Consider the following 71,530-nt stretch of genomic DNA (forward strand, 5'->3'; position numbering starts at 1 on the left):
ATAAGCAAAAGCTTGGGTATCTTCAGGTATTTCAAACTTAGGGGGGCAGGAGTATAATCTGGTGTAGGAAAGGAGACTGTGACAGCACTGCTTGCTTTGAAGCTAATTAGATAAAATTATTGACTGAATTGATACTATTGAAATTTTGATTTCTGTTTGCATTACAGGTTGTAGTGGTGTGCTCATTTCACATTTCCTAATTGTTTGTACAGACAATATCTCGGTCACAGTATTGCATTTAACTTATGTTTGGCTGGCTTTTTGTTTTATGCTGGATTTTTATATTAAGTTTGTACGTCACCTTGAGCATCGTGCAGGAAGGGTAGGTTATAAATGTAAGAATGTAATGCTAAATGTAATAATTATAAAAAAAATTATTAACAACATAATACAAGAGATGGGATTCCTGCTTTTTCTTCCCGGTTCTTTAACTGGGCACTGTCCTGACTGTGATGTATACTGATGATTTAGATCTGTTGCCTATTCACCAAACTAGTTTATGATCAATGCTAGTCAAATTTAGCTCCTATAACAAAGAACACCACAGCATTAATTATTGAAAAACTGGTTTTTTTGCGGGGAGTACTAGGAAACATAAATTGGCAATGGACATCCATAGAACATCTGGCAATCCATTGGAAAACCCATTTTGAAAGTGTTCTTTTCAGAAGGGGAACAAGCTATTTTTTTCCAAAAGGGGAAGAATTGGTGGAGTCTGCCTTAAAAATATTTGTAGGGGAAACAGTTGACCTGAAATCTGGAGCAAGAGCAATGTAGCTCCACTGGAATTATGCCAGAATAGTTTGGTTTTTTTAAAAGAAACTCTTAGCATTATCCCCAGGTGCCCCAGTAGCCCTGCTGAGAAAAGAGATAGATATGCCCTTTATTGAATCAAGATTTAATTAATAAGAGTATGATCTGGTACTGATGCAGTCTGAAACCGAAAATGTCTGTGCAAACAAATGAGATTGGGGTTGGGCACACATCTGTCAGGATAGAATAAGCAGTTCTGAATTCCCATATAGTGTGTAGCTGTCCATTGGTTTCCAGTCTAGACTATGTGAGCAGACTTCCATACATTAATCGTTGGGGAAATGACTGATAAGAATCACTCTTCTTCTCAATGGTATGGTGGCATTAAAGTCAGTTTTTACATGGGGCAGCCAGTTTTTTTATCATACCATGAGAGTGATGAAATGTCATCAAGAGCATCATTCCCAGGGGGGCTTAGGCCACACTCACACCACACATTTATTCCACTTTAAATAGTCATGGCTTGCACTCCAAAATCCTGAAAAGTAGTTTATGAAGGGTGCTGAGAGTTGTTAGGAGGCCCTATTTCCCTCATAGAGCTACAATTCTCAGAGTTCTCTGGGCAGAGGAACTGACTGTTAAACTACTCTGAAAGTTGTAGCTCTATGAGGAGAATAGGAGTCTCCTAACAACTCCCAGCACCCTTCACATTAGGTTTCAGCAGATGCCCAGTAGTTACTTGCATGGTATGTATCAACATACTCCAGTGAGAGATTATGTATCTCTGGAAGCAGTTGTATAAAAGATTTGTCCATTAACTATTTACTGTTTTATTCATTTAACGCCTGTCCTAGAATGAATTTTTTTATTCCAAAGTGTATCCCAATGCACTGGATGGTCAACACAGGATATAATAGCATATTAACTCTCAAATAAATATGAATACCTATCTTATAAAGTTGAATTATTTGCAACTGCAGCAAATGAAATCTGTGGAGCTTTTTAAGTAGCATCAGACTCTAAAGAGCAAAGAGAAGCCTTCAGATGTTATTATTCAAGATTTAGTTGTCCTCTGTATGTTAAACTAAAAATGGGAAAGTTAATTGTGCATATTTTATGTCCATGTTGTAGACATTTGCTTTTTTATTTGCATTGTATGCAATAGCCTACAGCATGGCAGGGAACTGGTGACCCGTCAGATACTGTTGGACCTCAGCAACTATTTACCCCTAGCCAGCATGGCCAATACCAATAGTCAGGGATGGTGGGAGTTAGAAGCCAGCAACACTTGTAGTGCCACAGGTTCTTTACCTACGGCAACAAATAATAGATATTTATTGTATCAAGTAAACATGCATAGGATTGTGCTAAGAGACACTTTGAGCTTGCTGTTCCTTAAGTTTCAGTGGTCAGTAGCTTCCTTAAGCTTGAGTGGTCAGTAGCTGGCCAGAATATATAAATATAAATGACTGATGTATGACTATTATGGTCAGCAAGTAGCACAAGTGAAAACACCTTCTTGTTCGCATTGTTAATGCATCATAGGAGAAATGCTGTCATTTTGCTTACTGTTCATATATAACATTTTTTGTGGTGTATGATAGGTTTGTGGTTCAAAAACTTTGTGTATAATTGACCATTGTTATAGCCCAAGGCTGGGGAACCTCAGGCTTGGGGGCCAAATGCAGCGCTCCAGGCTTCTCTATCTGGCCCTTGGATCTCTTCCCCAAGCTACACCCATCTGCCCAGGCCACATCCCTTACTTTATACCCTGAGTATTTTGCCTGGTTGGAATGTGTGCTTGAATTCTGATAATTAGCCTTCTTTGCCTGTATAGAGGATAGAGAGGTAGTGTAGAAACTAGTCCACTGTTTCTAAAACGTAAATCAGTTGCTTTAAACTTAAATAACACTTAAATTAGTTGCTTTGGCCACTTTTGCCTCTGGCATTACAGGTGCATTGTTCTGGGAAGGTTACCCAGAACGGAATGCGACGCTTAGACTGAAAAAGTTATCCACAGCTAGTTATGTAAAACATCTCTTATTTATAACTGTAAAATGAGTTAAAGCATGAGTGGAGGATTTGTGACACTCCATGTTATGGGATTACAACTGCCGCCATTCCTGACTATTGGCCATGCTGGCTAAGCTTCATGGGAGTTGGAATCCACAATATTTAGAACGCCACAGGTTTCCTACCTCCAAATTGTCATATATTAAAAAGCCCTCTGCGGATTGGCTGCTGGGCGTGGTTTATGGGTGGAGTTTGTAGTTTTCATATAATTGAGCACCAGTGCGTGCAGGAACTCGGCGCTCTATAAGCTGTTTTTAATTGGACAGCAGATAGCGTCATCCCGCTGCTGCCAAAGCAAAGCCTAGTACGCGCCGCCCTTAACGTCGCCTGATTTGTCAGAGCCCGGAGACTAGACAGTTGCATTCAGAACTTAGGAGAGTGAGAACCGTTGATAGTGTGTAGACTGTAGAGAATGCTTTTCACCTCCGCAATTAAGATATCTCAGCAACCGTTACTTCCTCACCCTGTGTGTCGCATACCTTGCTCTCATTGGTAGAGAGTAAGGGATTCTGGGTCACGATTGGCACGAGCAGAATGGATAGGCGGGGTTTGGGCGGAGAATGATGTGGTAAGCTCTGGAAGATTCCTCCGCCCGCCATATAAATAGGGAGGGGGAAGTGGCTATAGCTGAACTGTAGTCTAGACGTGCCAGTGAGGAGGTGACTAGAGTGACGGCCTTTTGTTGTTGACTGGCGATGGGGAAGGACTATTACCGCATATTGGGCCTGTCCCGCGGGGCAACCGAGGACGATATTAAGAAGGCGTATCGTAAGCAAGCGCTGCGCTATCATCCGGACAAGAACAAGGACCCTGGGGCCGAGGAGCGGTTTAAAGAAATCGCCGAGGCATACGACGTGCTGAGCGATCGTAAGAAGCGCGAGATCTTCGACAAGTTCGGCGAGGAGGGTGCGTGTTCGGGGACGGGCTGGAATGAAGGCGTGGACGGGGAGTGGGTCCTGGGTGGGCGAGGGAAGAAATAGTAGAAGCGTGTCTTGTAGTATTGAAAAGCAGTCCCTCCCCCCCCAACGTTTACCTGAATCACAGCCGCTTGTTCTAGGCCGATCTCCGTGTATCTGTATAAAAATCGTCTCTAATTGTTAACCTTTTCCTCTCCTTTATACTAGGAAGGGAACGGGTGGGGTAGAGGGGAAAGTTTATTTGTAGAGCAAAGGACAGGATACAAAAGGCCCGTTTTTTGAGACGTCAGGGAAGCAGTGTTAGCTAACGAACGAAGAACATTCGTGCGTTTGAACAAATAGAAGCTAAAACGGGACGTCAATAAATGAAATAATTGCAAATTATAGTGCATACAGCATATAAAATACACAGCTGAACTTAATGAGTTCAGTCGCGTCAACGAGCTCTAATGGAACCAGACTATTAGAATATTTTATTTTGCATTTATTTACTTTTTCTTTTAAATTCTGTCAGATCGAGTTTGTTGCCCTTTTCCTCGGCCACAACTTTCCTCCTTGCCCCACCCTTGACAGATAACATCTTCTAAAAATCGCTGCTTCTATAACAGATGATCAGATCTGACTTTTAAAATGTTAGGAAGCATTACCCTTTGGAGTGGCAGTTAGAATCACAGTTCAGCAACTAATCCACCAGGACTGGTTCCCCAAGATAGGGGAAAAGTAGGGGAGAAGAAAGAACTAGTCATTTTACTCTGTAGTTCTGGAAACTACCCAGATGAGTTGCCATCTTTGAATTGTTCATATTGTAGTAAGGTCACTCCTTGAAAATCCACCATTACCTTACAGGTTCTTCCTGTCTGGGAAACCTACTTTGAAATCAAGTGGAAGTCGTTTAGGCAGGGAAGAAAGTGCAAAAACAGCAACCTAGTGTAGGATTTATCTGGATTCCTATTCTGAGGATCTGTCCATTTTTCAGTAATAAAACTTGTTCTGCATGTATGCTTTCCAACAATGATATGCCGTTTGATTGCGGAGCACTTGTTTAGAAGAAACTCTACATCTACTATTTTCCATGATACATTAGAGCATGTAACACATGAAAGTCTTTAATATACTTACAAATGAGTTGATTTTGTTGAATTATTTGTTATATTGCTGGCATCTGGAGTAAATGCTTAAAATTTTCCTGTAAATGGGTGTTGGTAATGCATGTTGGCTGTATAAATTGGGCTGCATGACAGGCTGTCTAAGATAGGTGGAGCCTTTGCCACAGAAAGTCTTCTAGTAGTTGCTAGAAAATTCTAGCATACTCTTTATCCTAACAATATTCTTTACAATCTTTGTTTCACTTTGTAGGGCTGTTTCTAATAATTATGTCATATTAAAGAGTTATTTGTTGGTTTATACAGCCCAAGGTGAAATGCCTTCCAAACTGCAGGGTCTGTGTAGCATCATTGATTCAGTTCTTGATATTGGCTACTCCTATTTCCATACTGCACATTTTGTAGCAGTGTGGTGTCTTCCAAATATGTTGGATTACAACACCCAACAGCATAGCCAGCATTTAGAGATCATAGGAATTGTAGTGTAGCAACATCTGAAGGACATCACTTTAGCTACCCCTGAACGGTAGGGTTCATTAATGCACTGAAGTTGAGAATGCGGAGAAAAATAGAAGTAAGAAAGGTTGTGACAATTCTAAGAATAACTGTAAGCATTTCTTCGATGACACTTGCAAGTTAGGTTTTTAATACAGGACTTGCTCACAAGTATTTGATTAAATCCTAAAAACAGTTTTCTAAGTTTTACTGCACCTCAATATCATAGTAAAAGGGATACTAAGAAAATGTTTTCAGGATTAGAGATCCTAATATATAGTGAGAGCTCATAGTTCAGTAACTGCTGAAAGAGATTGATCTGTGTGTCCCTGTATTTCAGGACTAAAGGGAGGTGGTCCCAGCTGCAGTGGTGGAGGTCCCAATGGCACTTCATTCACTTATACCTTTCATGGAGATCCTCATGCCATGTTTGCAGAATTCTTTGGTGGGCGGAATCCTTTTGATACTTTTTTTGTCCAGCGGAATGGAGATGAAGACATGGATGTTGATGACCCCTTCACAAATTTTCAAAACTTTGGTAACATTGGCTTTTCACGTGTCCGTGGGGGCCCTGAAAACATGCGTAGAAAACAAGACCCTCCCATCACTCATGAATTGAGAGTATCCTTGGAGGAGATTTACTCTGGATGCACCAAGAAAATGAAAATTTCTCACAAACGCCTCAATCCAGATGGGAAAAGCACACGTAATGAGGATAAGATTTTAACAATTGAAGTCAAACGTGGCTGGAAAGAAGGAACAAAGATTACATTCCCCAAAGAAGGAGACCAGACACCAAACAACATTCCAGCTGATATTGTCTTTGTTTTAAAGGACAAGCCACACAACACTTTTAAAAGAGATGGGTCTGATATTGTATATTCGGCCAAGATCAGCCTCCGTGAGGTAAGTGGCAGTGCCAGTCTTGTTAGTGATGAAGTGAAGATCAAAGTTTACAAATTATTGGATTTTTTAATGGGTAAAAGTAAAAATTGAGAATTTCCAAACACCTTTTCAGTATGTTATATTACTAACCATTAAAAGTACACTCCATCAAGATACTACCACAGCGCTCTGAAGAGCAGCTCATGACCTTGTAATAACATATGACCTGGAGAACAGAAGTTCTGGGATGATGATTTTATATGTAGCTCCAACATTTAGCTCAGTGTTGTCAGCATTTCACCCCTGAACTCTGGTTAACTGTCATTGGCCTTCCTAATATCCTCATTGGGTTGATTGGGAATTATATTTTGAAGAGGGAATCTATTACAAAAGAAGTACTAACTTGTCTGGCTTGGGTTTTGTGTTTAGGCTTTATGTGGCTGCACTGTGAACACGCCAACCCTAGATGGTAGGACCATACCAATGGTTTTCAAGGATGTCATTAAACCTGGAATGAAGCGAAGAATTCCTGGAGAAGGCCTTCCATTACCCAAGAATCTAAGCCAGCGAGGAGATCTCATTATTGAGTTTGATGTAAGATTCCCAGACAGAATTCCACAATCTTCAAAAAGTGTCCTAGAACAGATCTTGCCAATATAGTAAGATGGGCAGAACTGGACTGCAGTACCTCCAAAACAGAGGATTTGGAACTGGAATCAAGATTTCAGAGACTTCTTTTGGCGATGGGTAGGGAAATAACTTCATGTTGCTAAAAGATTTCCAGGAAATCCAATCTTGCAAGATGAATGTTACACTTCTCAGTGACTTTAGACCCAGGTTATCATTGCTCAGAGCACTGATAGCAATGAGCAAGTTACCAGTAGAATGAATCGACAGAACATCTTTTAATAGAGCATGAGGATGACAGCCGGTCATAATTCCTGCCTTCACATAATTGGCTAGCCTTATTTAGGGCATACTGTGTAGGTCCTCCATTGGAAAGAATGAGATTATAATCTAAACTGGATTTCATAAGTAAATATTTCAGATCTCTTGTTCTTGCTGTACTGTCTCTTTTTTTCTGTCCCAGAGGAGTATCTTCAGTATTGTCTTCTGGGTGCCCTTACTAAAGTTTCCTAAAATGGTGCCATGTGCTGATGTTCCTGGGTGGAGTATGACCTCCTCTACTAAGATAGTAGGGTATTGCCTGTTTACAACTTCTGGTAGCCTCTGGAAAGCATGTAGAGGCTTACAGGTTTTTCACTGAAATATTTGACTTCTTTGTCAGACTTGATCCTGGTAGATTGGGCTGGCAGAAAATATGTAAAATGTTCAGTTTGAAGATAAGCTTTAATAAACGTTTTGAAAGGTGATAACCTTTGAAACTGAAAGAACGTGCAGCAGTAGCAATTTCCATTAAAAGGTTTTGTTTCTTGTAAAGGAACACTTATTGCCTTTTGTACTAGTTAGAAGTTTTATTTTAAGTATTTACAAACTGACAAGAGCAGATGCTTAAGCAAAGCTAGCTGCAAGTATTTATTGGTTCGTGGACAAGAAGCTAAGTGCTAGACTTGTAATACTGATCCTACTTTACAGTGCTGTGGGTTGGGAAAATGCCAAATTAATATTAAATAGCTTGCACAGGTCAAAGGCTAAAACTAAAATGGAATGTATGGATACATTCCAGGGTATGAAGAAACTATTCAGGTACAACAGAAATACATAACTCTTACCAGATTCTTTGTCACTAAATGCTCTGAGCAGGCATCCTGTTGTGCTAGCGGATCCTAAAGGAGAATTCAGTGGGAAGAAGAGAGCTGAGATTACTGCAGACAAAGCTACCCAATTTCTTCTAGAAATGTGCGCTGCCTAATTTCCTCTGCAAGATTGCTTCTTCGTTTCTCTGTGTGATCACTCTACTGTTCTAATGAATAGCAACTGTAAAGGACGTTGGTGTTGATGCCTTGCCTTGCTGTATACCCATTATTTGTTCATTCAAAATTTTCTGTTATGTCAAAGTGCTGTATGATACTTATCCCCACCACACAAAGTGTGTGTACATCTTTCAGTAATTTTATGGGCGTGAATTCTAAATAATGATCATATACTTCGTCTTGAGACAAAATAATCCTATATCGCTTACTTAATGTGGCATGTTTGTAAAAAAAAAAAAAAAAAAAGCTTGCGCAGAAGACCTTGATTCTTATAGGCACATATTAAAGGTTCTATAGTAATTTCTGCAGGAAGAAGCTAGGACATTCTTTTTCAACTGCTGGGCCAGGACAGTATTTCTATCATACAAGTATGTGATTAAAAAATCAAGATGGAGGTTTTACATCTGAAAAGATAGAAGATGACTGAGCTGGAGTATACTATAGGACTCAGTGGTAGTTCTCAGACTGAATTGGTCACCTTCCTTAGGAGGAAACAAGCCAGTTATGAGCTATGTGTGGGTGTGCTCTCCAGCTGATGGGATGTTTTCCTTGGATGTCTGAACCAATCCATGCATTTGACAGCCATGTTTTCTTTACCCTGCTGCCAATTCTATTTCTCTGAGCCTGTTGTTCTTCTGCATCTATTCCTATGGTTCTGAAAGCTGCAAATAAAAGGAAGCTACAGCACACCAGAGAGCCAGTATGGCATAGTGGTTACCTGCCGTGAAGCTCACTGGGTGACCCTGGGCCAGTCACTCTCTCTCAGCCTCAAAGGAAGGCAATGGTAAACCACCTCTGAATATGGTTTACCATGAAAACCCTATTCATAGGGTCGCCATAAGTCAGAATTGACTTGAAGGCAGTTCATTTCATTTTTTCACTGAATAACAATACTTAGCTTACATAGTTTAACTGTTCGGTCCCTTTCACACTCTCAGTAATCCTGCCTGTCCTGTAAAGTATGTGGTTATTTATATTTTGTTCAGCTAACAGAACAGCAACTTATCTGAAACTACTCCCTTGTGTAATCTCTTATATAAGCCCACAGAAGTTACTAGCCTGTAAAAATCTTTACTAGCCTGCTGGGGGTGAGCAGAAGAGGAACTGATAGCTCCATCTCTCCTACAGCAGTTCAGTGGTTGTTGGGCATAGAGGAAGCAGCTTCCTTCTCCTAGCCCTCTTGGTTTATGCACAGAAAGAAACGAGTGCCCTTTCTCAACCTGCTCACTTACCTGAAAGCCAGTCCTTGTCATCCATGACTATCAGGCTCATACTAAGCTGCCCAAGTGCATTTCTGCCCGAGGAAAGATTTAAAGCAGGAAATTCCTGGCTTGCAGTATTAGCTTCTGTCTGCACTGCACCAGGTATCTCTGGAATCACGTGGGTAAGGCCATGATCATAATCACTTGGAAATGACTGGAGTGGGAGGTAATCTTACTGAAGGCTCCTTTCTGCTATATTTGACAGACTAATGAAAGTATTGAGACAGTAGTCATAGCATTTGTAAGGTTTTTTTTCTGGCTAATGCTTTTGGCAGTTGTATTCCACAAAGCAGCATCTATCTGACAAGAGGCTGGTTAGGTTGCTGTGCCGAAGTGTACTCTGAACTCAGGGCAAGACTCGGCAAAGCTGTGCACCTTTTAACATTTCCATTCTGCTACCTAATACTCCTGTTTTATATAAAGTGGTAGCATGCGGGGGGGGGAACCTGCATGGGAGGGGTGAGAGAATTGGTACAAGAGCTTTAAGAACAAGAGTTTGCTGGATCAGGTCAATGACCCATCTAGTCAGCATCCTGTTCTCACAGTGGCCAAACAGGTGCCTGTGGGAAGCTTTGAATAACACTGGGAAAATGTGTCAAAAGGAAAACTAGGCACATGAAAATATAAAATAAAATTCCTATTTAATCGCTGCTTCAAGCATGTCCATTTCCTATGCTGCTGGCAAGTGTAGAAATGCTTGTGCCAATTGTGTGTGTAGACAATCCTGTTCAGCAAATGTCCTACGTGTGCACACAGTTATACACATACATGACTTCTGAAGCATTAAACAGCACCTCAGACAAGTTCGCTGTGGATCTTTGTAGAATGCAGTTAAATCACTAAAATCATGCATTTATTACAATACTAACACTACATGGGCCTTGACCTGGAAGATACTATGATATCACCCATCTACAGCAGATACTGCAATACTTCTGAATATTCCATCCTCACCATTTTATAACTGCCACCTTTGCTTATACCATCCTTTGATTCACATCAGAACAGCTGAAGGTGGAAGAAGCTGAAACATTTTGCTATAATTTGTTTTGTTAGTTAGAAGTTGTGGCTTACTGTTGCATATGTATACAGTGAAACTATGAACTATCATATGTGACAACTGTGTATAGAATTCCTGCTTTCATTATTGGAAGCTGAACTGGAAGCACCCCCAACTTTAATACAGATGTTAGAGTTTCAGCTACTCTCTCCAGATTCTATCGTTACTTTGACAATCTTTGTGGAACATCTGTTCTCTGATTTGGCATAGATTTATCACCTCAACTTACCTGTCAGCCAGTTCTGAGCTGAGGATTACTTTGAATGTGTCTATTTTCCATTTGAAAAGGATCTCATATAGCAAATGGATTGCACCCTGTGTATTACATGAGATCACATACATGTGTATTTCAGTGGTTAAGCTGCAATTCACTATAGCTTCCTAGGTATGTACCCTATATACACAAGCAATGAGTAATATGCATGTGCAATCATGAACTATATATAATTGAAGATCTATAAAAATGGGAATTTTGTCCTAAGTTAAAAGGTGGCTAGATATTACTCCTTTGGGGACTAAGATTCTTCATTTGAGTTTGTGATGTCGCTATCCAAAGACAGGCTTCTTACATATGTGTAATATGCTTAAATACAGGGGGGAAATCCAACTTTTAATTTAAAAAATAGGGTTGTATCCAGTGAAGTTAGCACAAGGACTTCTGCCTGTGAAATGGACTTTCTTTTCTCTGTGTACCTCCCCAAATCTGCTTCAGATGATTGAGGAAGGCCTTCTGCTAATGGGACACCTTAGTTGGATACAACCCTGAATATTTTTAGTGCCCTTGCTAGCCTACAATAATAATCTATTGTATTTCCTAACTATTAAATCTGCATAACTGGGTCTATTCTTACATTAACACTTCCACTGTACTGAAAACATTCTGGGGCAGCTGAACTTTGAATTTGTTAGGTACTGTTTTCCATGATTGTCAAATAGCTGAGCTCTAGATCTGATTTTAACTTTTATTTTATTAGTTGGACAACATTAGTGAAGTCTTGGGAAATGAGGTAAATTCTCATATTCAAAAAGATGGCAGTGCTGCTGAAGGAGAAGGCAGAGTGGTGTACTTTCAGTCTTGTAGTCATGTGAGTGCCCCTTTTTAAGGAGAGGCAGTTTTGCCCCAAAGTCCCAAGAAGCAAACACAACTGCCCAAAGTGGAGGACCTAAGCTGGAAAGTGGTTCAGCTTGGCTCTTTTATTGCAAATACAACCTATAACCTGAGTGGGAAAACTGCTGCTGTAGAATAATACATGTGTGGCCTAAGGAAGTGTATCTGCATTCTCATCAAGACATATAGCTGCTAGATGCATTTAGTCAAATGGTGTATCTGCAAGAAGTTCAACAAGAGGATGAGGAAGAGGTTGTTTAACACAATCTTATGCTGCTGCTGCTGCCTTGATCTAAATGTCCCTTCCTTCCTCTTCCCCTCCAAATGGTGGATATATTAGCAATAATTCTGCTCTAATACACCACTGTTTTTGATCATGCTTCCTGTGGGGTGAGCCCTTTCTATGTCCTGTCAGTTCACACAGCTTTTTCCTGTGAAGGGGAGTAAAGGCTGAGCTGAAGTCCCAAAAGCAAAGCATTCCAAAGCACAAGCCGCTTAATTTATATATGCTATTGCACCAGCTCCATCAAGCTACTCAAGCCAGTAAACTGCTTAAATGTTAAGGTTTTGTCCTGCATTTCAAGAAACTTCTTCATTTGTTGAAAGTATTTAGCTGCTGGCTGCCAAAAAGTCCCAAAGCAGCCTTGTCTCTGTGCAGCAGAATGAGGAGGGTAGAGAAGTAGGTGGTGGATAACATTTTGAATTCTCTACAGGTAGAAAGAGAGAGCAGCCTCCTTTCAGAGTATTTTATACGAGAGAGGACAAAACCAAAGTGATAGAGTCCATTATCTGCTGCAGGTGTGGACCAGATGCCCTTGAGCTAAACTGTAAATAAGTAAGTGCCAAGAGACTTAATTTTAGGAAGCTCAATCAGCTAGCAGCCAAGAAGAGTGACAGAAGCTTCATGTTACACATACAGTAGACTATGGTGGTAGAATGAACTCACCAGTTCCAGTGACTGTAAGCCATATATCACTTTTTTATGTCTGAAGAAAAGTTAATACAAGAAGAGTAGAAGCTTGAGTAGTGATAGTTCTTAGTGCCCAGAGAGGGTGACTCGTGTAGTCCTCCAGATGTTGTCGGACTCCCAGCTCCATCAGCCCCAACCAGCAGAGCCAATTGGTAGGGAAGATGGAAACCATATTCCTATAATTTCTGTATGACTACAAGTTCCCTATTCCTAGCTACACCTAGCTTTCTACAGTGTAGAAAGGCACAGAATAGCAACTGGGTAGGTTGCAGCCTAATCTATCTCACAGGATTGTTATGAGGATAAAAGATGAGGGGAGAGAACTATGGATGCCAGCCGAGGAAGAGTGGGATAATCAAGGTAGCCCAAGACATTTCACTACCTTGAGATGGGGCAGCAAATCTCCCGCCTTCAACACCAATCTTTGAGGTGCATTATACCAATGAACAAACACAGAATTGATTTTAATGGGATGTTTTTTCTAGGTAGGGCAAACACAATCAACACTACTATACTGTCTTCTCATATAGCCCAAGATATGGATCCTCCAAATCCAAAGAGCTATGGCAGGGCTAGTGCTGAATATTTATTCGAGAACACAGTATAGCCTTATACTGTGCATGCTTTTTTGAGCTACCACTTCTGTCTCACTTTGCCTTAATAGTAGAATGAGCCCTGAGGATAATTACTCAGAAGCAGAAGTAAGCTCCATTATGTTCAGTGGGCCTACTCCTAGGTAACCAGTTCCACCCTGCACTGATTTGGTCAAACCCAATCTCATTGATTGCAATGGCCACTGACTCCAAATATAGAAATTATAAAAAAATTAGAGGAACTTTGATGTATTTAAATAGGAGGTGGTGTCTATCAGTCTGTCAAGGTTAGCTGGAGCCACCCCATACTTCCTGATTTTGGAGGGTTCTTGGGCAAGTCACCCTCAATGCCCCCCTCCCTGAGTCTGTGGGCAGCAGATCCAGGGGGGCTCTTATCAGTGAGTCCCTTGCTCTGAAAGGGGTCCTTGACGTCCAATCTTTCAAGACAGCCCTCCCACCCGCCTGCCCTCAAATAATTGTTTATCCTATTGCCAAACATGGAGGAAGACGATATTATTATTATTAGTCGCTTGACACCTGAAGATCCCCAGTGACTTGTGTGTGTTATGCGCCTTCAAGTTGATTTCACCTTATGGTGACCCTATGAATCAGCGACCTCCAATAGCATCTGTTATAAACCACCCTGTTCAGATCTTGTAAGTTCAGGTCTGTGGCTTCCTTTATGGAATCAATCCATTATTTGTTTGGCCTTCCCCTTCCTACTGTCTTTTCTAGCGAATCATATCTACTCATTATGTGTCCAAAGTATGATAACCTCAGTTTCATCATTTTAGCTTCTAGTGATAAATGTAAATGTACTGCCTTCAAGTCGATTCCGACTTATGGCGATCCTATGAATAGGGTTTTCATGAGGCTGACAGGCAGTGACTGGCCCAAGGTCACCCAGTGAGTTTCATGGCTGTGTAGGGATTCAAACCGTGGTCTCCCAGGTCGTAGTCCAACATCTTAACCTGATAGTTTTGACTTAATTTGCTCTTGTTATTGTTATGTGCCTTCAAGTCGATTACGACTTATGGCGATCCTATGAATCAGTGACGTCCAATAGAATCTGCCATGAACCACCCTGTTCAGATAGGGCAATTCGATATAATTACAATGGTATAGCTGCGCGGCCTCTCCCTTTCCACCGAGTTCTGCTGATAAGCGTCAAGCTCCGGATGACTTGCCCCCTCCGCTCCCAATAGCTAATTCGCCTCCGGCTCAGACCACGCCCGGCCTTCTGCCTTCTCATTGGTTCTTAGTGGACTGCAGTGACAGAGCTGACCACTAGAAGGCAATGAGAATACAGACAAGAGCTGAACATAATGGAGGAAGGAGGCGGGTTCATATAACAGTGCTTGTACTTGAATGAAGTATTATCCCCGAAAGTTCTTCCTGGATGGTACTTTCCATCCATTCCTCCCTCTTCAAAGATAGTATGTTCCATTCGTCCGTATTTCTGTTCTGCGCCCCATTCCGGCCCCTTCCATTGCACCTTGAAGGGGGGGGCTTGATCTGAAAGAGCCGGAATGTTCTGCTTTAGGAGAATAAGCTGTGATTAGTCGAAGAAGTATGCGAAGCGTGCTCTGATTGGTTAGTAGGCGAGGTTTGGGGTCCCGCCTCCTGCTGAGGAACAGGCCTGGCGGTGCTGGGTTGTAGTTTGGCTGAGGGACGGGCCCGGCGAAGAAGGGAACGCTGGTAAGAAGACGGGAAGGGTGGTACGTTGTTGAGGAGAGGGCTTCGGGGCAGTGGTGTGGTTCCGTTGACGAGAGGGGGTTTAGGTGTGTGTGGGGGGCGCATTAGAGGAAGGAAGTTTTTTTTTTTTGTAAGACTGAATTGAGGATTGAAGGAAGAACCCAGGAGTCCTGGAATCCTGCGCTCTTCCCCCGATCCCCACCCCGCGGGAGCAAGCTTCCTGCCTGTTTGCACATGCAGAAAGCCCAGCCGGGGTTGCCTGGATACAAAATATGTAGGAAAGTGCAGGTGCCCCTGAGACAGCTTGGTAGAGGGATTTGCCAGTTCGAGCGAGAGCCCGGATTCCTGGGTTCTCTGAATGGAGTGCTGGGTGGGTTGCGACTTAAGTTACAGTTTTTCTAAGTATACTAAGAGTTTTTCTCCTCTCGCCCTTCGCGCCCACACACTTATTAAAAAGGGTAGGCGGATAAATAAATGTTCATGTGCGTCACTTAGGTAACTTGAGATAGGTGAAACGTTTCTGAAACCTCCCTGTATGGTTAACTTGATTAATTGATTAGAGAAAACGTCATCCGTTTTATTATAATAAGGTGATTTAACAAGTGATTGATACAGATAGACCCACTTGTTCAAAAATGTACTGCCTGTCTTCACCTCTTGTTGCTTCTGATGCCAGTAAGCTAGGAGTGTGTGCTGGCAGGTTACCTCTGTGTTATTGATGGGAAGATTAGTTTCATGACTGATACTACCTCCACCCCCCTTTTGTTGTAGTTTAGGAATTGAGGGAAAGCTGGTAGCAACACCCATATGTTTAATAGCAGAGGAAATGGACTTTCCTGTCGTTTTGAATGGCATTTAACATCCTTCCAGTGAGGTCAGCAGTTCTTCTTAAATCTTTCTCTTAAATTGAACGCAGCATTCTCTCTTATGGATTCCATCTCTCCTAGCTGAAGGTTAGAAGGTGTTCCTCTGTACTTTTGATGGATCATGATTGGCTCTGTAGTGTGAGGTGTTGGGCTTTCCCCCTTTTTATTGCTATAGCTAGTTTGTTTAGGGTGCCACATTTGAGGAAGTTGGGGAATTGTGCTCTGTAATCTAGCTGGTATTGATCAACTGGCAACTGCCTCCAGTTTTAACTTCAGAGGCATTCTGAAGCGTATTGCACCATCCTATCTAGGTCAAAAGGGATGCACACAGTCTACTGCCCCACCAACCCCACACCATTTTCATAGAGGGTGGGGGGTGGGCAGGTAGGTGGGTGCTTGGCAGGCATAACCTATCACCAGAGTTGTGTGAAATCTGACAATAGAGCCCACAAGTGAGGAATATTACATTTGACTCTCAAGAATCTCTGCTGCTGGTTCTTAAGCTACTTGCCAAGAGAACCTTACAAATGTATGAAGGTTGGAAAGGCTCAAATTATGTTTGAAAGGACTTCTATATGTCATGGTGTGGCAACTGGCACCATACACAGTCCTTTCCTTTCCTGTAGCCACAGTGTTCTAGCCCCCTCTCCTGCTGGCTTTTTCAACCTCCCATCAATTCCCCTCTGGTTTTCCATTGTTTGCCCAATATTCCAAATTCTTTGAAGCTTTGAATCTAGTAGGAGGAATATTGATGAAAAAGGAGTAAATATGGGCAAACGTCCATAATATATTCTGATAACAGGCCATTTGTGTCTTTGTAGAATGCACTCAGCCCATGGTGTAATGTTGTTACTGGTGAGGCATGAACTGGAATATCCATGCAGATATGTACAATGTAGTCCACCCTTTTTCTCCATCCTGCCATTTCACACTCTCTCCCTACCTGGTATGCCTAGAACCTCAATCACTTATCACCAAGAGGTCACTGGTCACCTGTCACCAGTTCCTGAAGCAGGAAACTGCCCGCTGTAGGGCGATGTGCCATTTGTTGTCTTCCCCTGCTGAACCCAGGAAGCAGAAGCAGGGAGGAGCCCTGATGACTTTTCTAACCATCTTTCCTTTCTAAATATTCATCAGAGTAGTAAAACAAGATTGTTGAAACATCTCCCCACCGCTACAATGATGTTAGTGAAGAACAACTTTGCTCACGTGCTTTATTGGCCTAGGATATAGCAAGTGTCTCTTATAATGTATTATAGTATTAGAAAGAATAACCAGGCTAGTTAGGCTGTAGCTCTGCTGATAAGGATTTGAGAGTAATTGTGAATCACAAATTGAACATGGTATATTGTAAAAACAGCAAACGGTTTTCTGTAATACATGAGGTGTTCTGTACAAGACATTTGAAATGATATTGTGTCTCCATTTCAATCTTGTTAACATGCAGGAGTAATATTAAACACAACCCTCTCCCACCTATTCCTTCTCTCACCAATCCCTGTTATCTCCTTCCACCTTTGTCCTCTTGGTCTTACTGACATAGTAAGCCATCTGGGCAGGAGCTACTTTTATATGTGAGGTCTGTGCAGTGTCTCACATAGACAATTAAAAAAAAATTAAATAGTGGTAATGATAACAACAGCTGCTGGGGCACACTTCAAAGGAAAGATATGATCAAGAACTTCTAACTTGAGCAAGTCCTCTTGAACTCAATGAGCTACCTTGAAGTAAGCATACAGACAAGATTTGAAAGTTGGGGATAGGTGATGATGGAAAGAAAATTTTATCACTAAGTTATGGGTTGTGGAAGCACATTTTATTTTAATATTAAAAGCAACAGTTAAGAAACAGGTGGAAGTTGACCAATCCTGTTTCTAATAGCAGGAAACAAAGGCTTTGTTAAAAATTTAGAAAACAAATCCTTAGCTGTGAAAGCAGTGGTGATATATGGCCAGCTATTTAGCAAATTCATGGCCGCCTTCATTAGAGAGTTTAAGAGGAGGTTTGGCAAGCATCCTTATTGTTCAGGCCTAGGTAAAGTAATTCCTATCTTAATGCAAAGGCTTTACTACAGAGATCCATTAGAGACCTCCAGTTATTCAGGGCTTAGCATTTTAACGCCTATCCTTGTCAATTGCAGACAAATCTATAGTTCATTGTGGAATGTCAGCAAAACTGAGTGAATATCTACAAGGAATTTATGGAGTAGATCTCTGAAGTTATGTGGATCACCCCAAAACTGCACATTGTGCTTCAAGCAAGCCAAATCTTGAAATCCCAGGGGTACTGTATGGTAGTTCAAGCCTGGATGTGTTAGTCTCTCAAAATGAATTGCTTTATAGGTAAAGATTATAGTTTTAAGTTAGCTACAGCTGTTCCTATAAAATAACATACCATCTTACCGTCTGTAGTTCTGTTATGTTGGAATCTGTCAGCACGTTGTCTCCTGTATGTCTGTTTTTAGACAAATTAAAATTCAGCACTCATGAGCCTTGGCAGGAACCAAGTGCTTATAGTTAATTCCACAGCTTATAAATGCCTACAGTCTTGGTGGATTGAAGCTTTGGAGAGTATAATTATGTTGTTCTTTACAATTGTTTGAAACATAACGAAAGATCAGAATATTATGAAATCAGGAGGACTGGGAAATCCAGGTTCAAATCGCCACTCAGCCATGAAGCTCACTCAGTGACCCTGGGCCTATCATCATCTCTCAGCTTGACTACCTCTACAGGGGTGCTGTAAGGATAAAAGGAGGAGGAGGAGGGAGAACCATGTTTGCCTCAGTAAGCTCCTTGGAAGAAAGACAGGATATACATGTAATAATAAAAGGGCATGGGAGTATGGTCTCTGGAAATCTTTGGGAGAGAAGCCAAAGGGGCTGCAAGTGTAAAATTGTGCATTGGTCTCTGGGAGCTGAAAATGATGGGATGAGCCAGACCACAGTGGAGCATGCAGCATAGAAGGAGCAAAATATTTCTTTGAAAATAGCTACGTTAGGCTATGGGGCGGTATACAAGTGCAGTAAATGTTGAAGGGGCAGTGTTGTTGGCAGCAGTGTTTTGGCAATGTTGAAAGGCGCGCTTAGAACGTGGAATGTTTTGTCCTGTAGTTTGTTTTAGCTGTTCTTCAGTGTGGAGCAGTCGCAGGTTTGGCTGAGTTCCCTTGCTGTCCCACCCTCTAGGGAACACCCTGTAGCTAGTTTCTCTGCTCTGAATCAACTTGCAAAGGCATGCTCCACCCTGATTTCAGCCAGACGTTGGAGGCTCCCTAGCCGGAAGGGCCCCTCCTGTGCCAGCCTCTTCCACTTGCACGTTCCCATAGATTGGTTTGGGGATGCACATAAATCAGCAGAAAGGCATCCTGCAAATTACTAAATGACTTTTCCCATTATTTTATTTATTTATTTATTTATACCCCGCCTTATGGCCAAAAGGCCCTCAAGGCGGCTTACAAGACAAACACATCAATACATCAATAAAACAATAAAATTTACAAAATTAAATAACAATAACATTATTTTTTTTTAAAAAACAGCGATTATCACACACACACATCAGGGTGTAGAAGCAGGGTAGCATAGATGGTTCTGGCCTCCAGTTTCTTCCTGTCCACCATCACAATAGCTGACAAGGAGTGGATATTTGATTCCATAGCTAAAAGCAGCAGTTAGCAGGACATGGATAAATTCCAACAAAGGGGTGTCCCCAAAGAAGCTCTTTATTCCGTGCTGTGGCTGTCAAAAGCCGTCGCTTTTCCCTCTCCTCCTCTTTTGTGCCACCAAGGCCTGTGAGGGGAGTGTGTGAGGCCTCCCGCCCGGCCGCCTGCCTGCCTGCCTGCCTGTCTTACTCGCTGGCTGAGGGGGTGGCAGCGGCCATGTTGTTAGAACTAAAGGCCTTGACAGCTAGACTTTCTCCTCCTAATTTTTAAAAAACTTTGGCTTATTTATATCTTTATCTGATAGCATTTACTTACTGGTTGTTCCTGTTTCAGTGAGTAGTTCTTGCAGAAACAAGTCCGGGACTAGTAGTATTCATAATAAATGTTTGTATTGTGGAGCAGGGGGCAGTACTGACTACCACTCGGCATATGCTCAGAGGCACGTTACCAAATTCTTCCAAGCTACACAGGAAGTGGATTGGACTGTGAGCAACCAACCCAAATTGTGTTTGCATTTTGACAAATTTGTAGGGCAGTACAATATCTGAGAGAGGAGGTCAGGCCTCCTGTTTTCCTGGTGCATTCACTATAGCTGCCCAATTTCCTTGCTTTTTAAGTTTTGATAGAAATATTTGTTGGCAATAGGTACGTTTTTAAACCGCAAGGTTTTTTTTGCCTATTAATGAATATAGCCTGTGATGTGAATGATGAGAGACAATCATCGTCTCTTCCCCACTCCACCCCACCTCAAGAAAAAATGGCCTGCACTGTTTTATGGCCTTCTTCATTTTTTTTTTAAATGTTTTAGTGGTGAACTCCAGAATCTGTAAGTTCAAATCCCACTCGTGTCTCCTGGGTGTCATGGGCCAGCTAAAGATCATCCCCACAGTGAGTGGCTCAGGGGTTATGTGCCCTGCCACCTGTGCAGCCGTGGGCAAGTTGCATAGTCCCAAGGAGCCCAGTTGCCCCCCAGCTGGCAGTTGCGGACAGGAAGGGGCTGGCTTGTGCAGCTGTGCCAAGCTGAGCAGGCCCTAGCCAGCTGGGGAGGACTAGCCTCAGAGGGAGGCAATGGTAAACTCCCTCTGAATACCACTTACCATGAAAACTCTATTCATAGGGTAGCCATAAGTCGGGATCAACTTGAAGGCAGTCCGTTTCCATTTTTCCTCCCACAGGGTACTCCTTCAGCACTGGAACACTGGCCTTGTGTTTTTTCTTTTTTCTTTTTAAGTGGCGAACACTAGCAGAACCTCCTTTTGCAATGGCCCACCATTTTATGAACCATTTGCTTTTATTTTCCTTCATTGTTCTAAGGGTGTGCTGTTTCCCCCTTGGGTGCTGGAATGCACCCTGATTTGTGTTTTGTTCACAGTTTTTTAAGGGAGGCAAATAGCAGAGCAGTTACACTGCTGCCCAGAACCTGAGTTCTACAACCTTTGTTCATGAAGAGAATAAATACATTCAGATACCATTTCATGGATAAAAGCAGCTTTAGGTTTACTGAGGCAGTTAAGCAAGTACATGTATACAATGGCTAAATGGAGTCTGGCTATCATTATTCACTTCTGGACTATCATGGAGTGATGAAATCTAGGTGATGCGATAGCAACTCAGTTTGCCTAATAAATTGATTCATTTAAACTTGTTACCCACCTTCCCCCCTCCCAGTTAATAGAAAATTTGCAAAAACATGAGAGATCACAATTTATTTGCATCTCTTCTGTGAGCATTTTATTAAGCAAGCAATGTTCCCAGAGGTTGACCCAGGTATCTTTAAATTACATGTTAATGTAATGTTAAAACAACCCCCCCCCCAGTTCACATATAGCCCTGATTCATCCTGTCACTAGTAACTTAGAACAGCTAGAATATTCTCTCTTCAGCAGACAGCAAAATCTTGTCTGTGTGATGCAACCTCCAACTTGAATTCATTGATAGACTTTCTGTGTTTTACAATATTTCAGCATGCTGTAAGGCTTTCAGCAAGCAAGGCTAGAAACCTTTGGCTTCAGGTGAAACTCAGGAGAGTAAGGTGAGGGGACAAGGACAATTGTAACATCAGTATATGGCAAAGGGATAAAAGTCTAGACCCATATGCCTATGTACCTGTGTGCACACACTCATCAGACAGAGTTTCAGCAGTCAGACAACCACAAAGAGATTAGCCGTATCTAGAGAGCTTGAGCTATCTATGACCTACTGAGATCAGTGATGCGAGGCAGAAAATTTTCCAAAATGGAAGAATTTTCAGTGCTTTATTTTTCTGTGGAAATTTTTCCTTTTCATAAGTCATTGGTAACAATTAATGATTGCCTGTGGCAAGTAAATGTTAGACAAGCTTGGCAGTTTCAAAGTTTGTAATTTTGTTAAATATGAGCAAAAAACTCCCTAAATTAAATCAGATGCAAACTGAAAATTTCACATGTAAGTTACCTTAATTTGCATAGGGAAAATTTCCAGTACAACATTCTCTGGAAAACCCACATTACTAGCTGAGATGATTGTGCATTTTAAGGGTATACTACTACAACTCTTGTCTGGGTCATGTATGCCAATTATCAAGAGGAACCATATAGATCAATAGTATTGTAGTTTGGCCCCTTTGCAGTTATCTGGTTCAGTTGATAGTGTTGTCTTACCTACCATATTTCAACAGAGTTTGCTGTGGCGGCTGGTCTGGGTGTTACATTTCCATAGGAACGTGAAAGCTGCTTTATACTAAGTTATACCATATTGTCTGCACTGACTGGCAGCAGCTCTCCGTGCTTTCAGACAGGAGTCATTTCCAACCCTGCCTGGAGATGTCAGGGACTGAACCAGGGACTTTCTGCATACAAAGCAGATGCTTTACCACTACGCTATGGGCCTCTCCCTTCCTGAGCGAAGCCCAGGGGAATCCAGAGCACCCACGCAGCATAGTTGTTTGCTCTTCTTCCCGTGATGTGTGTGCCTTTGAGTTGGAACTTGTAGAGCTCCTGTACAAAAGCCTTAATGTGGCTGGTTAGGCCCCTGTTGATTGCCTAGATAAGCCCCTAGTTTCCGCAGCGAGGCAAAATGTCCCCAAGACATTGAGCAGCCATTTTATTTATTTTATTTTATTATTTGATTTATATCCCGCCCTTTCTCCCAGCAGAAGCCCAATTTGCCTGGTCATCTGCGGTAAAAGTAGTCTTCAGCTGGCCAAGCTGAGAAATACTTACACATTGGTAAACAGTTTGTTTTCTTCCCTCTCTCCACCCCTTTCAGGCTATTGGTGTCCCCCAAAGGACTACCATAGATATGTGTGAGCAGGCAGGCTGGTAAACTTTTGTTGTGAGCTTATTTGAAAGGCTATGATACTCATCATCTGAGTCTGCCTGATCTGAAGGCACAGAAACAGAACTGGAGTCTTCTAGAGGTAACACGTTCGACATCTGTTTCTGGCCGGGCTTCCGTTCGTCTTTACCCAGGCTTTGTGTTGAAATGAGCTCCCTAGAAGTGAAGTAAATGCCTCTTTCCAGAGCCTGCCTGTCCTTCTTAGTTCTCTCTTGCTAGCTTGTTTTTCATCTTGAGTTGATTCTTACTGTGCTCCTTTGTGCTCCCCCTCCACTTCTAGGTCCATACCTTGGGTGGCTGACCCTTGCTGCTGACTGGCTACATCTCCCTCATGCCGCTTGGACTAGGCCGTCGGAAGAAGGCCCCGCCGCTGGTGGAGAATGAGGAAGCCGAGCCCATTCGCAGTGGCCTGGGTGGGGTGGGAGTAGGCAGCATTGGTGGGGTGGCAGCACTTCAGCCTGGCCTTCCCCCACCCCCTGCCAGTCTCCGCCCTCGCTTGGTATTCCACACCCAGCTGGCCCACGGAAGTCCCACTGGCCGGATTGAGGGCTTTACCAACGTCAAGGAACTGTACAGCAAAATTGCCGACGCCTTTAAAATCTCACCAGCTGAGGTAGGCTCAGTGTTGGTGTTTTCCTCGGAGTGCCCATTCAGCATCAGGATGGTTTTGTGCATGATTGGGGGGGGCAGAGATACTACAATTTGGATTGGCATGCCTGTCACAATAAATATCTGGAGGCCTAAGCTGGAGGTCAGTGGCCAAAAGCATCCAAGGTTCTTCCTTCAGGGATAGGCCACATTATGCACTCTGAGTATTATCTCTAAAAGTAGTTAGGATGTCTATAGTATCAGGTACTCATGCTTTCTTTCTCACTACTTTCTAGGTGATGTTCTGCACCTTAAATACCCACAAAGTGGACATGGAGAAGCTGTTGGGTGGCCAGATTGGCCTAGAGGATTTCATATTTGCCCACACAAAGGGTCAGAGGAAGGAGGTTGAAGTGTTCAAGTCTGAGGAAGCACTGGGCCTGACCATCACAGACAACGGTGCTGGCTATGCTTTCATCAAGGTATCTTTGGGTAGAGCCAGCTTGTGCTGTGTTTGCTCTTCCATTGAATTATTGGTGGCCGTAGAGGGAGGGTATATAGGGCTTTCATTCTGTGGCTTTTTTTAAATTCGAATTTCTTGTACAGTGTGTTGCTTATACTGTTCTTTCTAATCTGTCAGCTTCAGAGAGGCTATGTTATATTCTAGAGTATTTTCCCAAGAGGGCACTAAGCCTAGTGCTTACCCCTAATCCTCATTCTGCGAGCCAAGATCCTTCTCTGATCTGAGCCTTTCTGGGAGCTAATGTCTTTCACAGGAGCAAGGAGTCCAAGCACACCGATTCCTGACAAAGACCAGTTAGCCTTTTTTCTGCCCTCTCTGGCTCAGAGTACATTCTCTTACCAAGTGGTTGTGTAATATGCATGGCTCTATAACACACTTGCTACAACCTCTTCTATGTGAAACATGATAACCAGGTCATTCTGTCTCTTGATAGGTCTAAACAAAGAAATCCTGATAAATCAAATTGTGTAGAAACTATAAATGTGCTTGGGGCAGTTTAGTTTAGAGAAAAAAGATAACTAAGGGTGATACAGAGGTTCATATAGATATTAGAGGAAGTGGATAGAAAATTTTTCTTACAGTTGTAGAACTTGGGACCACTCAGTTACATTGATTGGGAATAGATTTGGGAGAGACAGAAGAAAATTATACAGACCACTTATTTAACTTGCTGTCACAAGATAGGCTGCTTGCCATTGGCTTAAATGATTTTAAAACTTCATAAATTCATGGAAGATTGGATGGCCCAGGGCTACTAGGCATAAAACCAAAAGGGAGCATCCATTTTCTCAGACAGTGTACCTGTTGGAAGGAGGATGCTGGACTAGCTAGATCTTTGCTCTTATCTAGAATTGGTGATCTTACACTCTTTAAATTCTGTGCTAAAATTCTTTGAGTACTATGATAAGAAACCCTAAATTCCAATTTAACAAAATTAGATATGCTTCTTTACATAGTGGCTTGGTCCACACATAACACTAAGCTACGGTTTATAAAACATGGATTAGCATTATGTGTGAATCCTACTTATTGGGTAAACTATAGTTTGTTTACTGCCAACAAAGTATGATCTGAAACCTTGGTTGGTTGGTTTGGCTTGCAAACCTGGTTTTGTATTAACCACACATAGGTGTTACAAGGAAACCCAGCACACTTTCTTAACCACTGTGTATTTGACTCCCCTGCTCCAGATGGTCACCAAGCTGCAAAGGCATGAGACAAGAGCAGCTGGAAAACAAACAAACCTTTTGAGAAACAAGCCATGATTTGTTTGATTGTCTGTGGGACAACTCATGGTTAACTTGTGGTTTGTTAAACCATGGCTTAAACAAACCATGGCTTAGCATTGCATGTGAACTAAGCCATTTTGTGGTACAGAATTTGGCTTTTGTTTGTATGTGTAGAATCTGGAATCTTTATTCCATTTTTATTATTATTGGTCATTGATGAAGGAAAACTGAAGATCAGATCAGTGATGGACAGTTTGCTTGGCAGTGAGACTTGGTTCACATATTTAAATTTGGAACTAAATGTACAAGGAATATTTTTTAGAAGTTGAACTTCCTGTGACAGAAGTCCAAGGCCTATACAGAAGAACATGTTTATACTTGCTCACTATTTGCCCATCCTATCACAGATAATTTGTGGGATAATGGTACTAGAACTGCATGAGCTGGGGGAACATCCAAGCACCCTGAAATAAACCTGTACTATTGCGTACAGAAGCTTGTCCACCTGACTGCACCAACTTTACCCTACTCTCTTTTGAACGCCCAATGTCATGAAGGCTAGAAATTCTGTTTTTCCTTTTTTAACTATATGTGAAATTCTCAAGATATTCTGCAGGAGTATTGGATTCTGCTTTATATGTTATATGTTCCTAGATGCTTGGAACAGGGCTATGCCTCTGACAAAGCCTGTTTTGCTAGAGCCTCAATTCTCTTTGGAGTCTTGCTAATATTCCCCTGGTACAGCTGATTCATAAGCAAAGGATTAGCTAGCTCTGTTCTGAAAATTACTGGAGCCTTCTCTTTTTTCACAGTTCTGAGCATTTGCAAGGGCATACAATTGCATCTCCCGTACTCTCCCAAAGTCAGTATGCTGAGACCACTTGCCACATGGTCCTGTAGAGACCTGGGCACTGAATTTCATCCTATCCCTCAGAGGCTACGTACCCATGTGTACCCATATGTGCTCTTTTGCTGTAAATAAATTATAGCTCTGCCTTCCCAAATTGGTGGTGTTAAATACTTCATTTTCTCTTAGAGCAGCTGGAAGTTCCTGTGAACAGCACAACCTGTGCTTTCTTAAGAAAGTGTAAAGGAGCCCTGGGACTAGTAGCAGGGAAGCCAGCTCAGTATCTTTGGATAGAGAAAAAATCTTCACATGTCATGAAGCAAACCTGCCACAGCACCTGCTGTGTAGTAAATAAACGGTTGCTGCACTCCACCCAGGTTTCATCTGTTTCTCAGTCCTAAAGGAAATGACTGTGTATTGTCACAGGATGATCTGAGGGAGTCCATGCCCTTTTAAAAGCAGCACAACACTACAGTATTTGTTGTTTAATGTGATGTTTTGCTGTTCCAATTATTTAAGCAGCTTTAGAACAGAGGTCTGCTCACCATTACCTAAGCAAACAGAACCTTTCCAAGCAGGCACTGCCTGACTGCTCTAGTTTCAGGAGTGTTCTCTGCTCTCATTAGCAATACTTTCTATTTCCCTTCAGGAGTCTGCACTTCCTGATAGATCCCTAGTACCAGAAATCACTTGTAACCCCTCTCCATGCTTAATTGACAGAGTGTTTATGCCACATGCTGCTTGCATGCAGTATAAACATGCACAGGTAACGTTTCACACTCTGTTTGTAGTCCTAGGCATTTCTCTGCTCTTGCAAGGCAAAACTGCAAGAAAACACCCAGGGAAATGAATGCTACTACCCTGCTGCAGTATAATATAAGCAGTCTATTTGGGAAACATGGATTAGGAATTAGGTGGATTCAGAGCACGTAGTATCTGCAGGCATGTGTGAAGAAGGCTTATATTCTTTGGGCTTCATCTGCTTGTTATTTGGTGAACTAGAAGCACTGTTCTTTTTCTGGACTGCTTCCAGGAGTATAACTTCGCTTGGTGGGGTGGGGTTATGCCTCCATACAAGGTGTCTGACAATTGCTTCTGCAGGAAACAGGATGCCAGACTGGTTGGGCTACTGTTCACATCCAGTAAGAGTCAATTAGAAATAAAAGTGTAATTATGATTCATGATCCTCAAGAAGTTGCAGGCTCAGCACTGGAGCAAAGCAGGGTATGCAATGCATGTCCATGGGTTGAGGGTCATGGTGGATCCCAAGGCTGAAACAGGTAGAAGGATATGGGACTGAGGTGTTTAAATATGCAGTACTGGGTTTCTTACTACTTAAAACAGTACATGGTCCCTTCTACTTGGAGGCCTCACGCAGACCATTCTTGCACTCTTTTAAAAATAGGTGGTGATGCCTGTGGCAGAATACTCACCAAGAGATTGGGCATCTTGGCACACAATTTGTCTGGTTTTAGCCAGGTGTTAGAAAAGCATCCAAGAGAAGGAACATTCTGTCATTGGCTTGATTTATCATGAGCTTCTGTCTGTATGTGTGTCTCTGTCTCACACACACGCACCCTTCCTTCCCTGAAGACAGACTGACAGTTGTCAGTCATATAGAGAAGGGTCATGAATCTGGAATAGATGAGTGAGGTCCAGGGTCAGCTTAGAGCCTGCCTCTATTGCCATACTGTCTGTCACTTCAATTTTGGCCAGATTGCCTTCTGAGGTTCTCAAGGTTGGTTGTGTGATTGGGTCTGCATTTGCAAATGGATTGTCCCCATTTGTTGTTGGCAGAGAATCAAGGAAGGAAGTGTTATTGACCGGATCAAAGTCATCAACGTGGGGGACATGATCGAGTCTATCAACGGTCAGAGTCTCATTGGATGTCGGCATTATGAGGTCGCAAAAATGCTGAAGGACTTGCCCAAAGGCCGCACTTTCACACTGAAGCTCACTGAGCCCCGGAAGGCTTTTGGTAAGTGTCGTCTGCTGACTAGATTGCTGGGAAGTGTAAAGGAAAATAGCTGACTTGTGGCTGGGGAGTTGGAAGTGTGCTGCTTCTCAAAGTGACCATTGTTGTTATGTTCCTTCAAGTCGAGTACAACTTATGGCGACCCTATGAATCAGCGACCTCTAAGAGCATCTGTCATGAACCACCCTGTTCAGATCTTGTAAGTTCAGGTCTGTGGCTTCCTCTATGGAATCAACCCATCTCTTGTTTGGCCTTCCTCTTTTCTCTACACCCTTCTGTTTTTCTCAGCATTATTGTCTTTCCTAGTGAATCATGTCTTCTCATGATGTGTCCAAAGATAACCTCAGTTTCATTATTTTAGCATCTAATGATAGTTCTGGATTAATTTGTTCTGACACCCAATTATTTCTTTTTCGCAGTCCATGGTATGCACAAAGCTCTCCTCCAACACCACCTTTCAAATGAGTTGATTTTTCTCTTATCTGCTTTTTTCACTGTCCAACTTTCACATCCATACATAAATATCGGGAATACCATGGTCTGAATGATCCTGACTTTCGTGTTCAGTGATACATCTTTGCATTTGAGGACCTTTTCTAGTTCTGTCATAGCTACCCTCCACAGTCCTAACCTTCTTCTGATTTCTTAACTATTGTCTCCATTTTGGTTAATGACTGTGCCAAGGTATTGATAATCCTTGACAAGTTCAATGTCCTCATTGTCAACTTTAAAGTTACATAAATCTTCTGTTGTCATTACTTTAGTCTTTTTGAAGTTCAGCTGTCATCCTGCTTTTGTGCTTTCCTCTTTAACTTTCATTAGCATTCGTTTTAAATCATTACTGGTTTCTGCTAGTAGTATGGTATCATCTACATATCTTAAATTATTGATATTTCTCCCTCCAATTTTCACACCTCCTTCATCTTGGTCCAATCCTGTTTTCCGTATAATATGTTCTGCGTATAGATTAAATAAATAGGGTGACAAAATACACCCCTGTCTCGCACCCTTTCCAATGAGGAACCAGTCAGTTTCTCCATATTCTGTCCTTACAGTAGCCTCTTGTCCAGAGCGTAGGTTGCGCATCAGGACAATCTGATGCTGTGGCACTCCCATTTCTTTTAAAGCATTCCATAAGTCGTAATCAACTTGAAGGCACATAACAACAACAAATGGTTCTTCATGATCTACACAGTCAAAGGCTTTGCTGTAATCTATAAGGCAAAGGGTGATTTTCTTCTGAAATTCCTTGGTCCGTTCCATTATCCAACGTATGTTTGTGATATATCTGGTGCCTCTTCCCTTTCTAAATCCAGCTTGGATATCTGACATTTCTTGCTCCATATATGGTAAGAGCCTTTGTTGTAGAATCTTGAGCATTACTTTACTTGCATGGGATATTAAGGCACTAGTTCGATAATTACCGCATTCCCTGGGATCCCCTTTCTTTGGAATTGGGATGTATATGGAACGCTTCCAGTCTGTGGGCCATTGTTTAGTTTTCCATATTTCTTGACAGATTTTTGTCAAAATTTGGACAGATTCAGTCTCAGTAGCTTGTAGCAACTCTATCGGTATGCCATCTGTTCCTGGTGATTTGTTTCTTCCAAGTATTTTAAGAGCAGCTTTCACCTCGTATTCTAAAATTTCTGGTTCTTCATCATATGTTTCCTCTGTGAATGAATCTGTCATCCTTGCATCTCTTTTATAGAGTTTTTCAGTGTATTGCTTCCATCTTCCTTTTATTTCATCTCGGTCAGTCAGTGTGTTCCCTTGTTGATTATTCAACATCCCTACTCTTGGTTTAAATTTCCCTTTCATTTATCTAATATTTTGGAACAGGGCTCTTGTTCTTCCCTTTTTGTTGTCCTCTATTATTTCTATACAGTAACTATTGTAATAGTTCTCTTTTTCCCTACATACTAGTCACTGTATTGTTGCATTTAGGGTTCTGACTGTGTTTCTGTCTCCTTTTGCTTTTGCTTTCCTTCTTTCTTTAACCATTTTAAGAGTTTCTTCAGTCATCCATTGAGGTCTTTCTCTCTTTTTAACTAGAGGTATTGTCTTTTTGCATTCTTCCCTGATAACGTCTCTGACTTCTTTCCATAGTTCTTCTGGTTCTCTGTCAACTAAGTTTAAAGCCTCAAACCTGTTCCTTATTTGATCTTTATATGCTTCTGGGATGTTATTTAAATTGTATTTTGGCATTATAATTGCTTTGTTGTTCTTCTTTAGCTTCACTCTGATTTTTGATACGACCAGTTCATGATCTGTACCGCAGTCTGCTCCTGGTCTTGTTTTTGCAGAAAGTATGGAACTTCTCCATCTTCTGCTACCAATTATATAATCAATTTGATTCCTATATTGACCATTTGGTGATGTCCACATGTACAGTCTTTTCTGTTGCTTGAAAAAAGGTGTTTGCAAGAAACAAATTATTGGCTTCACAGAATTCAGTAAGTCTCCTGCTTCATTTCTGTCTCCTAGGCCCCATTTCCCCACAATCTCTAGTTCTTCTCTGTTCCCTACTTTTGCATTCCAATCCCCCATGATTATCAGCACATCTTGTTTTGGTGTGTGATCATTTTCTTCCTGTACTTCTGCGTAAAATCTCTCCCTCTTCTTCTGCTTTTGCTGTTGGAGCATAGACTTGGATGATGGTTATGTTAATAGTTTTCCCATTTAATCTCATTGATATCACTTGCTCAGACCTTGCGTTGTAGCTCCTAATTGCTTTTGCTACATCACTTCTCACTATTAAAGCAACCCCATTTCTTCTTAATTTCTCATTTCCTGCATAAAATATTTTGTAGTTGCCTGATTGAAAATGCCCCATTCCCGTCCATTTTAATTCACTTGCGCCAAGTATTGTAATGTTGATACGCTCCATTTCTTGCTAACTTTCCCTGGTTCATGCTTCGAACATTCCATGTTCCTGTTGTGTCCATCGTACAGCTCCAGACTCTCCTTTTGTATCTGTGCCCATCAGCCTCTGGGCTTCCTTTCGGCTTTGACCCAGCTGCATCATTAATCACAGCACTACTCATACTTGTCCTTTGTTCTTCCCCAGTAGCTCAGTGAGTGCCTTCTGACCTGGGGGTCTCATCTTCCAGCACTATCTTGTGTTGCATTTTGGATACTCTGTTCATAGGGTTTTCGTGGTAAGGGATATTCAGAAGTGGTTTACCATTGCCTTCCTCTGAGTTTGGATGCATCTTAGTCTGGTGTCTCAGCTTTTGACCATTTCGCCTTGGGTGCCCCTGCTGAATCTAGCCTCTTGGTCTAGGCTCCTGACGGTATTGCTCTCAGCTTCTTCAACACTCAAACCCCCTCACCATGTTAAGGTGTGCATCCTAGAGGAGGAAAGTGACCATAGCTGAGCTATTTTTACAAGGCTAGAGATAATTTAGTTGGGCTCAGTTTCTCCCTTCTTTTATACTCTAATCCTTCTGGTCACTGATTGCAGATAAGGAAAACAGGCTCATTTAGTCCTAGGGGGCATGTTGCAATCACCAGCCAATTCATTGGTTAGTGGGAAGGTAAAATTAGGGAGTCTGTAAATTGATGCCTCCCACTACTTCTCTAGGCTTCAGGATACAGTTTTTCTTGGATTGCCCTTGATTACAATAGTCTGAGGTGGGACCTTTTTTTTTTTTTGCTCAGGGGCAGCATTTCCTCTTGACTAAGACTCTGAGGGTTGCATTCCTGCAGTGGGCAATGCCATCCCGCAGTCTCTTGCTCTCCCGTGCAGTCCTGCATGGTGCAGTCCTCAAGCAAAATGTCAGTATATTAACTCAGCAATTGATAATCTTGCTGAAAAATGAGGTAGCAGGTAGAGATTGGAAAAATGGACTGCCTTCAAGTCAATCCTGACTTATGGCTACCCTATGAATAGGGTTTTCACGGTAAGCAGTATTCGGGGGGGGGGGTTACCATTGCCTCCCTCCAAGGCTAGTCCTCCCCAGCTGGCTAGGAACTGCTCAGCTTGCCACAGCTGCACAAGCCAGCCCCTTCCTTGTAACTGCCAGCTGGAGGGCAGCTGGGCTCCTTGGGACTATGCAGCTTGCCCATGGCTGCAAAGGTGGCAGGGCACGTAACCCCTGAGCCACTCATTGTGGAGGTGATCTTTAGCTGGCCCTTGACACCCAGGAGACATGAGCAGGGATTTGAACTCACAGACTCTGGACTCCCAGCCAGGCTTTCCTCCCCACTGTGCTATAGCTGAAGGGTTCACATGTTATTCATGCGGCACTATTGAAAATGAAGTCAGACATACTTCTGACTGGGAATCTTATTTGGAAATTGACTCAATAACTCTAGTACAATGGCAATCAAATTCTTTCTGCTTTGATGAAAGACTGAGGGCAAAGCCAGACTTTTAATATTAGCTTGCATTTTCATTTTCTGCACCTAATCTCTACCTGATTCCCACTCAGAAGTATGTGTGACTTCAGCTAATGACATGGCCTGGTTCAAAAACCTGTGGCTTACCATTGGTAGTTAAGCGTTTTAATTTCAATGGCTACATTCCAAAATAAGGAGGTTTATAGGCAGTTCATCTAAGGAAGAACTGTTTTAACACTTGACAAACACTTGGTTTAACAGGAGAAAGTTGACAAAGGGTGTGTTTGAATTCTGTACTTCCTGCAAGCTGATATCCTTGTAGCTTCTGGCCTGAACTTGGACAGAGCAAAGCATGGTTTCCATTTTGCTTATAACATACAAGACAAAGTCATAATTCTACAGCTAATACAGATGCACAGAGGTTTCCATGATGTATATGAAACTGACTTTTAATTAGAGATGAGATTCACTCCCTGCCAGTCTGCCCCATCCAGCTCACCCCCAGCATTACAGAGGAGGCAGGAGAGAAGGGGCCCTACTGGGGGGCGGAATCTGATCCCTACTTTTACTTCAACACACAGTCCTTTGTGTCAAAGGACTTAGGAGAGAAGTGGGTGGGCTCTGTTTCAGTTGGCATCAAGCTCACCTGAGCTTAGAGTAAAGGAAGCTTGTCCTCTTGTAGTGTGCAGTGTTAAAAATAGCAATAGAGTACTAGAGCACCATTCCCTATTCGGGGGGCAGGATGGGAACTAGAGTAGTAGTCTCTTGTTCTCCAAGATCCTTAAAAGAAACATGGGTGGGATGTAGCATTCATCAGGCCCAACTTATTTTTGTGATTTGGTGATAGTGCAGAAAAAGCAAGTTTCTAATTATAGATGAGCTGCTGTGCTTAATAATGTGTGGGTAATACCTGTTGAAATCTGAAGCCAGATAAGTGGCAGAATAAGATGTCCAGTGGCTGGAGAGGGCCTTAGTGCCCTTTCTTCAATCTCTTTGCTGCTCCCCATAAAATCCAGAACATATTATGAAAAATGACATGATTTAGACAGACCAGTTTGCTTAACATAGAATTTAAATTATGTGGGTCCAGAATTATTTTTCAAGGGTAGATAGAGTATGTAAGGCGCGGAAAATAAGGTTGAAGCACCAGTTGACTGTTATGCGGTAAAGTGGCCAACAGATGTCGCTGCTGCTGCACCATTACCTCAGTTGCATAGTCTTCAACAGAGTGGACATTTTACATTTGCAGAATAACTCTTATTCAAATTAGCTGTGGCTTCAGGCCCAAGTGGTAGTTTGTCATTGATCTAATTTCTAATGTAATGATCTAATGTAACGGATCTGCCACCCTGAGCTTCTGGTAGGATGAAGGGTGGGATATAATTCAAATAATTATTAAATAAATAAATAATTTGTATATAATTTTCTTGAGCATGGTGACAATTCAAGCCGTAGCTGAAACAGAAATTGCAATAAGTCCCTGATACATTTTAAGACATTTTTAATCCTTTTCAGTAAAGTTCTTCAGAAAATGAATAAGTTTGGGCTTCATATTACTTGCCTCCCTTCATCTTTAGTGTTTCTTAGCAGTTACTGTTTTCAAATATCTCTCCCAATTACAATTGTAATAATATCCAGCCCTTCTTCACAAAGGAGCCCGGGGTGGACAACACAACAATAAAAAAGCAGTTAAAATATTTCAAAAACGTTTAAAAACAACCATTTGTTCTCTGCTCTCAGCTCATACTTTCAGGGTTGCCAGGAACAGTATCTTTCAGCCATCAAATGTTGAATGTTATTAAATTTCCCCTAAATGTTCATAATGATGGAGACTGACACACCTCATTAGGGAGGGCATTCTATAAATAGGAAACCACTACTGAGAAGGCCCTGTCACAGATCACTGCCAACCGGGCAACACCCAGGGTGGCACACCAACAGGGCCTCCCTGCTGACTAAGACCTGAGATGGTTGATACTGGGAAAGGCACTCTTTTAGGTACTTGGGTCCTAAGCCATTTAGAGCTTTTTATGCTAGTACTAACACTGTGAACTGGGCCTGGTTAGTTCACCAGCAGTCAGTGCAGTACTCTCAGGACTGCTGGCACATGGTCCTGCCATGAGCAACAGCCTCTGGACCATCTTCAAGGACAGCCCCACATAGAGCACATTATAGCAATCCAGGCAGGAGGTCACCAGAGCATGGACTATAGAGATAGCAACTTCCTGTTAATGGGTAACTACAGTTTTCGGTATTTTAACAAGCACCCATACCCTGCACACACGCGACACAGGAGCTTTGTTTAGCATCTGCACCAAAGGATTTACAAGGTGGCTGAGGAAATACTCAAATGTACTACTTAAAATCACTTTTTTGCAGTCCCAGGACTTGTAGAACTTACTTCATGTGAAATGTACATTTGATTTAAAACATCTCTCTCATGCATTAGCAAAACACATACTGCATACAAAAAGCACCTTGGGTGTTTTGGACAATCCCTTGAGAGGCAGCCCAGCCCCATGGTTCAGATCTGGGGCACTTCTGCCTCATTTGAAATTTTGGTACAACAGTCTCCTTTCACCAATAGAGGTCAGGATGGCATCAGCTAGCCAGCATTCTGTATCCCTGAGCCAAATCTCTGTTGGGAGGAAGAAGCTGCTTTCACACATGCCCTTCCAAGGCAGGCAGAGAGGATGGCCTTGCCATGTAGCAGGGTGAAACAGTCTACTTTAGGCAGCCCCGTTGTGTGTGGGGGGAGGCAGAACAGGGATTGGTGTTTGAATGTTGCAGAAAGACTTCATATAATGTTGGCCCTGATTTGTTGCGGGGGAGGGGGAGCATTCCAGCTCTTCTTCAGCAGCAAAATGGCTTGGGCCAGCACTGCAAGCAGACTTTTGACAGGGCCCTTTTATCCTATTGGTAAAGCTTTCTCTGAGGCTGGCATAGCACAGTGGGGAGGAGAGCCTTGCTGGGAGTCCAGAGTCTGTGAGTTCAAATCCCTGCTCGTGTCTCCTGGGTGTCAAGGGCCAGCTAAAGATCACCTCCACAATGAGTGGCTCAGGAGTTACGTGCCCTGCCACCCATGCAGCTGTGGGCAAGCTGCATAGTCCCAAGGAGCCCAGTTGCCCCCCAGCTGGCAGTTGCGGACAAGGAAGGGGCTGGCTTGTGCAGCTGTGGCAAACTTAGCGGGCCCTAGCCAGCTGAGGAGGACTAGCCTCAGAGGGAGGCAATGGTAAACCCCCTCTGAATACCGCTTACCATGAAAACCTTATTCATAGGGTAGCCGTAAGTCAGGATCTACTTGAAGGCAGTCCATTTCCATTTTCAAAGCTTTCTCTTCTCTACCCTGACGCTTTGTAGGCCTCTAGGGGAGGGATTCTGCACTTAGTATGAGAATGGGATGGATGTGATGGGGAAGGAGGAAACAGTGTTTTCTAAGTGCCTCAGAGGAGAACTGAGGAAGTTAGATAGGTGGAGCGAAGTGTGGAGTTGGACTGTCCCAGCCCTTGGGAGGAGACAGGCAGGAAGCTCCACATTGAAGATACAAACTGATCAAGGCTCAGTTTTTCAATGTATCTCCTCCATGATGAATACTCTTGAGTTAACAACTGTGTTCTGGGTAGGATCCAGCTCCTTTTTGGTCAGAGTCTTGTGCTTTCATTGTACTGCTCTGTCCCTGGTACATTAGGCTGATTGCCATACAGGATGTCTTTAAATTCTGGTACTGAGTACCTTCCAGCACCTGTAGCATTTTCCTCTGCAGAGAGAGGCTAAGATCACATTCTTAGGTAATAATCAGACCCTGGAGTTCTGTGTCTGTGGTGCATCCGCTATACTTAATGCTTCTTCCTGCTACCCAGAATAAGCCTCAAAGAGTTCCAGTTTCTAAATGCATTGCATTCCCTGCTGTTTGCACTACAGCTTATCCATCATTTTGATCTGCCTCTGCCACTGCAAATTCCTTCCTCCTTGAGTGACTCACTGGACAGTTCTGGGAAGGATGATTTTCCACTTTGCAAGTTATTTCTTCCTTCGCTGTGGCTGTTGTGTGCATGCTGCCTCTTCACTTTTCATTTTCTTTTTTTTTTTACAATAATTTTTATTCAAATTTTCATAAAACAAACAAAACAAAATCATAAAACATTCAAAGACAAAAAACAAAACAAAACAAAAATGATTAAACAAAAAAATAAAATGTTGACTTCCCATTTGTCGCAGATCAGTTATAGGTCTACAATATATAACAATCCTGTCTCTTAAATTATATTATAAAATCACTTTCCTCCAGTAGTTATCTTAATTAATCATCAAATCTCATAAACATTACTTTATTCTTTCCACAAAAAGTCAAAGAGAGGTTTCAATTCTTTAAGAAATATATCTATCAATTTTTCTCCAAATAAACATGTCGATTAATCCATCTCATTAATAATAATAATAATCTTATTGTCATAACCATAGTCCAAATAAACATATCGATTAATCCATCTCATCAAAATCTGTTAGGTCCAATAATTTCAATAGCCAGTATTCCATTATCCATATTAATTCCATCTTCCATCTTCAATAGTCCTGTTAAGTCCAGTAATTTCAGTGTCCAATCTTCCATTATCAGTATTCCATAATACTGGGACTTCCGGGAAGGGTGACTTCGCTTGTGCCTGCTTTTGAGATGGGCTCCCGCCTCAGAAGAAGCTTATTCAGATATAAATCAGTCAGAACATTTTTTTTTTTGACTGATGAAATTTCTCCCGGGCAGGGAGAAACGTAGAGATCAACCTCAAAAGCCTGTTTTTGTTGGGAGGACTGGATTTCATTAATTTATGAGAAAAGGTCCAGCCAGCAATGCCGGATGGACTTCCGAACAAGCTCTATCTGATTAATGCGACATGTTTATCTTTTCTTCAAAGAGAAAACGGACTAACAGGCAAGCACCCTTCTTTCTATTCTTTTTTTTACTTGGTTTAAATTGTTGCAGCAAAAAGAGATTTGTCAAATGAATCAGCTTTAAAGAACTTCTGGGTGAGCTATAACTCTTCTCTGTTATTCACGAAATTAACAGCTTATCTCTGTTTCTATTGCAAAAAGCTGTCCTGGAAGTGCATTCTAAAGATATAAACAGAAGAGGGATTTCTATTCCGAGGAGAAAAAATAAAAAATATGAACTTTGGAACATTATATTGTCTGGGACTATTCTCTTTTTGGTCTATTTTATTTTGACGAATCTGCTTCTTCACGACGCCACTAACTGTTTTGATGCTGGGAACTAAATTTGTTTTGTATTCTTGAACATAGAGAGATAAGGCAGGCTGCTCTGTTTATACTGTGATGTCATCAAGCCTGGAATATTAACCCAATTGTTGCTGAAATAAGAAGTGGTTCTTTATTTTTGTTTTGTTTTCGTGGTTTTAAAAATGGCAATCAAGAAAGTGGCTGAGAATCAAAGTAATTATGTTTCAGAAAATAATGGATGAGATTGAGATAATGAAACAAACCCTGCGACAGGGCAGTAAGGAGCTGAAAATTGAACTGAGCAAAATGACGCAGGAGCTTAAAGAAATAGGGGATCCTGTGAGAGAGGAGAATGAGATCAGAGATGAGAAAATAAAAAATAAAGGGAAGATACAAGCCCTGGAGATTGGAACAAATGTGGAATTGGAAAAAGATCTGGAGTTTATGGATATTAGAAATAAAATCTACTGTTTGGAATTTAACATTATCTCTGAAGAAATTAATGAAGATATTAGAGATAAAGTTATCAATGGCTTGGATAATTTTCTGGACTGGAATGATGTGATGGAGCTTGATATAGAGAAAATCTATGGAATTAACTGCAGCCATGTGACAATGGAAAAACTCTCAAGAGATGAGCCAGTGCATTTTGTAAAAAAGAAGAACAGAGGACTTTACAACAAAATTTCAGCAACTTATTCAGAATCGATGGCAAGAAAATATTTGGGATAGAGGAAATTCCCATCAGACTCTTATTATATGACTATGGCTATGACAGCAAGATTATTATGGAATACTGATAATGGAAGATTTCACTTTTCATTTTCATCCCCGCTGCTGGATTAATGCTTGTTAGTGCTTCAGCAGTGGTTGTGCTGATTCCCTCCTCTCTGTCATGCTGTACCTGAAAGGGGATGTTGTGTTTGTTGCTAAGTTGGCCATCCTAGGGGCGGGGATGGGGTGAGGGAGAGAAACAAATGAGCTGCTTTTTGGTAGGACCACTTTTCCTGGTAGATTTTTGAACCACCCTGTCATCCCAAACTGGGGCTCCATCTTCCTTGTTGGAGCGTCATATGATTTTTGCGTAGCCCCTGGGCCACTTTGTGAGCATCAGTTTAGTTCTTTAACCCGCACAGGTATTTCACAGGTCAGGAGAGTTGAGTGTGGGATGATTCCTTGGTTCCAGAAAAGGGGTTTTGCTTTTCCCAGAAAATGATTTTGGGATTTGCAAATGAGACAGCAACTTGGTTCTAACCAGGGCTGTGGAGTCGGTACGCCAAACCTTCGACTCCGATTCCTCTATTTTTCTACTGTCTGACTCCGACTCCACCCAAAATTGCTTGCGACTCCACAGCCCTGGAAAGGGCTGAAAATGTCTTTTTAAATTGGAAGCTCTCATAGCTTCAAAAGAGGAAACTTCACAAAAATGAGGGGATTGGTAAAAAGAAAGCTGAAAAACAAAGTCCAGAGGGTCACATCACTCGAAAATGCTTGGAAGTTGTTTAAAAACACTATATTAGAAGCTCAACTGGAGTGCATACCGCAGATCAGAAAAGGTACCGCCAGGGCCAAGAAGATGCCAGCATGGTTAACGAGCAAAGTCAAGGAAGCTCTTAGAGGCAAAAAGTCTTCCTTCAGAAAATGGAAGTCTTGTCCAAATGAAGAAAATAAAAAAGAACACAAACTCTGGCAAAAGAAATGCAAGAAGACAATAAGGGATGCTAAAAAAGAATTTGAGGAGCACATTGCTAAGAACATAAAAACCAACAACAAAAAATTCTATAAATACATTCAAAGCAGGAGACCATCTAGGGAGACAATTGGACCCTTGGATGATAAGGGAGTCAAAGGTGTACTAAAGAACGATAAGGAGATTGCAGAGAAGCTAAATGAATTCTTTGCATCTGTCTTCACAGTGGAAGATATAGGGCAGATCCCTGAACCTGAACTAACATTTGCAGGAAGGGATTCTGAGGAACTAAGACAAATAGTGGTAACGAGAGAGGAAGTTCTAAGCTTAATGGACAATATAAAAACTGACAAATCACCGGGCCCGGATGGCATCCACCCGAGAGTTCTCAAAGAACTCAAAGGTGAAATTGCTGATCTGCTAACTAAAATATGTAACTTGTCCCTCGGGTCCTCCTCCGTGCCTGAGGACTGGAAAGTGGCAAATGTAACGCCAATCTTCAAAAAGGGATCCAGAGGGGATCCTGGAAATTACAGGCCAGTTAGCTTAACTTCTGTCCCTGGAAAACTGGTAGAAAGTATTATTAAAGCTAGATTAACTAAGCACATAGAAGAACAAGCCTTGCTGAAGCAGAGCCAGCATGGCTTCTGCAAGGGAAAGTCCTGTCTCAGTAACCTATTAGAATTCTTTGAGAGTGTCAACAAGCATATAGATAGAGGTGATCCAGTGGACATAGTGTACTTAGACTTTCAAAAAGCGTTTGACAAGGTACCTCACCAAAGGCTTCTGAGGAAGCTTAGCAGTCATGGAATAAGAGGAGAGGTCCTCTTGTGGATAAGGGATTGGTTAAGAAGCAGAAAGCAGAGAGTAGGAATAAACGGACAGTTCTCCCAATGGAGGGCTGTAGAAAGTGGAGTCCCTCAAGGATCGGTATTGGGACCTGTACTTTTCAACTTGTTCATTAATGACCTAGAATTAGGAGTGAGCAGTGAAGTGGCCAAGTTTGCTGACGACACTAAATTGTTCAGGGTTCTTAAAACAAAAAGGGATTGCGAAGAGCTCCAAAAAGATCTCTCCAAACTGAGTGAATGGGCGGAAAAATGGCAAATGCAATTCAATATAAACAAGTGTAAAATTATGCATATTGGAGCAAAAAATCTGAATTTCACATATACGCTCATGGGGTCTGAACTGGCGGTGACCGACCAGGAGAGAGACCTCAGGGTTGTGGTGGACAGCATGATGAAAATGTCGACCCAGTGTGCGGCAGCTGTGAAAAAGGCAAATTCCATGCCAGCAATAATTAGGAAAGGTATTGAAAATAAAACAGCCGATATCATAATGCCGTTGTATAAATCTATGGTGCGGCCGCATTTGGAATACTGTGTACAGTTCTGGTTGCCTCATCTCAGAAAGGATATTATAGAGTTGGAAAAGGTTCAGAAGAGGGCAACCAGAATGATCAAGGGGATGGAGCGACTCCCTTACGAGGAAAGGTTGCAGCATTTGGGGCTTTTTAGTTTAGAGAAAAGGCGGGGCAGAGGAGACATGATAGAAGTGTATAAAATTATGCATGGCATTGAGAAAGTGGATAGAGAAAAGTTCTTCTCCCTCTCTCATAATACTAGAACTCGTGGACATTCAAAGAAGCTGAATGTTGGAAGATTCAGGACAGACAAAAGGAAGTACTTCTTTACTCAGCACATAGTTAAACTATGGAATTTGCTCCCACAAGATGCAGTAATGGCCACCAGCTTGGATGGCTTTAAAAGAAGATTAGACAAATTCATGGAGGACAGGGCTATCAATGGCTACTAGCCATGATGGCTGTGCTGTGCCACCCTAGTCAGAGGCAGCATGCTTCTGAAAACCAGTTGCCGGAAGCCTCAGGAGGGGAGAGTGTTCTTGCACTCGGGTCCTGCTTGCGGGCTTCCCCCAGGCACCTGGTAGGCCACTGTGAGAACAGGATGCTGGACTAGATGGGCCACTGGCCTGATCCAGCAGGCTGTTCTTATGTTCTTATAGGAGCATTTTTATCGCTGCCTGAATGTGCGCTGATCTTGGCATCACAGCATTTGTCTTCATCTGGGTCCTGTGTCATACACTGACATACAAAATGTTTTCCATTGTGAGTTATGGTGAAATGCTCAACTACAGCTGACTTCATGGGAAGCTTCTTTGACATTTTGAATTTATATTTAAAAAAAATTGTCAATCAAAATTTATTTTGAAGTCAGTACATTTCTGCTGACTCCACGACTCCAACTCCACAGCCCTGGTTCTAACAACTTTGAACCATCACAAACAGACCAGTTCTTATTTTTCCCAGTAGGCCTTGGTGCAACCTGATACTTGCATAGTACCTAAAAGAGCATCATTTAGATGTCAGCTAGTCTCTCTCACATTCTGCGTTAAGATTCTTATCCATAGGCATGTGTGTGGTGTTATACCACCAGTTAATTTTTTTCTTCCCCCATCTACCCTCTTGCTTTGTTTACTGTTTAATCTAATGAAGAGTCCTGGAGAACCCAAAAGCTTGCCCACTGTTTTTTGCTATTTTGTTTGGCCTAATAAACATATTTCCCTACTAAGGATTTTGTGGGTTTTCTTGTGTGCCAGCACAACTACCTGTACTTTTTGAGAGAGTGATTAATTACTAATTTTATTTTGCTGGCTGCCTTCATAACTGCATGAAAACTAATAAGTTTGGGCATAGATTCTTGACAACCAGTCATGTGTTCAGAGACCATTAATTTTCCAATAATAACACCAAAGGTATTTTTGCTGCAGATAATAAACAGAAAGCAAATCTATGCCTGTTTCTACATTACTATCAAAACAGCCTAATAGTATAATGATAAGTTCCAGTGGAATGTCATATTCTGACATCTTTATAACTCACCCTCCCATACTTCTAAGATCTGAATGTAATGTGAGGAAATAAACTGGCCACTGACCAGCATTTTTATGAAAAGCAATAGAGTGGAACTCAGCCAGAGTGGAAATCAGGCCAGTTTAAAAACTGGCCAAATGCAAATTTTTGGTGCAGTCTGGTATCTCAGTTTGACTCCTGGTTGTGGTTTGGTCAACACAGTGATGGTTTACATTTGTGTCCAGTTCTCAGGGGCCTTTCCTACAGCAGAGGTCTTCCCAGAAATCCACAAGTATTCTTTTGGCCCATGTTATATGTGCATTTAATTAACCTGCCTTCTAACTACTAGATTCCATCCTTCTGCACTAGCATCAATCTCTGTATTTGAGTAATGAAAGAATCTCCTAGAACAGCTGCTGCAGGGGACACAGGCCGTCTTTCAGAACTTCTGCGTCAGCTTCTTTGAGTCCCCATGGGCTGCTGGAACTTCACTTAGAATCATAAAATAGTAGAGTTAGAAGGGGCCTATAAGGCCATCAAGTCCAACCCCCTGCGCAATGCAGGAATCCAAATCAAAGCATTCCCGACAGATGGCTGTCCAGCTGCCTCTTGAATGCCTCCAGTGTCAGAGAGCCCACTACCTCTCTAGGTAATTGATTCCATTGTCGTATGGCTCTAACAGTTAGGAAGTTTTTCCTGATGTCCAGTCGAAATCTGGCTTCCTGCAACCCATTATTCCGTGTCCTGCACTCTGGGACGATCGAGAAGAGATCCCAGCCCTCCTCTATTTGACAACCTTTCATGTACTTGAAGAGTGCTTACTCTTTTTATTGCTAGTTGGTCTTTTGGGTCAAGGTCAATTGTCCTCATGCTGTAATACAGTACAAGGTTTATCCCTCAGTAAATCAAATTGGGATTATGGGTGCACAGTCTCAGTCTTGAGAAATCATACTTCCTCCGCTTGCCCTTGTTCTTTGTGTGGGTTTTGGTCCTACTCAGCACTGCTTTTCTGTTCCTTTTCATACAGTGCCTTGCAAAAGTAATCGGACCCCTGACCAATGCTCTCATATTACTGAATTACAAATGGTACATTCTAATTTCATTCTGTATGATATTTTATTTTGACATTTGCTTTATGTTGGAAAATGTTTGTAAGAAACATAAAAAACTGAAACATGTTGCTTGGATAATTATTCAGCCCCTGTGCTGTAGAAGCTCCCAGTTTCTTTTATTTATTTATTTATTTATTTATTTATTTATTTATTTATTGTACTTCTATACCGCCCCATAGCCGAAGCTCTCTGGGCTGTTTACAGTAACTAAATGTTGTTTTTCCTGTGTGCGTGTTGCATATAAATTACTGGTTGGAGAGCAATCTGTGTTAATTCTCAGCCCAGGATGGGCCCTGTCATTCTGCACGGAGAGTGCCTAATCTGGGTGGCCACATGTACACATTAGGAAAGGTGTGCTGAGCAGGAGCCACTGCGGCAGACAACCACTCATTCTGTGGCCCCTAGCAGAAGCTACCTGAGGCAGTTGGGAGACAACAGCTCTTGTGTGAATCTGTCCTACCATTGTAGTAGGCAGGGAGGCAAGATGTGGCAAGGTCTTTTTGGTAGGTTTGCATCCCGGTCTTTCCTATAAGCAGTGTGTTGGTTCCCAAGGTTGGTTCTCAAGGGTGGCCTTGCACGTTCTTGGCTATCATGTGGCTGTTTAATTGTGGCATATGTTTGGGCCCAGCCCAGACCCATCACAATGTCTGCTGCCAAGACCACAGCCTTCCCTGGTCTTAAACCCGACACAGCCACAGTCCATAATGAGCTAATTTGTGCTTGGAGGATAGTGGAATGCTGGAGGGATCTATGGGTATGTGTGCTGGAGGGGCAGGGAGCCAGGCAGCAGCTGCTGGGGATGGTGCCAGGAAGCAATGAGCAGGTAGTTCTGTCTCTCTGAATTACAGTTTTTCAAATCCCAGTATGTTGGACATACAGCTGGGCTACCAAGAGCTCTGCCGTCCCTGTTGACTAGAGAGTTGTTGATTTGCTTACAGGATTTGAGCTGGGTTCCTGCTGATGCCTTTTTGCAGCTCCTGCCCTAGGATTATATGATAAGACAAATGAGAAGGCTGACTTCACCGGTGGCAAGGGCAGGGTATTGGGCTCCTCTTTCTGCAGTTTGCTAATTGATCTGTAAGAACTTCTCTCAGGAATGTGTGTTCTCAATCAGCATACACATCAATATACACAGTCAATCAATTATATCAATCAATATACACAAGCCATGCAGTTTCAGGAAGTCACCATTAATCTGACTCGACAATGCCAGCTCCCCCTTAGACTGGTCGAGCGCTCACTGACGTACCAAGATGAGCCAAGGTCACTGGAGAAGGCAGCAGGAAAACACTTCCCATCAACCTGCTGGCATTTCATGTCTTTAAATACCTCTAGAGAAAACCTTATGATATAATTACATACAACACCACAGCTGTGTGTGCATAAACAAGGAAGAGATGTATGCATCCTTATGTTTTGGAACAACTTGGCAGCTCCTTGGGAGTGGTGCATAGCGCACAATGAATCGTTATACTTACATAAAACAAGCACAAAGTGTGTTATGCAATCTTTTAGTTTTAAGGAAGGGCTGTGACATCCTTTATATCAGGAGTGGGGAACCCTTTTGGCTCCACAGGCCAGATCCTTATCAGGATCTGCCTCATGGACCAAATTTGACAGGTGAGCAGGGTCTCCCACCTGTTCAATCACCCAACATCACAAATTATGTCAGATGATTTGGTGCTCTGAAGCCAGGACTTCAAAGCATCTCTCAGGCAGCAAGACGCTACTAAAAGGAAGGGGTTTTCCTTCATTTTAGCAGCTCATTTAATAAAATTAAGCGGGGGGGACCCTTTTAGCAGTGCCTCACTGCCTGCAAGGTGCTTTGAAGTACTGACTTCAAAACGTAGCCAAAGAGCAAGTTCAGGTGTGTGAGAGAGTTCCCTGGAGGGAGCTCTTGTGTGCACCGAAACCAAGCTTGAGTACAATCCTACATTGCACAAAGCTCCAGAAGGTCCGGACTAGCATCTGTTTGTTGGGCACTTTGGAAGCTGTGCGAGGGGCTAAGCCTCTTTTGGCCAAGCCCCACCCTTACCTGTCCAAAACCTGATGTCATGTATAGGGCGGATGTGCATGACTTGCCCAAAACTGCCTCACGGGCCAAATGGGGAAACCTGGCAGGCCAAGCTTGGCCTGCAAGCCGGAGGTTCCTCACTCCTGCTTTACCTACAAAAGTTCTCACGTTCAGTTCCAGGCATCTCCAGGTAGGGGTGGGAAAGACCCCTGTCTGAAACTTGGAGAACCGCTGCAAGTCAGCATAGCTCATGTTGGAGAATCAGCAGCCTGCCGGCCAGATGTTTCCCTCCAAGATTTCATTTGAGCTGGACCTCTCCTTGTCTTTCCTCTCCTCCTGGCAATTTGGGGGGGGGAGGAGCCCCATTTGTGTAAATTGCTATGTGGGGGTCTAACTTTTGAGGGTTTGGTGGGAATGGTTAACCCTATCCTACCCATATATGGCTTTCCCCACCCGCCATATGGCAATTAGGAAAAAAAGATCGCATAAACACAGACTTTTGTTTGGTAAGTCTAATTGCTGCGTAGGGAAGGGGAGAGAAGCAGCGAGTGGGGATATAACAGGAGGGGATGTTTAAATGGCTGGGTGTGGCTGGGCGGGAATGGATGAGGCTTTGGCTCTGTCCATGTTTGGCTTTGGCATGTAGTCCCAGAGTACTGGGTTAGATGGACCGACCTGGTGCTGTCCAGATGTTTTGGACTGCAACTCTCATCAGGCCCAGACAATATGGCCAGTGGTCAGAGATTATAGAAATTGTAGTCCTAAACATCTGGAGAGCACCCAGTTGGGGAAGGCTGCTCTCATCTTGAGCTCTCATCCAAATCTGGAATTGTTCTACCTGTCTGGCTGATACAAGAATGACTCTGCACAATCTAAAGTTTGATTGCAGGCAATTATAACTAAGCATAGAAAACCTAAGTTGTTCCTTTATAAATGAAGAGATAGAGGTATGAGGAATGGATGCCAAGCTTTTGCTCTGGAGCTGTCTGTCACCGCCTCTTTTGGAATCTCTGTTTACATATTTCTTACATCTTAAGGTTCCGAGTTACCCTGTAACTAAGTACACCAGCTTCGATAACAAAACCATTTTTTTTTCTGTTCTGACAATTAATTGAAGTTTTTTATAGAAGTGACTGTAAAAACTTATGGTAGAGTGGTTGAAGCATCCACTGTAGCCTGGAGCATGAATATAGTCCTCATTAAGTTCATGGGTCCTCCTTTTGAAGCTTGTTTGGTACTTTTTGATTCTGCTTATCCAGAAGCACATTACTGCTCTCATGCATGCATCTGCTTATAAGCTGGCAAACGAAGTGGCTCTTCAGACATCACGACAAAAGAGTTAATGTCTCATCTTTTCTACATTCCTAGAGTAGTGTGTTTTTCCATTCCCGGCCAAGGCTTTGACCTCCCAGTTCTTTTTCCAGGACCACACATTGGGCTGGTGGGCTGCCTCCCACCAATTGGATGTGTTGGGCATCTGACTGTAGAGAACAAAGCAAAACTGAAAGCCTTAGCACTTGTTTTAATTTCTTTCTCAAAGCTAGTGTAGTGTCATCACACACTTATAATATGATATATATTTTCTTTTAAGCAGTGATTTGAACTAATCGTTATTAGTTCCTTTGGGCAGGAAATCTATGTGGATTTTTGAGTTTATTCAGTTTAGGCCCAGTGTATACCACAAAATACGCAGGAAAAAATGGCTTGGCAAACGTTTTCTGTTTGTAAGCACTACATTGCTGCTAACAGACTGAGATCAGATGCTAGGTTTGGGAGGCTATTGCGGCAGTACTCTTGTCACATTTATTCTTTACCCTTCCATAAACTGGTTGTGGAAAAGTGAGGTACCTCCACTGAATGATCTTGAGCAGTCTTCACCAACTGGGTGCCCCCCAGATGTTTTGGATCCAAATGTCCATCAGCCCTAGCCAGCAGAGTTGGTTGATCATAGTAGGTGCTTTACAAGCAATTGATATTTTCCACATCTTCCATAGAAGTGTCCAGTGTTAGCATCATTAGATTCTGTGAAACAAGATAACACTCCTCCCATAGACTCTCTGTTCATGTAATTCAGAGGTGGGGAACCTCCGGTCTGTGGGGCAAGATTGGCCTACCAAGATTGGCTACTTTCCCCAAACCATGCCCAGCTGACATCACCCTTGCGCTGGCTGCATAGGCCTGTTACCAGGAAGGGGTTTGCATCAGAATCCCTTGCAAAAATGAAGGGGGGGGGAAACCTTCATTTCAGTAGCAGCTTCCAAGGTGCTTTGACTTGGACCTGATGTCTCTGTGACATCAGGTGATTGACAGGTGAGTGGCCTCACCCACCTGTCAGATTTGGCCCACAAGGCCGCCAGTCTTAATAAAGATCTGGCCTGTGGAGCCTAAATGGTTCCCCTCCCCTGATGTAGTTCAGTACAGTCTTCTGTGAGCAAAAATTCAAAGTGTCTGAAATAAAAACTGGCTACAGATTCTCATTATAAATAAATTATGCAGAATGTGCCCCCTACATGTAGCACCTTCCTGTTGTTACTACTTGTAAGTAGTAAGTGTGCTTGGGCTAATCTTGCTGATTTAGAAAAAATCTTCCCACTGCTATGGTCTGCTTGGAGGTTAGAAAATAAGTTTTTGCAAGCCGTGTAAACATGAGCCACAGTGTGGGAAACTTCTGATCAGCAGCAAGATAGGCAGTTGCAGGTCTGTAAAGAAATGCTCAGTCAGCTCAAGCACTTTGTCAGTGAGCCACATGCACTAAGCAGACCCTTATCAGGTTGTGGATGAACCACCACAAACCAGTAGTGACAACTGGGGCGCAAAGCAATTGCAGAACTAGGGAAATGGCAAAGAGATTAGGACATTGTGGCTGATGGTTTCACCAGCTCATACACTGTTTAGAGGAAGTGAGCAAAGATGACTTTCTCAAGCTTAAAGAATTTTTACAAAACTTCTCAACAAACCTTGGTGGAGATAAAATACTGCTTCAGTGAAAGAGAAAGAAATACCTATCCCAGATTTGTACTGAGATTGGAGGCATAGTCTGCTGCAGGCTGTCCAGGGAGTGGGGCAGAAGGGGGGGTGACACAGACGTAACCCCCTTGCGTTTTCCTTTCGTACCTCTAGGTATAATGTGAAGAGAACGTTTTGTATCTGGATTAGGGACACACTGATCTCCCCATAGGATAAGGATGGGGAATTTGTAGCGCTCCATATGTTGCTGGACTGCAACTCCCATCAATCCCAGGTAGCATGGTCAGTGGTCAGGGATGGTGGGAGTTGTAGTTCCTCAACATCTGGTGAGCCATGGGTTCCCCATCCCTGCCATAGGGAATATGTGCAGTGATAACCTGGAATTACAGAAAGAGGCTGCTTGACTCAGTTGTGCAAATCCTGTGTGACTGCTTTCTTGTAACATGAGATGCCCCTCTGTGTCTCATCCGCCCAACATAGCTCTGTCACTCTGTCTTGGTTTTGATAATGCCTGTCTTGGTTAGCTACATCACTGAGTAGTGTAACTGAAGTCTTTTGGGGATTCAGATTGTCTGATCTCTCGAGTTCACTCCCTCTGCTCCTGTTCTTGCCCTGTAACTCCCTTGGGTATTGACACAGCTGGCTTCTTCCGAAATCACTCTTTCTATTCTTGCCTTAGAAAGAATGCCTGATTCTAGCTGGTGGTCGTTGTCCTGCTGTGCTAGTTTTTGTCCTGCTTCCCTTATGTGGGAACTCTGTGGTGCAGAGACATTGACCCTTTGGCAGGCTACAGATTTCCTTTTTCTTCTGATTAGCAAGGGGGAAACAGTACTAAGTACTAATTTCCACCCCCCATTTCCCCTCTAGGGAATTTAATTGATTATTTGGTTGAAGTTAACAGTGCCCCAGGAGGCATGTAGACTCAGAAGGTGCTTTCTGGGAGCAGTGCTGGCAAAGGCTATGGAAATATGACATTTGCAAGGCATGGGAGCCGCTGCTAAAAAGATAGCTTTTTATTTAATTTGAGCATTGGGATGGGAGAAGAAAATGGGCCCAAAGTGTGTTGGGACAAGATTGTTATTTTGGGGATATATTTAAAAACCTTCAACTAGATAGAATGGTCTTCCCCAAACTTGCTTTACAGTGGTCTCCCTGCCATCGCTCCCCTATTACCTTCCACCGTGGAAAGATGGTCCTACCATTGCAACTGCCTATACCATTCCTTGAATGGTCTCTAGGTCTTTGCCCTGTCCTTTTTGCTGGGCACACGTTGCCCCACACATCATATCCTCCCCAGATCCACTAATTTCCCACTGCCTGTGTATGTACTTGGCATCTTGAAATGAGTTTCTTCCCAGTTCTCCTTATGGAATCGTTGCCCTCTCCAGGCCATTGCTTTTTAAAGTCTGTTGTGCTTATATTTAGACAAATAGTCAGAGATGCTGAATGGTTTGCTTTCACTTGCTTGGGAACTGATGGGATGGTTCTGTCTTGATGTGCTGTGAGGGCATAAATTCATGAACACTTCAGTATGTGGTAGTCTTGCAGAAAGTTTGCATGCGTTGGCTCTGAGCTTGAAGTAAGCCTCTCCCTGTGTGCGTGTGTGCGTGTATGCATGTGCCCACACATGTGCCTCCCCTTCTATACTTTTGGCATGCTACTCCAAAATAGGAGTTAGCAGCGATACAGTATGCTGAAAACTACATGTGGTTGTGCTGCTTTTCTTTTTTTTCCAATTAATTTTTATTCTGATTTTCAAAACCAAAATAATACAAAAAGAAAACACAAATCAATAACTAATACAATACAAAAAAAAATACATATATATAAAAATATTGACTTCCGATTTGTCATAGTTCAGCTATAAATCTATAATATATAACAAACCTATCTCTTAATAGATTATAAAATCACCTTCCTCCAGCGGTTATCTTAGTTGGTTTCAAATCTCATTAACATCATATCATTTTAATATTCCACAAAAAGTCAAAGAGAAGTTTCCAATCCTTGAGGTTGTGCTGCTTTTCCGTGCAGCCACTGCATGTGGAAGGAAAACATAGATCCTATTGGGCATGTTGCTAAGCTGGGACCACCAGTGGGCAAACTGGGCAAGAACTCACCAGGCCGTTCTCTTGTTCTGTTCCAGATATGATCAGCCAGCGGTCTGCAGGAGGCAAACACGGTGGGAGCGCCCAGCTTGGCACAGGAAGGGGCACTCTGCGGCTGCGGGCCAAGGGGCCAGCCACTGTGGAGGAACAGGTATGCGTTTAACAAGCCCAGCAACATCAATTAGAAAGATAAGCTGCCATGCTAAGGGACTGGGGCTCCACTTCTTTCCAAGAGCGGGTTAGAGCAGCTGCCCACAAATCTATGCCCCTTTGTTGAGAGAGATGCCCAGCAACATACATCCCCTCCCCTCCGCTCTTGCTGTGCTGTGGCATAGAGGTGGTAAGAAGGAGAAGCCATCGCCGCTTCTGTTTCTCTCACCTCCATTCTCCAGCCCAAATAGGAAAAATCCCTGCTTCTCCAGGTTTCTTGTACATGCCAGAGAAGGAAAGGGATGAGATGGGGGGTGAACACAAAAAGAAACAGACAGGCTTGTACACCAAGCCAATAATTTGTAGAGCCCTGTTGGTACTCTTCCTTGCCCCCTTTACACTGTTTCTGAATACAGAGAGACCCATATTGTTCCCAGATAACAAGCTCTAGATTCCCACCTCGTCCCCCAATCTATGCCAAAATTCTTCAGCTACACTACAGCCATCTCCCCCTGCATTAGAACCTCTGGCCCCACCTGCTACTAGTTCTTGTAACCGAGTCATTGGGAGGATTCCGCCCCCCCCCCCAGTTTCTAGAGCAGAAGAGGAGCATTGCTGCTGCTCCAGCAGTAGTTCTGTTCTTCCTCTTCGCAGCCGTCCGCATTTGAGGAAAAGGCCATTGAGAAGGTCGATGATCTTCTGGAGAGCTACATGGGCATCCGGGACACAGAGCTAGGTGAGTTGCACTTTCTTTCCTCTTTAATCTGGATAGTAAATCACCAAAAGTGATATCATGAAGAGGCTGTGGATGATCCAGCAGCAGCATTCCTGTAGATGCCGGCATCTCTCCTTGATTTGCGCACTATACCTTTGCTGGAATGGGAGCAAACAGGAAGCTGTCCTGCGTCTCTCGCTCAGTTGTCATGTAGGCTTATGAGCTGTCTTGGGGGCAGAATGGATGCTCACCTCTGGCTTCTTTTCTTCTCCCTGCATAGCGGCTACCATGGTGGAGCTGGGAAAGGACAAGCAGAATCCTGATGAATTTGCTGAGGCCCTGGATGAGCAGCTGGGTGACTTTGCCTTCCCTGATGAGTTTGTATTTGATGTCTGGGGAGCGATTGGCGATGCCAAGGTTGGGCGCTACTAGGACTCTGTGCTCTGCTGGACCCTGCAGGCAGGACTACTGGGCAGGCCACTGGTGGGCCTGGCACACCACTGTGCCCTGCCTTTGATGCTGGGCCACCCACTTCCTCTCTATAGGGGCTGGAGACGCCCTAAAGCAATAAGTAACCTGTATTAATGACTGGAGTGTAATGTGAACGGGGGCCAGAATCTCTGCAGCTGCTGCTGCTTGCCCACTTCTTTGTGCACGAGACTCCCTTAGACCTGGTCCTAGTCAGCTAGGAGTCCATGTTGTCACTTGTCCTTGTCTGATCTAGCTTCTGCCTCTTGGCTCATACTGTTTGCTGTTCTCAGGGAGGTGCAGCTGCTGGTTTCCAGACCTGTCCTTGAATGAAGGAGAGCATAACAGGACTCTCGGTTCAAGCTGAAGAGGGTAACAAATTGGCCTGGGTATCCTGATAGGCAGTTATTCTGGGGAACCTCAGAGGCATTCATCAGAGAGAGGGATGAGGTTGGGGGGGCTAAGCTGGGCTTTGGCAGCCCTAATGCAACCCTTTCGGGGAGGGGCTAGGGTGCAACAAAAGCTCCTAGCTGTGCATATCTGTTCTGGGTAGGCTAAGAGTACAACCCCCACCTCTTCTCCCAGCATGAACATCCTCTGCTGGTCCACCTCCAATCCATTTTGGTACGATATGCATTGGGAAGTCCTTTCCCTTGCAGTGGGCCTCATTCCATTGCCTTTCTAGTGCGTGCTCTCTCTCTCTGCGTTTGCTTGATCATTGTAGCTTGGCTTTAGACAGTAAATGAAAGGGAGGCAGTCCTGATCCTCCTCAGAAGTACAGGGTAAAGAAGCTGGAGGAGGAAATACACACTCTCTTCCTCAGTGCCCCCCTGTTTCCTAGAGAGATCCCCTCCTTTCTGCATTAGATCAGTGTGGTTGGCCACCAGCTCTACTCCAGAGATTCCAGCTAAATTGCAGCCCCTGGCCCTGCCCTGCATAGCAAAGCTTGTGATTTTACTCCTGCCTCTGCTTCCCTGCCCTGTCAGCCACTGTTGCGCTTGAGCCCGAGCCCGTTTTGATGAGTGGGCTCAAACTTCTTTTAGATGAGCATGGCTGGGAGTCACGGTTAACAACTGCATATGGCAGCTGAGACATAAGGCTATATATCTGGCTGCAGCCACTCTCCCTCTCCCTGAATGGGTCTGGCTTGTCCTGCCACGTGTATGGCATCCCACCTAATCACTTTCCTAGAGCTAAGCATGGGTTCAACCCCTCCTTTTTAAAAAAAAAATACACCTGGGTTTCTTGTCCCTCATGCTGTGTGGCTAGTACAAAGGCTGTCCCACGTGTTGCTCAGTGGGGAGGAGCTGTTGCTGAGCCTGTCACACCAGTGGCATTTCCCCCCATTACTGCAGGGGATATTCCCTTACTGGACTGGTTCTAAGGAGTTCCTCTGCTCAAAGTGCTGCTGCTTGGCACTTGGGGCCTTCTTGAAGAGCAAAGGCAGCAGCAGGTTCCCTTTGCCGTCTAGGTTTGGACATGTCCTTGGTTAATATCTGTCTTTGACTCATCTGTCCACTTTGTTATACTGACCTACCTCCCAGGGCGGCCCAGTTAATGCCTGTACAGTTCCCTCTCTTAAATTATTTATAGTCTCTCACTGACACCCCCCCAAAAATGCTGGGCCTCTTCCTTGTACTGTATCTCAATACTGTTGTTCAGGCACTGTCTGGTCACCCCAAGAGCTGAGAAGATTCCCCTTGAATTACACATCACAGCCCCAATTCACCTACTGTATCTCTCTAAGACACTAACCCTAGATAGGATGTGGGGCCTAGTTTCCCTTTGGACTCACGCCTCATGCTTGAGAGTGGGGGAGGTTTCTACCAAGCCTTGCTACCTTCCTGTGTCCTGGCATTGGAAGCCCCTTGGGTAGACCCAGGCACCATATCCTCCTTGGGCATATTTTTGTATTCTATGTGTAAAGCATCTTTAAGATAAAATATATTGACACTACCAAATGGTGTTTGTGTGCATGTGTGTTTGCAGGCAGGGAGGAATGCCAACAAATGGAGTTCTGGCTTCTCCCATCTCTTGCCCACTTTCGACACAAGTAGAGGAAAAGAGGGGAATGGGGGAGTCAGGATCCAGGCCAGTTAGTGCAGTGCTGCGGAGACAGGGAAGCAAAAGAGGGGGGTGAGGGTGGCACAGCAGGCGTGTTATATAGCTATTGCCTCCAAGAGGGGCCGGGGCATCTGTATTATAGATTGCACACTGGGGAGAAGGAATCTGTCCAGAGAGATGGCTGCAACCGTGCAAGTTCACGGAGCCTAGTCCTGAGCAAACGTGCCATCCATGAATTACCTTATGTCCTGGATGTCCTCTGTGTGCTTGAGTCCTGTCAGAACTGCAACATAAAAAATATGTGTCTAGGGCTGTGTAGACCTCATACATCTAAAGCTTGTTTCCCCTCCCCTAAAAAAAGAATCCTGGGAACAATAATTTGTTAAGGTGTTAGGAATTATAGCTCTGTGGGTGGTGAACTACAGTTCCCAGGATTCTTTTGGGGAGGAGAAGAAGTGTGCTTTACATGGATGGTGTGTACATAGCCTGGAGTGCCAGAAGTCTGTGAGAGCAAAGAACTGCAAAGGCTGTCTGGGATCTGCCTATGATGTGTGTCCTTTCTTGGCTCAAATATTTCTAAATCTCCCGGTGTGGAGCAACCCAAAGATAAAAACGATGGATCTTTCTTGCTGAGTGCTGGGTTCAAAGAGGCCCTGTTTGTGAAGCGGAACCAGATGCTGCATTGTGTGGAGCCAGCAATATTGTTTCAGTGGACCCTTTGGGATTCTGCAGCTACTAGTGAGCTATGTGGCCTCTTGGATGCACTGGCCATGTGGTATTGGAAGGAGCTGGCTCCACCACCTTCTCAGCTTCATACCAATTCCCACCTCCACACCCTTAGAATCAAAGGTAAAATTAGCAGGGGTGTGTCCGAGGCGCACCCTTTGGGAGGCTGGAGCAATGCTTACAGCAGAATTTAGGCAGCAGGCCTTGTCTCTTAGCCTTCCTGCTGCAAGCACCGTGCCATCGTCAATGCAGAGTGTAATGAACATGGGCTTTGAGCTTTCCCTCTCAGCTGCTGGAAGGAGCACTGGATAGGGCTATTGTAGCTATGTTTCTGAGAAGCAACAAGCAGGAATAAACACGCCATCCTGCCAGCTGAGTTGAGACTGGGAAATGGGATGGCTTCCCCCCATGGGAGGCGAGGCACAAACAATGAGATGGAAAAAAGCTAACTTGCTTCTCCCATGTTAGGATGCACAAGATAATTAGCCTGATAGCAGGTCTAAACTGAAATTTGGTAGGCTGTTGTGGCAACTGAACAGTATTGTCATATGAAATTGGTTCAGTACAGGAAGTCTGAAAGCACTCTGTGACAGTGCTAAGGGTCCAAGTTCTCTTCCAAAAACTGAGAGCAAAATTACCTGCCCATCCATTACTCAGCTGCAGCCCTGCTTCTTATATTGTAGTACAGTTGACTTCTGGGAGTGTCTGCGTTGAGCTGAACTTTTCACGTGAAAGCACTTGGAATTGCTCTGAAGCCCATGTGACGTATCACGCTGTCTGTGCTTTGTTTACCTTTCAGAAGTTGGACTTGGACATGTTACTACCTCCTAACGGTGTTTAAAGAGAACAATAAGACATAATAGTAAATATCCTGGAGAAGACTGGAACTCCACCCTTGTAAACAGATGCTTCTTCGTTTGGAATCAGGATGCCCTAGGGAAGCTACTCACTCACCCAGAAGCACTTGTAGTTTAACATCAAGCAAGGATTGCCTGCAAATTGGCATTGGTGTAGAGTGCAACAGTACCTTCTGAAGAAGGCTTTGCCCTTATGATGGCTTCCTCATACACAACAGCTCTACCTGTTCTGGTATTTAGTGTTGGTAGTTACTCATGCCTGGAAACTGGAGAAATGCTGCCAATCCAGGGAGACCAGGGGTGGCTAACCTATGATCCTCCAGATGTTACTAGACTCCATATCTCATCATTCCTAGCCAGCATGGCCAATGGTCAAAGATGATGGCAGTTGTAGTGAGTTAGATGGGCCAGTAGTATGACTATAAAGCAGCTTCTTGTTTCTGTACTTGCAGCAGTTTAACTTCATGGGAAACAGCCAGCCCCTGGCAGGGCCTTAAAGATGGTGGCTGGGAAATCTTATCTGCATCCCTCATGCAGCAGTGCTCTTCAGGTAACCAGACTTTTGAATATTGCCGTTAGGATACTTTAGGATTCATTCTGGCCATAGGCTATAGCAGTTACATAGCTACTAACTGCTCCCCTCACCACCACCATCCAATTAGTTGGACAAACTGCAAGCTTCTTCCATTTTGTCTAATGGGATAAAAATAATGAATGTTGCCTAAAATACAGGAAAAATTCTTTCATCTGGTTTATTTTGGGATTATCCAGATGTCCAGCCTAGCAGCTTTGTTTCTAGTAGTGCTTATCTAGACCTCGCTGTCACTACTGGCACAATATCCCATCCCGGTGCAGTGCTGGTGGAGATAAATTTAGTGCATGTTGCATGGGGGGAATAAGGTGCAAAAATGTGCCAAATTATGAAAGATTCTTCAGGGACTACTGTAATCTTGCAGCTGTTAATTCTTAAAGGTTCAATTAGCGCTCCGGTTGGAAAGGTACAGCAGGGAGTACTTTTCTTTGAGTTGGGTAGGGAGGGGAGTGAAGACACACACTAAATATAAAATATATAAATATAAAAGACTGCTAGATCAGAACAGAATTCCATCTAGTTTGGTGCTACCAGCCTGCTGCCATTGGAAGGCAACAGTCCTTCCTTGCTGTGTGTCCGCAGTATCAGGTATTCCAAATGATGTGTCAGGGATTGGCAACCTGTGGTCCTCCAGATGATGTTGGACTACATCTCATATCATCCCTGTCCATTGGCCATGCTGGCTGGAGCTGATGGGAGTTGGAATCCTACCAGATCTGGAGGACCAAAAGTTCCATATTCCTGGGAATATACCTTCCTGTAGTTGGGGGAGTTATTCCTAGCCTTTGAATATGCCTTTTTAAAGCAATTGGAGGTAGCAGCCAGCAGCATGAATCCCACCAATTCTGCATTGTGTGAAGATGCAGTTCCTTTCCTTTAGCTTCAGGTTATTGTTTTTATAATGGCAAACGTAAAAGGGGTTAGTGAGGAAGTGGGCTACAGGTAACAATTTACTATGCTCAAGCAGTCCCAGTCCAAGTAGCACTAGTAGCAGATTGGTAGATTTGCTGGTGCAGGACGGGAGGAGTGCGACATGGGAAACACTGGACCACTTTTTATCAGCAGCTTGTATTTCCTATTTGAGCACTTGAGTGAAAATATTTCCCGCAAGTCAATATGCTAGCTTGGATGATGGCATCTGGCAACTGAGTCACACTGTTTATTCCTGCTCAAAAAAGCAAACAAGAACCCTCTTACTTGGATAAATTTGATGCACCAGACAGATGGAGCACATAATGATTCAGGTTATGAGAATTGATTTGACACTTCATCCAGCAAAAGAGTCAGCTTTTCCAATCCAGCTGCACTTGGAATCCAGCCCACAGCAGCTCTTTGCCATAAACCTCTCTTCACTCAGATCTAGGTAATGGTCTGTCTGTCCATGATCATCCCTTACTGTGCTTTCCCACTTGCAGCACCTCCCTTGGTTCCTGCTGTCTGTAAGGCCCAGTACACATAAGCCTTAGGTATGCACACAAATTGATGGATGAAGTCTGTGGACCTGAAGATCACCAGAATAGGCAGCAACCAAATGCTAGTTGAAACTGAAAATGTGGACACTGGCTCTAAGCCTTTATACATGAGAGTAGCTGGCATTTGACACTCCTACCTGATCTCTCTATGGTTGGAAATTGTAAAGATATGGGTGTTTCCAAATTGGAACACAGGCGTCCTTCACAGTAGGTAATACATTAAGAGGAATCCCCAAACAAGTGCTTATGGCAGCATGCCAGTCTGTCATGCATTCAAAGGATTGGTATAACTTAGCTGCTCCAGTTGTGTTCTTGCCTTATAAGTATAATCTGCAATGAACTGGAAAAACTTGTCTCTGTGTAAAAGCACCCAATGTTCCTGATGAATTGGTCACTATCAACATAATACCTTAGTAGGGCTTTAGCCAGTGGCACCTTAGGGCTCCAAGGACCTCAGCAGAACCATCTTAAGCAGCTGTTGGGGTTTTTTGGAGTGGGAACCCTTAGTCGAGCTTTACAAAGAGCTAAGTGGCTTTCTGAGTCCATTTCTTCAGCCAGCGCCCATAAGTAACACAATGCTTCAATCCACTTTACAAAGGTGTGCAGTGATGTGCCTGAGGTGAATAGTTCAGATTACCAGTTTGCCATGAGCAGGGTCCTGTCCAAGGCTGAAGGGGGGGAAAGGCGTGTGCTGTGCATAGTGGCAGTGCTTATGGCAGTTGCCCTCAAGCGTGGTCATCGCATTTGTTAAAAAGCAGCACAAGCAGTTTTCTTAACCCTATAGGCACTGGCCACTAGGTGGAGCTACCATGCATGCTTCAAAGTTCCTTATTCAAGAGCATAACAGCTGCAAGCCATAGATTGGAGAACTGGGGCAAAGCATTGACAGTCCCCTGAACAGCAAGTCTGGTTGCATAAGTCACTAGGATGCTATAGCACATTCAGGGGCCAATTCTTCCTACAAGACTAAAGAGATTTTCATTTACAACCGGGTGGCCCCTGGATCTCTTTCTCCACTGTGAAGGGCCCAAGTCACAATACCGACAAAGAAAATACTCCTTTTCAAAAGGAAAGTGTCACTTTACGGCTAATGTCCCCAACTGTTCATACACACTGCTGAATTAATGCCTTTCATTTTCCCCACACAGGCAACCTACAATGCATATCTCCTTGTAGCTGAAGCCTTAGACCTGCCTCCAGATGGTTTTAATAACAAGAAGAGTCTTTCTGCATTTAATAATTCTTGCCCATAATTGCATCCAGCCACTTTAAGGCAGTTAGGTATTTCATGAAAAAGATGAGATAGTTTTTGAATTGTTTTGTTTTTTGCGAGAGGTTGGTCCTATCTATTTAACTGTATGTGATGGTGCTCTGTCTTTAAGGCTTTAAACAACTTAGGCGCCAAATATCTGAAAGACCGCCTCCATCCCTACAGAGTCTCTAGGATATTAAGTTCAGCAGAGGGGGTCCCTTGGTAGTTTCTCCACCCTCAAAAGTGCAAAGAAGCCCCAGGAGAGGGCTTTCTCTGTGGCGGTCTTTAAATTGTGGAACTCCCTCCCCACAGAGGTGTTTCTGCCACCTTCACTGTATAGCTTATGCTGTATGCTGAAGAGACACCTCTTTACTTCTGAACAGAATAGAATAACTTACTATGAATGAACTGTAATGTGAAACATATCCTAAGGAATACAAAGTTGGCCATCCTAAACTTGGGGCTGTGACCTAGTGGCAGGTGATTTGGGGCCTTCACATAAGTCAGCTGAGGAAAGAGAATAGAAACCTTGTGGTTTTTTTACAAAAATCTGTTTATGTGGATGTTTGCCTGAATGGCATCAATGCATCAGCTCAGCCTATATCTTTAAAGGGCCATGCGGGATTCACAGTATCTTATTACAGTTCAGAGTTGCATGGTGTTCCCAATGTGCTGCTTGCTCCATGTTTGTACTGGCGTATGGCAGTGCTCAAGATTCAGCTGTGCTTGTTAAGACTCAGGATAAGGTTAGGTAAGCTCTCTGCATCCACCTTATCCCTCTAGATCTCTAATATGGGCACAGTGATAATACTTGCCATGCAACTGAAGTACAGGTTGTTGAGAGGGGCTGAAATCTTAACTCCACTTACCTGGGAGTAAGCCCCATTGAATTCAATGGGACTTCACATTAGTCATGGTTAGGATTGCTCTGATAGTATATGTAAACTTATTTGAGCACTCTAGAAAAGTACTATACAATTACTAAAATAAATCCTGGTTTTTTTTAAATTGCTACTAATTTCCCCTTACACTATCTCACTCCATGCTTCAGGGGTGGCAAAATGATGCATTTGTGCAACTTACACAGGTAGTCCCACTATTCTTTGTCCTACTGTTACCACTGAAATAGAATTGGTAGCATAAGCCAGTGGGCACTGCTAGAAATCAGTAGCAGGAGGGACTGTTTCTTTGTTGGTTTGCCATACCACATACTTGAAAGACCACCTCTCCCCCACATGCCAGGTGTGGTTGGCAAATCAGGGCGTGACCTGTATGATGGAACAGGGGTAACCAACACAGAGCCCTCCAGAGGATATTGGGCTACTACTGCTTGACTATGGCCATGTTGGCTGGGGCTGATGGGAGCTGGAGTCCAACAACATCGGGAGGTCACCAGGTTGGCTACCCATGGGTTAGAACATCATTGACTAGGAGAAGGGCCTTTTTGGCTGTGGCCCCCTGGCCTCTGGAATGAGCTGCCAGTAAAAATTAATGGGTGCCCTGTTGATTTATTTTTAACAATAAAAAAAATTCCAGCGCCAACAGTTTTCCTAACTTTTCGCTGAAAAATATTCTCATCCAGTCCCAGGCACAGCTGACTCCCTATTTTGTCAAAATTTCTTACCTATAGGTCAAGCTTATTCTGCAGTTTATAACTAGCAAAACTAAATCGCATGTGGTATGTCAATATTGTGAGAAACCACTACATAATGAGACCTACTTGGAGCATGATCTGCCTCTCTGGTGTAGTCTGGCTTTTTAAAAAAATCCTCACTTCTCTAGATCTACCACATGTATGTTAGCTGATTCTCCACTTGAGAAGTAGCAGAGTGATGCAGAGCACGCTTGTGCCACTCTCACATACAGCCAGAAATTGCTACATGTCAGGATCTCACACCTAGAACACCATCTGCCTCACTTGCCAGGCCTTATGTGTCTTGAAATATGACCTCTGGGTTTGTAAAATAATAAAACAAGATCCTTATATGGAGCCCCATGGAATGATTTCTACCAGTAATAAAAAGGATACTCAGCCCAACAAATGCTACCCTCCCCCAAATCTTCCCCTGTGGTCTGCTGGCAAAATATGATTGCTGGCTTTCAAAAAGCTCCAGTGCTTAGGATTTATTACTTGTACGTTATCTCATTCTCCACCATAGGAGTAGCAGAGATGTGTGGTGGTGGTGTTGGGCTAGTTTTGTGCATCGTGAGAAATTGCTGCAAGTCAGTAACTTGTACCAGGAATGATTCTAGCATACTTTACTTGTGTACTTCTTGACCTTCTCATGCCAAAGCTTCTGACTCCAGACTGTCTTGGAATTTCCCTTTCCTTCTTGCTTGGTGTGATTTTTGCTTGTCTATCACTTAGATCTTCTAGAAATATACACACCCCTGCAGCTTCTTCTCAACAAAGTGATGACGCACCATTGCATTAACACAAGTGGCAGATGTGTGAAGCCATCAAAGAAAAATGTCACAAAAGAGCCAGATAGTAAATAAGCTCTCCTGCTGTAGGATCCCCTTTTGTGCCAGGTAGATGCATCCTAGGACACTGGGGACAGGGTGAGCAAGGGAGAGCAAAAAGGAAGATCACCTGTCTGATAAATGCTGCGTTCCAGTATAATTTGACTGAAAATGTTTGCCTCTTTACAAAGCATTGCAATTTGCACCATGTGAACCCAACTTTCAGTGGTGCTTGCCTTAATGTGTTTTCAGCATAGGCTCTACAGCCCAGCTGCTGGCTAAATCAAATCAACCATAGACTAAAAACTAATGTACATTGTCACAATCCTGTAATTTCCAGCACTGCTTCTCTCTGTCCAGTCTCTTCACAACCTTGGCAGCTTTTGGCCCAGCAACCTTTCAACTGCTGCTCAAGACACAAATCAGACATTCAGTCCTATTTCTTGTCCATCCAGGAAATCCCATTCATTCAAGATTGCTGCTGAGCCATGACAGCAGGTATAACTCATCTCTCTTTGCTTATCTGCCTTTGCAGCACAACACTGATAACGCCTGTGGGTGTTTTGATGACTTTCCTCCCAGATTGCTTAATCTTTTAAAGGAAAATTGAATTTGCAAGCTTCCCTGTACTATTATAACCTGCTCAAAACAAATCCCCTCTTCAGCAAGGTTGACTTTTCACAACTTCTTTTGCTTCCCCCATATCCAGCTGAAACTGGGATTGCCATTTGCCATTCTGTTTACAAAGAGAATGGTTCCATGAACAGGAATGTATCTATGTTTGCCAGAGACAGATTCCATCTTCTGTATGCATATTTATGCCAGAGTATCCAGGTGTGCTCATATGATGGCCACAGCCCAGATGTAAAGGGGTTGAGCAGTTTTTAGGGCCCAGACGTAGGTCCATCTACCGGGAGCCACTGTGCTACCATCTTACCTTCTGTGTTGATAATCTGGCCATACCCTGCATCAAGCAATGGAGGCTGGTCTATTAGGGCAAATGGGGCTCTGCCCCACCAACCCCAGTCTGTTCTCAGCCAGCCCCACTTGCCTGACTTCTTATTTATAACAACCAGTTCAGGGGGGTGGGACTACCTGTCAGCTTCTTCCTCCTTAGCCTCAGTGCTGCCCTTGCAGAACTCAGTGGGAACTAGCTGGCTCTGCCTGCCATTGGCTGTGGCTCCACCTACTGTTGGGCTCCTTGCCGTCTGCCCCACCACCAGTTATAATGGACACCAGCCCCTCCTGCATCAAGTAAGACTGTACCCTAGGATCCTCTGTGAGAATAGTATAGGAAATTCTGGGGCAAGTTCTGTCAGTTTGCATACGCTGCTGTTTTCCACTCTCACTTCCAGTGTCTTGTCCTGCTGTAGACCAAGTTACTAGACGCCCCACTGCACCAAAAGCTGGAGCAAACAAGCACAAAATCCAGATCAATTGCTCTTGAACAGGGGTAGCCCTCTAAATGTTCTTGGACTACAACTCCCATAATCCCAGGCCATTGGCCATGCTGACCAGGGTTGATGGGAGCTGCAGTGCAGGAACATCTGGATGGCACCATGATGACTACCCCTGCTCTTGGGGATGGTGTTAACTGTGGGACAGATTTATTATCAGCAACTTGGTTTATCAAATCCAGACAAAAAATTCCAGCAAAGACTGACAAAGAGTGAAAGCTAAGAACGTTTCTACTGTATCAGACTCTACCTGGGACTGCCATTTGGAAGCTGTAGCCAGTACAGAATGTGGCAGTCTGTCTGCCTCCCATGGAACAGTATCTTACAGAGTTGATACTGGAATATCTTGGGAGGTTAATACTGGGAATTAATTCCCCAAGTCTCTTCAGGTGCTACAAAAGAAGAAGCCTTTGCCTATGGATAAAAGATAATACTTTATGCTGCCATGAGATAAAATGGATGAAACGAATGTGTTGGAATGGAAACGGGATTCAATTCTGTTCCAGCACATCTGTTTCATCCCAGTCTACGTGTAATACATCGAATTGGATCCCATTTCATGGCAGGCAGGCGTTCTTTGTGTTTACCTCCTCCTAAGCAGGGGTGTTATGTGGGGGTGGCCTTGGAAGCCTGAGCCCCAGAACCCCTGTCCTTTCCCCCCTTTTGCATTATTAGCAGTTTGTTAGAATTTTTCCAATAGATAAAAAATATACAACTCTCAACATTGCCCCTGCCCCTCAGTAAACCCACCCACCCATCTCTGCTTCCTCCCCCAAACATACAAGTCCCCCTGCCCATCAAAACAATAGAGGCAGCTGAAATATTTACACCAGAATAAGTAAACAGTAAAAAATAAAGAAAAAGCATTAAGGGAAGACATACATAACAATCATTGTGCCAATAAGAATTATACAAGTACTAGTAATAATAATGTCAAAATGCCTAGATCTGTTCAGCATCTTTAGGGAGAAGCCACAAGGGGGAAACAACTAGAGCAATGTGGCGCTGCCTTCTGCCAGGTGAGGTCTTGGGTGGATGAGACCTGTGCCAGGCAGAGAAGGGATGGCAGAAGAATGATGCATCAACATATAGGTCACCTGCCAGAGAAAAAGGATGGGCCTTTGTATGACCCATAAATACTCTGGAGAAAGGCAAGCTCTACAGACTAGTGAAGGGAGATGAGCTAGGACAACTTTCATGGTGAATTTCTCATACAGAAGGATTGAACTGTTATTTGTTTAGAAGATTTATATCCTGCCTTTTAATCTTAACATTCCTCAGGAGTGTTTACAGTAGGTAGACAGGCAGACACCCACCAAACCATACAATTTACCAGCCTCCTGGCTGATGGGTGAAACCAGAGTGCTCCACTCTGGCTCTTCAGCCCGAGCAGGGCAACAGTGTTAGATGATATGGATTATTTGGGTTGAGGTCTGGCACTAGGCCTGGTTTTCGGATGGAGACAACCTTGGTTGCCCTGGTGGATGGGTTAGGGGATGAGTGATTCTCTTTGCTCTTCTGGACCTCTCAGAGGCTTTTAATACCTATTAGTTTTCCTGGATCTCAGTGGTATCCTTCTGGGCAGGTGGTCTGGGTTAAGAAGATGAGGTTTGGTGCTGTGGGACTCTGGTCCTTCCTGGAGGATCAGGCCCAGATGGTGATGCTGGGGGACTACTGCCCCACCCATTGGCCATTGGTGCCCCATCCCCCGCTGTTTAAGTTGGACATGAAACCACTGGGAGAAGTCATCCAGATATTTGGATTGAAGTTGTACTAATATGCAGCTGATACTCAGCTCTACCTCACTTTTCAGTCTGGTTGTCGGATGAGGCTATATAAGTTGGCACTGAATCCAGATAAGACTGAAGTGCTGCGGATATGAAAACTGATCACTTTGCATACTAGAATTCAACCAATCCTTGATGAGGTTTCACTCCCCCTGACAGGCCAAGATCACAGCTGAACTCTACACTAACTGGGGAAGCCCAAGTGGCTGCAGTAGCCGTGAGTGCCTTTTACCAACTTCAGTTGGTATGCCAGTTGCAAACCTATCTAGAGAAGTCAGACCTTGCCATCTTTTTTCATGCACCAATGTCTCTCATGCTAGATTGCTGCAATGCACTTTATGTAGGGTTGCCTTTGAAGACAGTTTAGAAATTACAGCTAGTGCAGAATGCAGTTGCTTAGGTAATCAAATATTTAACACCAGTATTGTGCTGGCTACACTGATTGCCAGTGCATTTCCGGGAACAATTCAAAGTGCTGGCAATGACCTTTAAAGTCTTAAATGGTTTGGCACCAGGTTGCATTAGGGACCACCTGCACCTATATTAGCCTATCCATATGCAAAGATCTATGTTAAGGGCACTGTTGAGATGCTCACTAGTAATATCTATTAGATTGGCAGGTACAAGAAACAGGGCCTAGTCTGTGGTGGCCCCTTAACCCTGAAATTCCATATCAGGGGAAGGTAGGCATGCATCCTTCCCAATATGTCCTTTGGAGTTTAAATTGGGATGCTGCATAATGGGGTCTATTGTCCAAGGCTGGATTTATTATACAGCCATGAGAATGGCTCTGAACCAACCTCAAGAGTAGCCCCACATAGAGCAAATTACAGTAATCCAGCCTGGAGGTTACCAGTTCATGGACAACAGTGGTCAGGCTATCACAGTCCAGAAACAGCCACAGCTGTCTTACCAGCTGAAGCTGGTAAAAGTCACTCCTAGCCACTGAGGTCACCTGGGCTTCTAGCGACAAAAGTGAATCAAGGAGCACCCCCAGACTACAGACCCGCTCTTTCAGAGGAAGTATGACCCCATCCAAAGCAGACAACTGACCAATTATCTGAACTCAGGAACCACCAACCCACAGCATCTCCATCTTGCTAGGATTCAGACCCAGTTTATTGCCCTTCATCCAGCCCACCACCGAGTCCAGGCAATGGCCCAGGGCTTGCATGGCCTCTACTGATTCAGATGTTACAGAGAAATAGAGCTGGGCATCATCAGCATACTGCTGACACCTCACTCCAAATCTCCTGATGACTGCTCCCAAGGATTTTTATTATTTTATTGTTGTAGGAACTGTTTTGATTAATTTGGTGCACAATGTACACCACTTTGTGAGGCTGTTCTCCTACAAACCAGTATAGAAGTCTTTTAAATCTACTATATATTTTGGCAAGTTGTTTGTTCGCTATGCATTTGGTCATCCCTTCAACTATCGTAACCAAATTTTGCATGATGGTTCCTGAGATCAAGAAGCAGGTTTTCATCTATGTTAGGATACAATTGGACATAATTTTGAATCAAGATGATGGACTGAACCTTTCAAAACTGCACTGATTTTTTGGTTTCTTAGAATTTCCAAGCAACGCTGAGAAATAAATAAATAAAAACAGGCACTTGGAGCAGCATGTTCTTTCTAGCAGAGAGAGGGAAAGTTGGAAGATAAGAGCATGCTCTGCCCATCCCGTTGTACCTTTCTAAAAAGCTTTGCTCCAGAGACAACCCCACAGCTTGGTTCAATAATTTTGATACCTGTTCCCTGCCAAGACTGACAGTTCAGGGCTGGATGAACCATTAGTTTGACTTAGAAAGCCACTCCTGTTGCCTCGATGGGGAACATTACAACATCCTCCCACACTGCCCTGTGCTAGAGTCAGACAACAAAAAATATTGACCTCTGGGTACACCTTTAGCTGATGCATCTCCAAAATGAGTTGTGGTCCAGGATTGGGGGGGAGGGGATGACTGCAAACCAGCACTGGGGACAGCACTGGAAAGAACAGCTTCCCACCACAGCAATTGATTTTTAACCACCCCATAATTGTACAGGGAGATGTTTGTCTCCAGGATAAATTCCTAGTGTGTTCCCAGTTCCACTCCAATGAGAGTCCCAGAGAAATAAGAAACTTGACTTTTCCATTTCAAGTGGCAAGAAAATCTGTACTGCGTGCTGGAATGGACTTGGCTCTCTTGACAGGCCTCGACCTTTGCCGAGAGGGCCATGGTGTCCGGGCTAACCCAAGACATTTTCCTGCATGAGGCAACAAGAAGGCAATCTCCAGTTTCCCCCTCCCCCCTCCCGGCATTCCACATACAGAAACCGACTGGATTGGCAGTTAAATCTTACTTTCACACTGGTGCTAGGAAAGCAACCTGCACTACTCCTGAGGGTAGAAGGCCAGATTATTATGGGGTGCCTGAGGCAGTAGCCTTGCTCTGGTTAATGGTATATATTTCAGTTTTATTTTTATTTATTACATTTATATCCCACCTTCCCTCCGAGGAGCTCCAGGTGGTGTACAAATATGGTCCTCCACCTCCCAATTTTATTCTCACAAAAACCTTATGAAGTAGGTTAGACTGAGAGTAACTGGCCCAGGTCACCCAGTGAGCTTCATGGCCGTGCGGAGATTTTAATCTTGGTCTCCCAGGTCCCAGTCCAACACTCTAACCACTACACCACATTGGTCCTCCCTGCATGACATAAATGCCAATTGGATTCTGGCAAAAGGGAAGATTGAGAAATGGAACAAAATCATCAGTTGAGATTGATGATGCGGATTGTCTTGGAGGAGGATCCAAAGAGGAACACCAAATGTGGAGAGCTGAAGGTGGATGCGTTCTATGGGGGAGAAAGAAACCTCATCTGGGGACATATCTCCCACTTTCTGAAGCAGACAATACATTATTCTAGAAATGCATTTGCAGGATCTTTGCCTGTCCTCAGTCTGTTGTAGAAATAGGTGCTCTCCCCAAGTAAAAAGGCAAGAACCTTCTGTAATGCAAATCTATTAATGGCACTAACTCCAGGCTGGGACAGAAGAGATCATAATCCTATGCAAGTGTACTTGGAAGCAGTTGCCACATTGGGCTTACTTCTGAGTAAGTGCATAGTACTACATCTGCAGCTGCAGTCTTGCGTGTGCTAGCCTCTAAGCCCCATTGAATGCAGTGGGACTTATTTTCACACAAAAATGCAGATGATTGAGCTGAATACCACACACACAGTCTGCTCTCTTCCACGCCATTTGACTTCAGGTTTAATCCCAGCCACCCCCCGTCCCAACAAGGCCAACCCTGCTTCTGATACTGTGGTCCAGTGCTCTCTCAAACCATTTTTTAAATTCTTTTTTAGAAAGTTTTTAACTTTTTGTAGCATTTTTTCATGATATTGTTATTGATACGTTTGCTGCCCTGCACTCTTTTGGGAGGAAGGGCAGAATATCAATGGAATACATGATAAAATAATAAAAACAATATTAAAGCGGTGCCTAAAGTGGTATTAGTTGTGCTTATTGGAGTTTGGTATATATTGCAGCAGAGTGCAGAACTGAATAGTCTGGTAACACTGGCAGTTGAAAGAATAAAGACACTTAAAGTTTATTACTGCTGGGAATACAGACATACATGTGGCCATACATACAGATAGAGTCATGAGGCTATCTCTAACTAGCTAAAAGAAGGAAGGAAGGAAAGCCTGAGAAAAGCGACAAGTGGTTATTTAAAGGAAGGAATCAGCGGGGAAAGAACAGGTTGCCTCTCTGTCTAGCCCCACCCCCTGTTCAGGTTACTTGTTGCAAGCTTTGGTGCTTTACTCCCAACCACGCTTAATCTCTAAATTCTTGAATATGATTCTCCTTGGTGAATTCCAGCAGTAGAACTTGCAGTGTTATTGCACATAGACAGAGAGATTTCCTCAAAAACAATCAGGGATACTCCTAGTAGAGTTGCCAACTTTTTACCAGCCTTTGGTCCTGTGCCTCAACAGTAGCCAGATCTGCAGAAATTAATAGCAAGGGTGATGCTGTGAGAGTCTCTGCCCAGTGGTTTCTGCAAATGAAGCTGCTCTTTTAGGTCCAGAAACAGGCCAGGCTTTCTTTGTTGGTTTGTTCTTACTTAGTTGGCAATCCTCCCCATGATCCCAGGGAACCTTGAATTAGCTGGAAATCATTTGGATTTTCTTAAGAGTAAAGAAACCCATTTTTCTTCCGGTTTGTTATAAGTTCATGGTAAGAACAGATGTGATGCTGTTTTCTGAAAACAGGATTATCTTCCTCGCACAGCATTAGCATCAGGCATCTGACCTGCAGTCCTCTTATCGCAACTGAGCCACAGGTCTCTGGTCAATTCCAGTAAATGTCTGTGAATGCCTCTGAGGCTATGGTGAAGAGGGAACAAGAGAATCAAAAACGTAGTCTTCGGCCATAATTGTATCACAAATCCAAAGGACTGTCAAATTTGTTTTTTCCTGGTGAAATTTCTGTGTCTAAAAATACCTAGTCAGTCAGTCAGCCATAGTCGGTCACTCGAAGTAAGAGCTGGATCCCACATGCATTTTCAGATGAGGTATCAGCTGAGATTTTTATTTTATGGGTAGAAAAGTGATCACAGGATTGCTCCACTATGTACCCAGCTCATACTTTTTTTTTAACCCTGTGACTACATTTTATTGCATTGTTCAACACACTTTCCAGATCCTGGTAATGGCATAGTACATAAAATTGACTCATTCAAGGCACGTGCAGAAGCAATCATGCACCCATCGATTATATTTCCGACCATTGTCCTGAGGCCTGCTCTCCAAAGACTGCTAAGAATGTGAATGGCTGGTGATCAAATGACTGGGGCTGTTCATCATCATACATCAGAAATTATTGGCAACAGGCACAAATCTATTTCCTTTCTATGTAGTCCAGCAGTGTATTGTGTGCGGCAGCCCTTAAGAACGCAAGAAGAGCTCTGGAGGATCCAGTCCACAGACTATCAGGTCCAGCCTTCTGTTTCCCACTGTGTCCCACCAGATGCCTCTGGGAACGTTAAGAGCAGAATCATCAAAAGGGTAGAGGATATAGTGCAAAGTGCTGCAAATACCCACAGAGGATGGCCAACTTACTAACTTGGCATCTGTTTTTCTTTAAACAACTCCACAACATGCTGACATCTAGCATGTGCTGATTATTCATGTTAGAATAGAGATGAACAAGAAAAGCTTCACTGCTTAATTTCTGCAAATCAGGTTAAACGTACAGGGACAGGGACAAAAGTTGCCACTCTGCACTTTAGCAGAGCTCCATCCTAACAAGTGGTATTGTAATTATTTATTCCTGTTATTTCTTAGTCGCTTTTCATTGAACTGGGCCTGAGGAAATGCTGATAGCCCAGGAATGATTCTGCCATTAGGCAGAGTGAAGCAACCACCTCATGTGGCAAATGCCCTATGCCCTCTATTGCCCTCAGGTGCTGTGTAGGGATGGTACCCTATCACCAGAATTGGAATAAGATTCAGCTGGCACTCTGGTTAGTTTCTGCACACAGAATGGATATGGGATGCCATCTTATCCTTCACATCAGTCAGCAAAGTATCTTGGAACAACTTTCTGATACGCAGTGTAATTGGCACAGGTGGGGTGTCACTTGTTTGGATCTTTTGGATCCCATCATCATCCTGGTGACTGTATTTTTGCCCCAGTTAAAAGTTTCTGAGCTGTCTTCAAATAAAGCATATTGCAGTAATTCGGTTTGGTAGTTCCAATTGCCACCTTTCCGCTTTGATAGAGGTTCGGCACTTATAACAGCTATGCAACAGGCAGAAAACCAAAAGGTACCAACTTTTCTGATATGCTAATACGGTGAAGGGGAAGCCACACCTGTTAGTTTTGTGTGTGTGTGTGTTATTTTTGTCATAGGACCTGCTGAAGGCACTAAAGCATAACACCTATGAGAGAGAAAAAAAGCTGACTACTTTTGCAGCAGCTACCACAGAACTGTCTACATTCATGTGTGCCTGCACATATGCACACGCACACACACCCATGCACACCAAACATCCAGCTGTTGTGAGCCGCTTAGCGTGTTCCTTACAAGTGTCAGTAACAGCACCAGCCAGTTTCCTCACTGCCCCTGTGAATGTCTGCCTCTGTGCTAATTCCAGGCAGAGAAAAAAGCTCTCCGGAAGAGGGAGGCAATGTTTCTTCAGAAAGAGCAACGTGATTGAAAACAACCCAAAAAAGGATTGCGGGGCTACTACAAAGCATATTTTCCTAGTAAAGGAATCCACTTTATGTTATTTGCTGGAAAAGCTTAGAACGTGTGCCCTGCACGGTCCCTCCACCCACGTACAAGCACACGCTACATCCACACACATATGGAGTGCCTCAGTGCTTGATTTTGTTTGCAGAAATGCTCATTGCTCCTGCATATTAACAAACATAAGGCCTTGATATTCCAAGTGTGGTTTGGCACCAGCCTTTCGCTGCAAGTTTACAGCTGAAGCCATCTTGGAAGTGTCTCTGAAACTTTAGACTTCACACTTAATGCCCCAGTAGTGGTTTGGTAGTCAGGTCAAGCATGCATTGTTGTCACTACCAAATAAAAGGTCCTGGAGTCATTTCAAGCATCCTGGAGGAGCCAGCCTTATAAGGAGAAAGCAAATTCTGGAATTTTGAATTATTACTTTTCTTCTTTTATGCAGAAATAATTGGCTAGATTCCAGAACATCCTTAGCAAACACACATACACCAACATCATGACAGTATTGTGACACCTCCTACAAATTAAGGATGTAATCCATAGGTAAGCATTTTTAAGTCCCACTGATTCCCGTAGAAGAGATGTAAGCACATGACTCTCAATGGACTTAAAAGTGCTTAAACTTTGACTGAATCATGCCTAAATGTGGGTTCCCTAATAATGAATAGACCAACTGAATATAAGAAAGGGATCTGTATTATATATTTATATAGAAACAAAAGTCTATTGTTATAAAAAAAAGCAGAGAGGATGATATCCAATATAACTTGTCCATTAAAAAAAATGAGTCAGTCTTCCATAGTTTATTACTCCTCACAAGATCGTATCACACTGAGATGGAGCCTAGATCCACTTTTTGTATTACATATATTTCTTCAGTTCATCAATTCTCAAAAAACACACCAAAACTGGATACCAAAACCACTTCTGTACTTCTACTTCCTGCACTATTACTTACTAATTACAGTGCTATCCCACCTCTCCTGCAAGGAGCCAAAGGTGGTGTACACAGGTCTCCTTTCTCCATATTATCTTCACAAAAACCTTGAGAGGTAGGTTATGCTGAAAGTTGGTGACTGGCACAA

At 43.3% G+C, this 71,530-nt stretch overlaps 2 protein-coding genes across 4 annotated transcripts; both read left to right on the plus strand.

Annotated features, from left to right (window-relative positions):
* Window positions 1-3,150: 3,150 nt before the first annotated feature.
* DNAJB1 (DnaJ heat shock protein family (Hsp40) member B1) lies at window positions 3,151-7,282 on the plus strand. Its single transcript, XM_061616599.1, has 3 exons — window positions 3,151-3,732; window positions 5,682-6,247; window positions 6,656-7,282. The coding sequence occupies exons 1-3, from the start codon at window positions 3,522-3,524 to the stop codon at window positions 6,884-6,886; spliced, it is 1,008 nt and encodes a 335-aa protein (XP_061472583.1). The 5' UTR covers window positions 3,151-3,521; the 3' UTR covers window positions 6,887-7,282.
* A 7,196-nt stretch (window positions 7,283-14,478) lies between these two features.
* Window positions 14,479-53,484, plus strand: GIPC1 (GIPC PDZ domain containing family member 1). Of its 3 annotated transcripts, XM_061616602.1 has the most exons (8): window positions 14,775-14,851; window positions 17,855-18,056; window positions 22,970-23,302; window positions 23,574-23,759; window positions 27,674-27,854; window positions 50,229-50,341; window positions 50,995-51,076; window positions 51,336-53,484. In XM_061616602.1, exons 3-8 carry the CDS (start codon window positions 23,021-23,023, stop codon window positions 51,485-51,487), a joined length of 996 nt encoding a protein of 331 aa, XP_061472586.1. In that variant the 5' UTR covers window positions 14,775-14,851; window positions 17,855-18,056; window positions 22,970-23,020; the 3' UTR covers window positions 51,488-53,484. The 3 variants fall into 3 exon arrangements, with proteins under 3 accessions (XP_061472585.1, XP_061472584.1, XP_061472586.1); XM_061616601.1 differs by lacking the exons at window positions 14,775-14,851; window positions 17,855-18,056 and adding an exon at window positions 14,479-14,589; XM_061616600.1 differs by lacking the exon at window positions 17,855-18,056 and having other exon boundaries at window positions 14,753-14,851.
* The last annotated feature ends 18,046 nt before the right edge of the window (window positions 53,485-71,530 follow it).

Source organism: Rhineura floridana, chromosome 3 (genome assembly GCF_030035675.1).
Source record: "Rhineura floridana isolate rRhiFlo1 chromosome 3, rRhiFlo1.hap2, whole genome shotgun sequence".
Classification (NCBI taxonomy): Eukaryota; Metazoa; Chordata; class Lepidosauria; order Squamata; family Rhineuridae; genus Rhineura; species Rhineura floridana.

Coding starts and splice junctions, on each gene's coding strand:
- DNAJB1 (XM_061616599.1), top strand. CDS start 3,522: ATGGGGAAGGACTATTACCGCATATTGGGCCTGTCCCGCGGGGCAACC. Junction 3,733..5,681: donor CGACAAGTTCGGCGAGGAGG/GTGCGTGTTCGG, acceptor CCTGTATTTCAG/GACTAAAGGGAGGTGGTCCC. Junction 6,248..6,655: donor CCAAGATCAGCCTCCGTGAG/GTAAGTGGCAGT, acceptor TTTTGTGTTTAG/GCTTTATGTGGCTGCACTGT.
- GIPC1 (XM_061616601.1), top strand. CDS start 23,021: ATGCCGCTTGGACTAGGCCGTCGGAAGAAGGCCCCGCCGCTGGTGGAG. Junction 23,760..27,673: donor CTGGCTATGCTTTCATCAAG/GTATCTTTGGGT, acceptor TGTTGTTGGCAG/AGAATCAAGGAAGGAAGTGT. Junction 27,855..50,228: donor TGAGCCCCGGAAGGCTTTTG/GTAAGTGTCGTC, acceptor GTTCTGTTCCAG/ATATGATCAGCCAGCGGTCT.